The sequence below is a fragment of the Lactuca sativa genome, chromosome 4 (genome assembly GCF_002870075.4).
Source record: "Lactuca sativa cultivar Salinas chromosome 4, Lsat_Salinas_v11, whole genome shotgun sequence".
Taxonomy (NCBI): Eukaryota; Viridiplantae; Streptophyta; class Magnoliopsida; order Asterales; family Asteraceae; genus Lactuca; species Lactuca sativa.
In genome coordinates, this window is record NC_056626.2 from 59,794,052 (window position 1) to 59,866,140 (window position 72,089).

The following is a 72,089-nucleotide window of genomic DNA, read 5'->3' on the forward strand; positions in this document are numbered from 1 at the left end:
AATTGGACCTCTCGCAACCAGAAGTCACATTTGGAGAACTTTGCATAAAGCTTCTCCGACCTCAATACCTCAAGGACCTCCCTCAAATGCTCCTCATGCTGCTCTCTAGATCTCGAATACACCAGAATGTCGTCGATAAATACAATCACTGACCGATCCAACATCGGCCTGCATACCCTGTTCATGAGATCCATGAACACAGCCGGGGCATTGGTGAGCCCGAAAGGCATCACCACAAACTCATAATGCCCATATCGCGTCCTAAACGCTGTCTTCTGGACATCCTCATCCCGCACTCTCACCTGATGGTACCCTGACCTCAGATCGATCTTGGAAAACCAAGATGCTCCCTGCAACTGATCGAATAAATCATCGATCCTCGGCAACGGGTAACGGTTCTTGACCGTCAACTTGTTCAACTCCCGGTAATCAATGCACATCCGGTGTGAACAATCCTTCTTCTTGACAAACAGAATAGGTGCTCCCCATGGCGAGCTGCTCGGCCGAATGAATCCCTTCCCCAGCAACTCCTGGAGCTGCGAGGACAACTCTTGCATCTCTGGAGGTGCAAGACGATAAGGCACCTTAGCAATAGGCGCGGCCCCCGGAACCAGATCGATACCAAACTCTACTTGCCTCACAGGAGGTACTCCCGGCAGCTCCTCGGGGAAAACATCTGGAAACTCACGCACCACCGGGACCTCCTCAACTGACTTCGGTCTCTCGGAAACCTCCCACGTATCCATCACATACGCCACAAAACCTTTACAGCCCTGCTGTAGACACTGCCTCGCCCTAGCGGCCGAACAAAAAGCTGATCCCGAACGGGTACCCTCGCCGTACACCGAAAGAACTCCCCCACTATGGTCTCGTATAGTCACCAGCTGACAGTCACAGTCGATGACAGCGCCGAATCGGCTCAACCAATCCATGCCCACGATGACACAGACGTCACCCATCGCAATAGGAATCAGGTCAATCGGGAACTCAACCCCGAAAATCTCTAGCACGCATCCCCGAAGAACCTCCGTGGCACAAATCACTCTCTCGTCAGCTATAGAAACTCTCAAAGGTCGACTCAACGACTCACGACTAACGTTGATATGCTGACTAAAGGCTAAGGACACAAAGGACCTACTCGCACCCGAGTCAAATAACACTAAGGCAGGCACAGAGTTCACAAGGAAAGTACCTACGCATATAATAACATAAGCATAACATCTCAACTTTAAAATAAATACATGAATTACAGCATACCTGCCACAACATCAGGCGCAGCGCGGACCTCCTCCGCAGTCAGCTGAAAGGCTCTCCCACGAGCCCTCGGGGCCTCGACCTTCACCGGTCGAGTCTCAGTAGTCCTGGCAGTAGGTGCAGATCCCTGACGAAGCTGAGGGCACTCGGCCTTCCGATGGCCGGTCTGGTTGCAATGAAAGCAAACCATAAACCCCTTGGGGCACTCCCTAGCAATGTGCCCCTCCTTGCCGCACTTGTAGCAAGCACCAGCTCGACACGCCCCATCGTGACCCTTGCCGCACTTTCCGCAAGTGCGGCTCTTCAAACCTCCCGTCCTCGAATCGGCGGACTTGGTCCGCTTGGCTGCCGGCTGAGACTGAGTCGGCCGCTGGTCCACCTGCTGAGACTCGGCCTCCTCCCTGGCATGGGTCTCCAACTCGATCTCACGCTTCCTGGCATTCGCCTGAAGCTCAGTAAAAGTATGATAGGTGGAATTCGACACAAACTCCCGGATATCCCTCCTCAACACTCCCAAGTACCGGCTCATCCGAGCCTGATCAGTGGACACCAGCTCGGGGCAGAACATCGCCCTCTCATGAAACTTTTGCGTGATCACCGCAACAGAATCAGTACCCTGCTTGAGGGTTAAGAACTCATGAACCAATCGTTCCCTCTCCACCGGGGGAACGTACTCGTCCCTGAACATAGCAGTAAACCCTTCCCAAGTCATTGCTGTAATCTCTGCCAAAGTGAAGTTCGCCGTCACGAACTTCCACCAGTCCTTCGCTCCCAGACGGAGCTGGTTCAAAGCGAACCGTACCCTCAGGTGCTCCGGGCATGAACAAGTGTAGAAGCACCCCTCTATATCCGCGATCCACCTCATCGCAGCAATCGGATCCTGCGTCCCATCGAACTCTGGTGGCTTCGTGTTCCTGAACTCTCGGAACAGCAACGAGTCACCCCCTGTGGCCTAGCAGCGGCCACAGCTGCGGTAGCTGCAGCGGTTGCAGCCTCAGTCAATGCGGCGTACCGCTCATCAGACGTCTCCATCAGGGTGGTCTTAATAGACCCAAACATCTCCGGGATCTTAGCCCGGATCGCCGCCGCTACCTCCTCGTGAATCATCTGACGAATCTCCTCGTCACTCACACCGCTCGAACTCGCTCCGTGGCGTGGTCTAACCATGATGTCTCTGAAATACAACATAAAACTATCAGAGACTCCATCGAGTGTAATCGCACTCGATAACGCAACCCTACTCAGTCTCCGATATCCGGGGATTCTTACTTGGGTCTCCCACCGACCCGGTGTCTTCGGTAGTACGGGCCCAATACTACCGACCACACCGCATCAGCATTCATCCCAAGTCTTCCTCCCCAAACCCCGGATAGTGAGTACTCTACTTCTGTTATGCACTATCTACCCGCACACTAGCAAAGCATCCCATATCGGCAAACTTCCCTAGACTAAGGCATCACAAATCAGGCCACTCTAGTCCTATCATGAATACCTAGTCTTCTAGCATGCATAACAATTCACATCATATAATATTGTAAGGTATTTTGGGGATCTTTACCGTTCGGGCGCTGACTGATCGTACACACTGCTTCTTTCTTGCTTACCACAAAACCATTTACAAAAGTTTATGCCTTTATTTAAAAAGTTTTCCTCAAATCCTCGGTTTGAGTTCAGTTACTCCCGAAGGTGCACCCGAATCCCTCAAACCAAGGCTCTGATACCAATTGTAACAACGCAAATTTCCAAACAAATTTTTCATTTTAAAAATAAAGTATTTCCATTTAAAACAAGGCTTAAATAATGTAAGTGTCATGTCAAATACAAATTGTCTAAATCCCAAGATCATAAAAACATCCTTCAGTGTGTACCGATCACGCCGGCGCCTTCCCACGGTCCTTGCTAGTACCTGAAACACATACATATCAACTGTAAGCATAAATGCTTAGTGAGTTCCCCAATATACAACTTACGCACATACGCCTTTCCAGGCCCTGACCTTCCGGTCCTCAACACAACGCCTTCCGGCCCATAACATAATCGCCTTCCGGCCCATCACATATTGCCTCCCGGCCCACATAACATACATAGCACATATAACAAATAACTTACCACATATAGCATACATATCACATATCATATCTGACCTTCCGGTCACACAGTTAAACCCTTCCGGGTATAGTATAGTGAGAAGACTCACCTCGTGAATGCTGAAAGCTAGCAAATCATGAAATCACTCGTGCACAATCCGACGAGCCACAACCTCCCTATAACATCACATATCTCTCATTAACACTTATGTCTTCTAAGTGTGACTATCCCTAAGAAGTCAGACTTAGGTCAACTCTGGTCAACGGTCAACGATCAACGGTCAACGGTCAACTCGACCGGACTCGGCGAGTGCCATGGCGACTCGGCGAGTCTAGACGTCCTCCAACTCTCTGAGATTCCCTATCTACTCATCGAGTATCCTCCTTGACCCGACGAGTTACTCCTGGAAGAATCGCGGGGCCACCCCGACTCAACTCGCCGAGTCTGAAGAACAACTCGACGAGTCCCAGTTAATCTTCAAGCTACTCGCCGAGTCTGTTCATCGAACTCGGCGAGTCCATGCCATGCAACCGCTCAAACTGCATCCTAAGGTCAGAACTGCTTCGACCATTCCTAGGTCTGGCCTTCCTAGTCTGATCCATCACGTAAAGTCCTCATTTCAGTGCTCATGATACACCATATGATTCATAATTTACATTTTGACCTAAGGCATAAGGATTCCAATCCAAAACCTTCATCAATTCCCGAAATGCACAGACATGGGACATTCTGGACCTCCAAAGGTCCCAATACAGGGTTACAATCGATTAGGGGACTAGGGTAACATTCAATCTATTCACAAAAAGGGTTCCATAACCCTAATCCCATAATCACATCAACATAGCAGAGTTTACTCGAATTCTTACCTGGATGATGTATTCTCTGTGTCCCCAATCCTCAGAATGTGACTCCCTTGCTGTTCCTTTAGCCAATCCCTTCTCTTCCTTGCACAACAACTCTTCTATAATCAACAATGGCCTATAATCCTTGCTCCAGATGCACACAATCGATCTAGGGTTCTTCTCAGAAGGCTAAAATGAACAATGACGGCCAATGAGTCTTTTTTATACGTCCCAAACCTGAACGGTTAGGGTTTTCGCTAAGCAGCATAGACTCGCCGAGTCCATATCTGGACTCGTCGAGTCCAGTCGCGAACCCGCGACCAAGTCTGCGATCCTACTCGGCGAGTCTAGGCTCCAACTCGCCGAGTCCCCTCTTAAATCACCCCAAAAACATAATTTAACAATACCTGAGATTCCGGGCTGTTACAATTCCTCGACAATACATGTCAGTTACAAAAAAAGTACATCATATAAACACATAGTTCATCACCTACATGTTGCAAACCCGCCTATGTTCCACTAGACATTCTAGAATAGGTTGTGGTCGTCATCTATACTCTGCTAGATGACTACATCGTAAGTAAAATAGTACTATTAAATTCATGGTCTATTTTCATTATTTTTATCTGTCATCACCCATCTCCTTTATCATTTGTCATCTTTCATCATCGATCACCCTCATCATCTGACATGTCTCATCACCCATCACTACCCACTATATTATAAAAATACATATATGATATAAATCATGTAAAAATAATCTTATGTTATTTCATCTAACACATAATATATTAATCACAGATAATGAGCAAATATAGATATTAGTTATCTAAATACTTTATATCTATGTGTAAGATGAACGTAACTGTGCACTCACTTGTTAAAAGTGGATGACTCGGAATTATGGCAGCACTTCGCCTAGCACATTAGCTTTTCCTTTGATATGACCTAGGTAATCACATCACTAAGTCTTAGTTTTATACATGGTGACTAATGATAATCTACTAATCATAATGTCTATATCAAAATCTATCAAGTAAGGAATAACCAAGTAAGATTATATCAGAGGCATGATTCATTTAGTATACAAAGTATACTGTTTGGAAATCTCACTTTAAACACCTCACTTGTCACACCCCAAAACCAAGAACGGCGGAAACGTTCTGGGGCGGAGGACGTCATGTATAATATCAACAACAATGTAAAGTAGTAAACAAGCAACAACATCATCCATTTCATTAATAATATAATTATTATACAATTGAGTTCTGTCAAATTTTGATAAACACTAAAGCATGAATCAAAATGAAAGATAAGTCTTGAACAAGCTCCATCTTCCTTTCTCCTTGCATCGGTACCTGTCTATGATGACCTGAGGATACAAGTAATTTTGAAAGCGAGTATCAGCTTTGAAGCTGGTGAGATCATAAGTATTTAGTGTCTTAATTTGTATGTAATATTTTGTAGGTAAATTATTTGTAAGTATTGAAAATGTATATGAACTATAAGTATGAAAATGTTTGTAAAAAAACTGTAAACGTTTGATAAAACCCTAGAAATCCCTATGATTCCTACTATTATATAAAGTGCGTCTTCTACCAAGACCTAACTATTCTCAATGTTCGTTTCTTGTAAAAGTGTGTAATTTTCCCAAGAATAACTATCATTTATAAGATATAGTTTTCATATTTATAGTTTAAGTGAAAAGATCACTAAATATATGTACAGGGAAAACTAATGTAGTACTAAAACGTAGCGCTATAAGAACTACTGTTGTACTAACTACCTTAAACCGGATTTATATTAAGGCATCATGTGATTAATTGCACCATACTATCGACTGGTAACAACGACATACGAATGGTCATAATAACGGAATGACGTTTCGCACCCGCAGACCTGCAGGTCTGGCTGTAGCTAGCAGCAAGGTGTAGGATAGTCAATCCAGTATAGATCTATACGCAAACTCACGCTCTCCCTCCAAGAGAATCCTGGCTACAACTCGGGCCATGACATTTAAGGCATGCTCCGATACAGTGGATCACAATTGTCAACGTATTAATGTAAGGGTAATGTACGGAACTGTTCTACGTGTGCTAGCTGTAATGTGTGTTCTTTCTCTATCTAGCAAGTATTGTAATGTAATCATTCTACTATAGTTGTATATGTAATGTGCTGTAATATTCTAGAAAGTATTGACTCATGAATGAACTGACTCATTTTATGATATCGTATTCAAGTAATAGTTCTAGTTTCTTCCTAAGCTACCCATATGGTAGCTTACTAGTAATCTAAGTGGTACTTATGGACATGGATGTATACCCTTGCTACCCAAGGGCATGGGATGAACTGGAAGGACCTTTTATGACTATATATGTACACATGATATATAACTAATATTTAAACGACTTTCGGACGAGTACCCGATATCCCACCAGACCACATCCAAATCGAGAAAAAGGAAATAGGGTGGATAGCCTTCCTAAGTCTTTTAAACATTTCTTATATAACTATACATATAGAGGCATGCAATTTATAATATAAAAGCATAATAAGTTTTGTAAGACATTTGAAACAGAAATATTATTTTAAGAAAAGATCGACTTGATGTCAATCTATAAAACAATTTGAAGGCATAAGTTTGATAAAACAGTTTAAGTATAAGGAAACATTTGTTTGAAACACAGTTGTAAATAAGTTTGAAAGGTAATGTACAGAGTAAGATGTACAGTGTAATAAGTAGTTTAAAACATATAAAATGTTTATAAAAATCATTTGAAGGAAACCATTTGGTAAAACAGCTAATGAGTAGCCAAATCCTTTGAATGCTGTATATTATTCACATGTGATTGATATAATAACTAGCGTAATTCTACTTATTAATCGCATGTGATTGATATACGAAGTAGCATGATTCTACTTGTATCCCCCCCCCCCATAAAACATTTAAAATAGTTTAAAACATTAGTTAAGGCGTATGAACTCACCTGCAGTAAGTGACTGGAATTGAACGGACTGTTATCGTACGGAAGGATCGGACAAGTGTTGGGTGTCAAGTGAAGACTTAGACACACACAAATCCTAATTACATATGAAGACATATGTATATAAATAATTAGAGATTAAATCACTAATTATACAAGTATAAACATTTAAACGCGAGGAAAACACTTTTGGTCAAGTGCTAGGAGGCTAATGGGTTGCAACAAAGGAGTGCAATGCCCCTAATGTGAGTTTAAGGTCTAATGACCATAATCATTGGAGTTTACGGCCCAGGGGAGTAATCTCCTGGCCGTAAACTCTCAACCAAGGCTTGAAATGGTGCTTAGAATTATTACAACTCTAGTGGGGAATTGTTTCAAGGCTATACAAGTGTTTAGGGCACCATATTGACTCCTTTGGGGAGTTTACGGCCCAGAGACCACTTTCCCTTGGAGTTTACGGCCGTAAACTCCCTTGGGAGGGTTATTATGGTGCTTTCAAGTCTCAAACATTTCTAGGAACAAATCTAGACTTTAGCACTTGGCTTTAGGAGGGTTTATGGCACCAATTTGTACCATTTTATGGAGTTTACGGCCCTGGAACCTTTTGGGCCATAAACTCCCTCACTAATGGGGTTCTAAGTTTTTTAGCTAGTCCATAATACATTTAGGTACATGCCCAAATTGTCTCTTGGCTTAAGGAAGTGTTTAGGGTGTCCTTTGACCCCTTTATAGGAGTTTACGGCCCAAGAACCACTCTTGGCCGTAAACTCTTCAATACTTGTGCTTTTCTTATGTTTTCTAGGTTATAAACACTTTAGGGTACTTGTCTATAATAAAGCATAATCCTTTGGGGGTGATTAGGGCACATTAAGCCCTTGAAAATGGTGTTTACGGTCCAAGAAACTCTTGGGCCGTAAACTCCTAGAACTATGTGTTCTTGATTGATTTCTAGACTCAAATGTTCATACATAACATCCTAAGCTAGTTACTTAACAAGGAAATGGGACTAGATGGCCTTTAAGCCTGATTTTGGAGTTTACTCCCCAAGAACGTTCTTGGGCGGTAAACTCCCGGATCTCATGTATTTGACATACAATCTATGTTAATAAGCTTATAACAAGTATTATAAAACAACTAGAGAAGTATACTCACGTTTTGAGATAAAAACCCGAAGATCCGTGAGAGAGAATTTGGCTTTTCTCTAATGGGAATTCAACTAATGAACCAATTTGGTTCAAAATTCTATTTATAGTCCTGAGATTTTTGGCAGAAAATATTTCTATTCTCGGAATGGATTCTAATGTCCTAGAGTATTGGATTTACAGCGTTGCACAAAACCCTAGTGCAACCACTCTCCTAATATCTCCTTAGATGTACAATCCTGAAAACTGCCATGCTTACACTCGAACTTTGAGTTTTCACTGTAACTGCGCTACTTCTATTGGCTTGGTGTGGTTTGTTCAGAATGGAAATTTCGGGTTGTCACATCACTAAATCTAGCCTAGACATTATTCCCGTAAGTAGATCAATCAGTATTATGAATTGAAATCACTGATAAATCTTATTTATAGATTCATAATAACTACTATGAATATAAATATAAGTTACACGTGTGTAACATCCGAATTTCCAGGTACATTATTTTTATTAATTTATTTTTGGGGATTTTGGGGGACTCGGCGAGTTGATGTTTAGACTCGCCGAGTAGAGTCGTGAATTTCATCCGGGTTAATGACCGGATTCGGCGAGTCGACTAGTGGACTCGGCGAGTCTGCGCTGTTTAATGAAACCCTAATCCCCGGGGTTTGAGACCTATTTAAAGGGGCTTATAGCCACCATTTTCGGCTACCAGACCCCTGAGTGAAATCCTAGTGATCTAGAGCGTTTGTGAGGAAGAAGTGGCCATTATTGATCCTTGTGTGGGTGTTTTTGCAAGAATAAGGTGACCAAGGCAAGAGGGAACTGAAGAGGGTGCTATTCTGTGGATTTCAGAGCCTAAGGACTTCATTATGAGGTATATATTCGATCCATCTTCAATTTTGGGTGTTAATCCTTGAGAGTTAGGGTTTCTAGCCCATTTAAAGTATGAATGATGGTGCAATTGGTCCCTTCTTGTGTTGAGGCTTCGGATCTAGATCGAAAGAGGTCCAAAGACCTAAGCCCCTTGATCTTTATGGGGTGACATTGGGTAATATGAGCTTAGGGTGACATTTTGAGGCCATTTCTTCAAATAGAGCCATTGGGTCTTTGCATGGGCATCAAGATCCAAACTTTACGTGTTTATATTGCTTAAGGAGGCCAGATCTATGAGTTAGAGGAACGGATCTGACCTTAGGAGTTCATTTGAGTTTGAGCATGGCATGAACTCGCCGAGTACCAATATTAGACTCGACGAGTAGGGTTAGGGTTTCCCCATAGTTCACTCAGTGAGTACTTGCCGAGTTGGGGGAATGACTCGGTGAGTCAGAGGGAATTAGAGGACTGGAGTTCATGTCGGAACTCGCCGAGTTCATAATGGGACTCGGCGAGTTGAGTCGGGCTGGCCCCACGATTCATCCCAAGTGTAACCCGTCGAGCAGGGGAAAGACTCGATGTGTCATGCGAGTCTAGAGGTTCATTGGACACACGTAGACTCGCCGAGTCGCCCAAGTGCACTCGGCGAGTCGGGTCAAAGTTTGACCGTTGACTTTGTTGACTTTGAGGGTTTGGTCAACAATGGGGCCTTTGTGTCAAGTGAGGGGTAAGATGGTCTTTTACCCTTCTGAGGGTGCCAAGAGAGGGTTGAGTCTAGTCTCGAGAGTTATATTTATGAGAGTATTTACTTTATGTGATTAGGCAGAGGCTAGATCATATTTCTACCGAGTTAGAGATTTACCGAGATAGCTGAGGTGAGTCTTCTCTCTATACTTTACCTAGAGTGGTAACAGAGTTATGTGTTAGTGTAATGTTGAGTTATGTGCCAGTGTATCTGTATGCTATTTATGTGAAATTGTGATATGTGATATGCATGATTTAGAGTTTCTAGAGATAGGACCAGTGGTTCCATAGAGTTAGGGCTACAGGGCCCACAGAGAATGGGGACTGGAGGGTCCCACTGAGACACGCTGACCTGAGGGTCAGCAGAGTTATAGCCTTGAGTGGCTAATATGTGATAGAGTGGTATTTTGGGGAAACTCACTAAGCTTCGTGCTTACAATGTTTTGTGTTATGTGTTTCAGGTACTAGTGAGAAGCGCGGGAAGGCGCCGGCATGATTCGTACACACACACCTAGAGTTTTTATGTTTTTCGATCTTGGGAAATGTTTTGTGGAACAGAGATATGATACACTGAGATTTTATTAATAATTTGTGAATGTGAATGTGTTTTGAAAATGGGAATTTTTTTTAAAATTTTACGGTGTTACAAGTTGGTATCAAAGCCTTGGTTTGCGGGATTTGGATGCATATTCGGGCGCATCTGAACTCAAACTGAGGATTTGAGAAAAATTTTGATAACAAAACAGTTTTAAAAGAGTAAAAAGAGTTTTGAGACAAATAGAGCAGAGCCGTGTGTACGATCAGCCAACGCCCGAATGGTGATTTCCCAAAATACCCTTGCAATAAGTGTTATGAGATATATTATGTTATGTTATATGAAAAGCTATACTATGCATGCTAGAGTAGACTAGGTATTCTTATTAGGACTAGAGTGGCCTGATATATGATGCCTTAGTCTAGGAGTTTTGCTGCTACGGATGCTTGAGAGTGTTTAGATAGCAGCGAGGAGCTTATGATAGATCTGCTAGTGAGTAGCATATGATATAAGAGAGTAGAGTGCTTGGAATTTGGGACTCTGGGAGGAGGACTTGGGATGAATGTTGATGCGGTGTGGACAGTAGTATTGGGCTCGTACTACCGAAGGCACCGGGTCAGTGCGCAGCCCAAGTAAAAATCCTTTGAGTACTAAGCAACAAGTATGGTGGAGTCATCGAGTGTGGTTATACTCGAGCAATTCCCTAATATTCTTATGTCGTATTTCAGAGGGAGAACATGGTTGGGACACGCCACACACCAGGGAGCAGCAGTGATAGGGTTGAGGAGATCCGTAGGATCATTCATGAGGAGGTGGCTGCAGCCATTAGGGCAGAGATACCAAAGATGTTTGGGTCTATCAAGACCACCCTGATCGAGACATTTGACGAGAGATACGCTGCTCTTTCTGAGGCAGCGGTTGCTGCGGCCACTGCAGTGATAGCTGCGTCTAGGCCGCAGGGTGGTGATGTGTTGCTGTTCCGGGAGTTCAGCAACACAAAACCACCGGAGTTTGATGGAACCGAGGACCCGATTGCAGCGATGAGGTGGATCTCAAACATCGATGGGTGTTTCTTCACTTGCTCATCTCCAGAGCATTTGAGAGTCCGGTTCGCGTTGAACCAGCTTCGCTTGGGAGCGAAGGACTGGTGGAAGTTTGTGACGACGCATTATTCGTCTTCTGAGCTTGCTGCAGTGACCTGGGAGGTTCACTGCCATGTTCCGAGATGAGTACGTTCCTCAGGTGGAGAGGGAGCGTTTGGCCCAGGAGTTTCTAACCCTCAAGCAGGGTACTGAGTCAGTTACAGTGATTACAAGGATGTTCCATGAGCGAGCGATGTTCTGCCCAGAGCACGTGTCCTCCGAGCAGGCACGTATGAGCCGATATCTTAGCTTTTTGAGGAGGGATATACGAGAGATCGTGGAGAAATCGACGTACCAGACATTTACTGAGCTTCAGGCAAATGCCCGGAAGAGGGAGATAGAGCTAGAGACCCAGGCTAAGGAGGAGGCTGAGTCTCAGGGGAGAGATCGGCAATCGGCGCAGTCTCAGCCAGCAGCCAAGCGGGCCAAGCCCACTGATTCGAGATCTGGAAGTCATAGGGACCGCACTTGTGGCAAGTGCGGCAAGAGCCACGATGGGGTGTGTAGAGTGGGGTCTTGCTACAAATGTGGCAAGGAGGGGCACATGGCTAAGGATTGCCCCAAGGGGTTTGCAGTATGTTTTCACTGCAACCAGACCAGACACTGGAAAGCAGAGTGTCCACAGTTGCAAGGGATAGCTCAGGGAGCATCTCAGGGATCTGCCCCTACTACAGAGACAGCTACAGACAGTCGGCCCGTAAAGGCCGAGGCACCGAAGGCGCGAGGGAGAGCCTTCAAGTTGACTGCAGAGGAGGTCCATGCAGCGCCCGATGTCATGGATGGTATGTATTCTTTCATGTATCTATTTTGATGTTTGAGATATTGTGTATATATTATGTTATGTGTAGGTACTTTTCTTGTGAGTTCTGTACCTGCCTTGGTGTTATTTGACTCGGTGCGAGTTGGTCCTTCGTATCTTTGGCTTTCAGTCAGCACATTAGTATTAGTCGAGAGGCGTTGAGTCGACCTCTGAGAGTTTCCATAGCTGACAAGAGGGCGATTTATGCCACCGAGGTGATCCGAGGGTGTGTACTCGAGATTTTCGGCGTTGGGTTTCCGATTGATTTAGTTCCTATTGTGATGGGAGATGTCTGTGTCATTGTGGGCATGGACTGGTTGAGTAAATTTGGAGCGGTTATCGACTACGAGAGACAGCTGGTGACCATAAGAGACCCTAGTGGGGGGGTTCTTACGGTGTACGGCGAGGGTACACGTTCTGGGTCAGCATTTTGCTCGGCCGCTAGAGCGAGACAGAGTCTACAGCAGGGCTGTAGTTGGTTTGTTGTGTATGTGATGGATACGAGGGTTGATTCAAGGAGGCCGACGTCAGTTGATGAGGTTCCGATAGTGCAAGAGTTTCCGGATGTTTTCCCGGAGGAGTTGTCGGGCGTGCCTCCTGAGAGGCAGGTAGAGTTTCGTATCGATTTGGTTCCGGAGGCAGCACCTATCGCCAAGGCGCCCTATCACCTTGCACCTCCAGAGATGCAGGAGTTATCCTCGTAGCTTCAGGAGATGCTGGGGAAGGGGTTTATTCGGCCGAGCAGTTCGCCGTGGGGAGCGCCTATCCTCTTTGTCAAGAAAAAGGATGGTTCACACCGGATGAGCATTGATTACCGGGAGTTGAATAAGTTGACAGTCAAGAATCATTACCCGTTGCCAAGGATCGACGATTTGTTCAATCAGTTGTAGGGAGCATCTTGGTTCTCCAAGATTGACTGGAGGTCTGGATATCATTAGATGAGGGTGCGAGATGAGGATATCCAGAAGACAGCATTCAGGGCTCGTTACGGGTATTACGAGTTCGTGGTGATGCCTTTTGGGCTCACCAATGCACCGGCAGCGTTCATGGATCTCATGAACAGAGTGTGCAGGCCGATGTTGGACAGCTAGGTGATCGTTTTCATCGACGATATATTGGGGTATTCGAAATCCAGAGAGCAGCAGCAGAAGCATTTGAGGGAGATCCTTGGAGTTTTGAGATCGGAGAGGCTTTACGCCAAATTCTCCAAGTGTGATTTCTGGTTACAAGAGGTCCAATTCCTTGGGCACCTCGTTAACCAGAATGGGATATTGGTCGATCCGGCCAAGATTGAGGCAGTGATGAGTTGGGAGGTGTCGAGATCCCCCACTGAGATCAGAAGTTTCTTAGGATTGGCAGGCTATTATCGGAGATTTATCAGGGATTTCTCCAAGATCGTCGTGCCACTCACCAAGTTGACCTGGAAGGGTGTTGCTTTTTCTTGGGGCCCAGAGCAGCAGGCCTCCTTCGAGACACTTCACCAGAGACTGTGCGAAGCCCCGGTGTTAGCCCTTCCGGAGGGGATGGAGGACTTTGTGGTGTATTGTGACGCGTCGATATCGGGGCTTGGAGCGGTGCTGATGCAGAGAGGGCATGTGATAGCATACGCATCGAGGCAGCTGAAGCCTCATGAGATTAGGTATCCCACCCACGATCTGGAGTTGGGGGCAGTGGTGTTCGCCCTCAAGATCTGGCGCCACTATCTGTATGGGGTTCGGTATACCATATACACGAACCACAAGAGCCTGAAGTATTTTATGGATTAACCCAACCTGAACATGCACCAGAGGAGATGGTTGGATGTGGTGAAGGATTACGATTGTGAGATCCTGTACCACCCGGGCAAGGCTAACGTTGTAGCCAATGCCCTAAGTCATAGGGCGGAGGGCGCCCCGATACGAGATGTTTGTATCAGGCTGATAGTGATTACCCCAGTGTTTGACGCCATTAGAGGGGCCCAGGCTGAGGCTGTGAGACCAGAGAACTGTAAGAGATAGTGGGTTATCGGGTAGGTATTAGAGTTCGTCATCGATAGTCGAGGGCATATGACCTTTCAGGGTCGGATTTGGGTACCGTTTATGGGAGGAACGCGTACCATCTTGATGGAGGTGGCGCATAGATCGAGGTTTTCGATCCATCCCGGGGCCACTAAGATGTATTTGGACCTGAAGAGAGACTATTGGTGGCCTTGTATAAAGAGGGATGTTGCATGGTTCGTTGAGAGGTGTTTGACATGTCGCAGGGTTAAGGCCGAGCACTAGAGACCGCATGGTAAGTTGCAGCCGTTGGAGGTTCCCGAGTGGAAGTGGGAATAGATTACCAGGGATTTTATCACCAAATTTCCGAGGACTGCTAGGGGCGTTGAGGCAATTTGGGTGATTATGGACTGGTTGACGAAGAGCGCTCACTTTCTTACTATCAGTGAGAGCTCTTCCGTTGAGAGGTTGGCAGAGTTGTACGTGAAGGAGGTGGTATCACAGCATGGAGTGCCGATCTCGATCGTCTCATGTCGAGATGTGCGTTTCACTTCCAGGTTCTGGAAGAAATTTCATGAGGAGTTGGGTACGAGGCTGCATTTTAGCACCGCATACCACCCGCAGACCGACGGACAGAGCAAGCGGACGATTCAGACGCTCGAGGACATGCTTCAGGCATGTGTACTGGACTTCGGAGGGAGTTGGGATACATATTTTCCTTTGGCGGAGTTTTCCTATAACAACAGCCATCATTCGAGCATCGGTATGCCACCCTTTGAGCTGTTGCATGGGCGGAGGTGTCGGACTCCCATTTGCTGGGGTGTGGTCAGTCAGCATGTGATGGGTAGCACCGAGATAGTACTTCAGACAACTGAGCAAATTCAGCAGGTCAGGAAGAGGTTACTGACAGCTCAGAGTCGTTAGAAGAGCTACGCAGACAGGCGTCACTCGGAGATCGAGTTCCAAGTTGGGGACTTCATTCTCCTGAAGGTATCTCCTTGGAAAGGAGTGATCCGATTCACGAAGAGAGGCAAGTTGGGGCCTCGGTATATTGGTCCTTTCAGGGTGACCGCCAGGGTGGGCATGGTAGCGTACCGTTTGGAGCTACCTGCGGAGTTAAGTCAGATTCATGATACCTTCCACGTGTCTCGGTTGAGGAAGTGTATCACTGATGAGTCGGTAGTGGTTCCACTAGAGGAAATTCAGGTGGATGCGAGCCTGAACTATGTTGAGAGGCCGATCGCAATTTGGGATAGAAGGATCAAGGCTTTGAGAAACAAGGAGGTGCCATTGGTTCAGGTCCAGTGGCAACATCGGAAGGGTTCCGATATGACCTAGGAGCCAGAGTTAGAGATGCGCGAGCAGTATCCAAAGTTATTTGTGGAAAGAGACTTCGAGGGCAAAGTCTCATTCTAGTGGGGGAGAATTGTAACATCCGGATTTCCAGGTACATTATTTTTATTCATTTATTTTTGGGGATTTTGGGGGACTCGGCGAGTTGATGCTTAGACTCGCCAATTAGAGTCGCGAATTTCATCCAGGTTAATGACCGGACTCGGCGAGTCAACTAGTGGATTCGGTGAGTCCGTGCTGTTTAATGAAACCCTAATCCCCGGGGTTTGAGACCTATTTAAAGGGGCTTATAGCCACCATTTGCGGCTACCAGACCCCTGAGTGAAACCCTAGCGATCTAGAGCGTTTGTGAGGAGGAAGAGGCCATTATTGATCCTTGTTTAGGTGTTTTTGCAAGAAGAAGGTGACCAAGGAAAGAGGGAACTAAAGAGGGTGCTATTCTGTGGATTTCAGAGCCTAAGGACTTCATTCTGAGGTATATATTCGATCTTTCTTCAGTTTTGGGTGTTAATCCTTGAGAGTTAGGGTTTCTAGCCCATTTAGAGTATGAATGATGGTGCAAATGGTCCCTTCTTGTGTTGAGGCTTCGGATCTGGATCCAAAGAGGTCCAGAGACCTAAGTCCCTTGATCTTTATGGGGTGACATTGGGTAATATGAGCTTAGGGTGACATTTTGAGGCCATTTCTTCAAATAGAGCCATTGGGTCTTTGCATGGGCATCAAGATCCAAACTTTATGTGTTTATATTGCTTAAGGAGGCCAGATCTATGAGTTAGAGGAACAGATCTAACCTTAGGGGTTCATTTGAGTTCGAGCATGGCATGAACTCGACGAGTACCAAGATCAGACTCGACGAGTAGGGTTAGGGTTTCCCCATAGTTCACTCAGTGAGTACTTGCCGAGTTGGGGGAATGACTCAGTGAGTCAGAGGGAATTAGAGGAATGGAGTTCATTGCGGAACTCGTCGAGTTCATAATGGGACTCGACGAGTTGAGTCGGGGTGGCCCCGCGATTCATGCCAAGTGTAACCCGTCGAGCAGGGGAAAGACTCGACGTGTCATGTGAGTCTAGGGGGTCATTGGACACGCATAGACTCAACGAGTCGCCCAAGTGCACTCGGCGAGTCGGGTCAAAGTTTGACCGTTGACTTTGTTGACTTTGAGGGTTTGGTCAACAATGGGGCCTTTGTGTCAAGTAAGGGGTAAGATGGTCTTTTACCCTTCTGAGGGTGCCAAGAGAGGTTTGAGTCTAGTCTAGAGAGTTATATTTATGAGAGTATTTACTTTATGTGATTAGGCGAAGGCTAGATCATATTTCTACCGAGTCAGAGATTTACTGAGACAGCTGAGGTGAGTCTTCTCACTATACTTTACCTAGAGTGGTAACAGAGTTATGTGTTAGTGTACTGTTGAGTTATGTGCCAGTGTATCTGTATTCTATTTATGTGAAATTGTGATATGTGATATGCATGATTTAGAGTTTCCAGAGATAGGACCAGTGGGTCCATAGAGTTAGGGCTAAAGGGCCCATAGAGAATGGGCACTGGAGGGTCCCACTAAGACACACTGACCTGAGGGTCAGCAGAGTTATAGCCTTGAGTGGCTAATATGTGATAGAGTGGTATTTTGGGGAAACTCACTAAGCTACGTGCTTACAGTGTTTTGTGTTATGTGTTTCAAGTAGTAGTGAGGAGTGCGAGAAGGCGCCGACATGAGTCGTACACACACACCTAGATCTTTTATGTTTTTCGATCTTGGGAAATGTTTTGTGGAACAGAGATATGATACAATGAGATTGTATTAAGAATTTGTGAATGTAAATGTGTTTTGAAAATGGGAAAAATTGTTTTAAATTCTACGGTGTTACAACGTGAAGAATAGTAAGTGCAGCTTAACTTACATGGATTTTTAGCAAAAACCAGGAAAGTCGCAGGCATAACTTCTAAACCAAAATCTCTACCTATTAGCCACTCTAAAGCATCTCCAAAGTAGGCAAAAACTAGAAAGTATGGGACTAGTAGTGTGAAAGAGTTTCCAGAGGATTTGAGGTTGAATGGGTGAGAAAATGGGTTGAATTCATCTTGTATTTATAGAGGATATAGGGAGGTGTCGTGTGAAAACCAAAAGCGTCTCGTGCACTTCTTCGATGTCTCATGTCTACCTTGCCGCCACATATCACAATTATGGTGATCCACGTCCCACCTTCTAGAAGCTTTGCGCGTTCCATGTGCTTTGAGATTTAATTATTTTCTAAAAATCGTATGTTTCTCATATGAGCTCCATTTTTGGTGCTCTTTATATCCACGTGTAGCTATCAACAAGTACTACAACTTTCATATAGACTCCATCAACTAATTCTCACTTTATTTTTACAGTTATATTATTAACATGCTTAGACTAGTAAAGTTCGTAGAAAAATGATAATTTTCTCATACGACCTCTATTCGCGACTGTCTTTATATTGACGGACTCCTAATCATGAGATCTTCAACTCTCGTTTAGATTGTTTTTCCTAACAATCAACTTATCTAAAATTCGGATTCTGTGTCGCACACTGCTACACTAAAACTTTTTAAAATCATAACTTCCGCTTATGAAGTCAGATATAGGCATTCTTTATATACACACTATTTCTTTAATGACTACAATGAATTTTGTTTAGATTACTTAGGACAATAAGCAATCGATCTCCTATTCGTATTTTATGATGTATTTCGCCATATAGGACTGAATGCAAAACTTCAAATGATCATAAAAAGGCTTATATTATGCAGTTAGCAAAGAGCATGATTAACAATTATCTTGATTGGGGGATTTTAATTATAATATTTATTACTATTATACTTTAATCATCTAGCCCTAACTCATGGACGTTACAATTATCTCCCCTTTAGGATGATTACATCCTGAAATCATCCAAAAAATAGGGTTGGATGATGATCTGCTAGTCATTTTCCATCCTAACTTATAACCGTCACACTTATGTTTTTCCGTATCAAGCTCTTAGACTTCTTGACCACTGCTGGTGCTCAGACTTGCACATGCTCTTGATTGTATTTTGGACCTTTAGTCCCAACCTTCGAATTACAAATTCGATCTTCATTTAAGACTCCTGCTCCTTCTCGAACAGACTTAACCCAAGATAAGGTCTTTACTTAGGGAATCGTAACAGACCGATTGGTCACAATCTAATGACATTGCATCGTATGATGTATTGGCTAGAATCAGGTCTCTATGAGTCAAACTCTAGCACGAAAGAAACCTTCTTTCATGTTATAATGTGATATAATCACATCATAGCAGGTAACATTTCTAGTTACAGGCGGCTTAGCCATAATGATGTTTGCGATACTTTTTTCGATCACTTGGATTTTCCTTAGATCTTTTGACTAAAGTTAGATACTACATCGAACATGGTTCTTTGAACCAAGTAACTTGCTTCTTATATGTATCTTAATTGGAATCAATTTGATATGAACACTAGGGTTGGAATAACATTTATCTTCGTATTCATCACCGAAACGAAGGTAATGATAAACACAAACAAAACAAACTCAACTACTAGTGTCTTAGTAACCTTGTGACTTTTCATGATTCAAGTGTGTATCCTTTGTTTTGGGTAGTATATGTCTCTACTATCTTTCACACCTACTCATACTCGTCCCAAGAATTATCTAGCAGTCCACAGGTCACCATACAAGAAACTCGCATAGCAACCTAACAAATTCAATTAGTATAATGTAATAAGGATTATATGACTTCTTGAAAATGATTAAAATGTTATTCAAGTTCACCATACCTTATGCCTCGTACATTAGGCTACATCACATAATACTATTTATATGAGATGTCTACTTTATATCTTGTACTTCGGATAAGGAGCTCTTATTCCTGATCTCCTGTTGCGACATTTGCTTCATTAAGGATCATATGGAATGCTCTTGCCTTGGGCTTTAGAGACACATTCAGCCTTGCTACTTCGTTTTTCTTTAGGTAATCCTTCGAAATATGCCTCTTATCCCCACATCCGTAACATATCCTGTCATTCAACATATAATCTTTGGAATAGTGACCTACCATTCCACACTAATAGTATGCCACTTCTCCATCGCATCTCCCAAAGTATTTCTTCTTGCACTTCTCACACCATTTTGTTTCATTGTTACCACCAAACATCTTGTCGTTGTGGTCAGACATCGAGAATCTACTTGTAACGACCCAAAATCATTTTCCTTAACGACGTTAGATCTCCATTACACTGATTTTTATTTTTATAAACATATTTGGATTTATGTTATAAATTGAAATAAAATAAAAGGAATTAATAAGTAATTAAAATATTTAATTAACAACAAAAAGGTATATTTTAAGTATAAAGAGAAACACTACAAGAAAAGTTCTTATTAGTGACCAATTTTTAGTGACGACCTAAAATTTAGTCACTAACAACATCATTTAGTCACCAAAAATTTAGTTGTCACTGAATTTTAGTAATCCTACAAATTTAATGACCAATTATATGTGGTGGTCACTAAATCGGTCACTATACCGTGAATAAGATTAAAATACTTTTGTTTCATATCAACATAACTATTAGTGACTAAAAAATGGTCACTGTGTTAGAGGCCTAGTGACCAAAAATAATGATCATTGTATTGAAGGTTGGGTGACCAAAAATAATGGTCACTAACTACTCTTTATTATTCTAAACCTACAAAGCTAAACTATGACCACTAAGTGGTAATTGATTTACAAATTGAAAAAAAATTAATAACTATCAATTGTTATCATTAATTAATATTTTTCTTATTTTTGAAAATGACTAGAGCTTTATTTTCTTTATGAACATAATTTTCCAAAGACTCAGTTTATTTGACAAGTCCTTATCTAAGTCCCTGTAGACTCATCCACAGCTAACCAAAACCTTCTTCTCTAATATATATTTACTATACTACCCTTCTCAATATAGACGACCTTGGACCCTTTTATCTTTTACTGACTAGGGCAAAAAGTTGAGATGTCCTAAAATTATTCTTGGGCATCTCTCGTCAACACATCTCCCCTATTTGCCCTAAATAAACATACCAACCATCGGGCGGTTCTACACCAGCGTCGCCGGTCAATCTTTGCCGATCCATCGTCCCCTGTCCGTCGAATCCGGTCAATCGTCGCCGGTCCACACCTTCCAATGGAAGCACCTCGGTTCTCCACTAGAAGTCAAACATGTACTCTTTTCTCTGCGCTGACCATGGATGTAGCTACCATCTTCTGCTCTCATGTGGCATACATCACTTTCCTGCTAATTAATTATTCAATTGCTAATCGATCAGGTCCTGATTCCCTTCTACCAAATAATAGCTAAAATCATAGCAACTTGAAGCATGACTTTCTCAACAAACAGAAAAGCTTGATTAAATTAGCACATAGTTTACAATCAGCTGCTTTTTTGTTTATTCTGTCATTCTACCAAATTATTGAACTTTTACAATGCTCAAAGGTTATCTCCATACTTCTTCTTCATCAGTCACAACGGAAATCCAAATTCCACCTTGCAAAATTCTTGGGGCTTTTGAATTAGTAGTTGAGGACTAGTGACAATAACTTGGTGTAATATCTTATCTGTAACACCCAATTCATGAAATTGATCAATCATCAACTTGAGTTTTCCAACTGAACAACCTAAAATAAGTGGCCAGCTCTTGATTGCTCGATGAATACTAACTTCTGCCACCTGTCATGAAATCTTGTCACATGAATTGACAATTTACCATATAGCATGATCACTTAATCTGGAATTTCATTTAACAATTCTGATATTGAGCATCGGTTATTATACATACCTTCTCAACATAAAGAAAAGCAAGGATTTCCTCATAATTTTTCTTAATGCTTGTGGAAAGAATCCAAGGGTATTTCAGTAACATCTTACCAAATTCCTTATCCTCTCCATACACCTAAATATGAAGAAAAATAACATTTTAACAACATTTTTTCACTTTACTGATAAAAACGGTATATAACGAATCATAATTGCATTTACATAATTGTCACCATGGTAGCAAAGTTATAAACATTATCATACCTTTGTAAAAAACTGCATTCTTGGTTTTATTTCTTTCTTAATGTCATAGAAAAGTATTGGAGGGTGCAACAGAAGAACATTTCTTATGCATAAAACCCTACATATAATATATATATATATATATATATATATATATATATATATATATATATATATATATATATATATATATATATATATATATATATATATATATATATATTAGAGGACATGAGATGTTTATATGCAATTTATTTAACGATATATCTTTATCTGATTAAAGTTTATTATTCTAAGATAACAATTTTTTCTTTACTTATGAATTTAATTTCTTATTACCTGCGATGCCCTTCCACAACTTTAGCCATGTTTCCATTATAAGTAGGCACAAAAATATCTCAAGTGCCACAAGATAATCTAATGCTGCCACTTGAGTTTTTTAAAAATTTATCACTGTCAATATATATTTATACTCTTTTCATGACTTTTTCTTTTGTCATAGCATATGGACAAAGTCTTGGATGAACAAGACTTGTCATGTGACAAAGACCCTTTGAGTCTAATTCAAGTTTTCTAGTGAGTCAACAATCGACTACAAGTGAAACCACAAGTACATGTATAACACTCTATTCAGTCATTTTGTTGCTAAAGTAGCTGAGGTGTTAAAGATAAGCTTGAGGGAAGAAGTTGATGCTGAACAAGAAGGAAAGAATAAAGATGCAATAGTGTTGATGTAAGTAGCTTTGAGCAAGTTGTACATTTATTTATTTGTTTATTTGCTTTTTTTTTCTACTTTTTTCACTTATCTTGAGTTGATCATAACTCATATCTAACTTAGGGGACAAAATCGTAAACTTGATTCTTGGTTGGTTTTCAGGAAGAGTTCAAATAACATCAAGAGGCACGATAATAAGTCTTTAGCCACATATGGCGCTCCCTTCTCTGATGAATCGTTGGCAGCTATTGAAGGTGCTGGAGAGGTAATATACATGAATCTCATTTGCTATTGAGACAGATACTGTGAATTTTTTTCTTTTATCATAGCATATGGACAAGTCTTGAATGAATATAGACTATAGTTCATAGGTCAAAGGAGTAAGGACCCAAGATATGAGTTGGATGGTCCATCAAATAATTTGATTCTTTGCTTGTTATATTCAGAAAAGCCTTGCCAACTCCATCATTAGTCCCAAAAACAACAAGCTAAACAAGTTTTTTATGAACCTGATTTTAAATTGGACAAAAATTGGTATGTGGTTCAAAGTAGTGCCCCTTGTATATTGTATGATGTTCATGTAATGGTGGAAGAAGTACATCAAGAACAAGAGCCACATTTAAATCTAACTGTTGATTTGAATATTGACCAACTATCCCTAACAAGAGGTAATATACTATCGGAAGTGGTGGATGCCTTAACCATTTCATTGCATGATATAACTCAAAAAGCATGTACAAATATGAGTACATCAAGAACAAGAGTTTGTTCTTAGTACATGTATTTATATTTTTATGATAGAATGGATAATGAATCAATTGTCCAACAAAATGAGGGAATATGATAAGAATTTTTTTGCTCATAGATTTGACAATTAATTAAACAAGTTCAATGGAAGGAATAAATAAAATGGTAGCAAAAGAATAAAAGTTCAGTCTTTTTGCTGTTTTTCAAGTGTAGAACAAAAATTCAGCCTTTGTGCTGATTTCAAGATTAGAATAATAACAATATACTTCCCTTTTTCTTATTAATGCAATTTATCTACAATATAAGTATGTTTTTACTTGACTTTTGTTGGATTTCATTTTTTTTATCTTCTTTCTTCATACCCTGATGATGTATTCACTAAATCATTTATGTATTTGTTCTTTTAGCATCTTCAAAGTTGCATCTTCTAGTAAAAGGTATCCTTTTATTTGTGTGATCAAAAGATAATAATAAGTATGTATTGATTTGATCTTTAGTTTGATTTCATTTTTTTAACCTCAATGATGAATACATATTTCTACCTATAATCTTATACTCAAAGTTAATTAGTAGCTTGTTACATACAAATGTAGTTCTGATTGTGCCTTGAAGATCTTGTTCCTATATAGCTCTTTGGAGGTACATTAAGGCACTGGTATCCTCCATCAATCAAACTGAAATTGGCACTAATATCCGAAAGCAGCTTATTTGGGTAAGCTATCTCTAAATTAACTCTAAAATTTACAATTTTGACCCCCTCTGTTATATCACTTTTTTATATGGGTTAAAAAAAGAGTCCTTGCATTTTTCATTCCTATTTACTGTTTCTTAATGTTTTTTGGCCATGAATTGTCAATGTAAACATCCATTTCATTAATTTTATGAAAATGACCATTTTGACCTCATATCTATATTTTATTAAAAAATTATTCTGCCAACTCCATCCGATTTCTGAATATTCTGGTGTTCACATGTAGTAGGTTGGTGGCTAGTAATTTATTTATTATTAGTTCTGATATCATTAGATTATGGATTCGTAATTAGGTTTGATTTCATAAATAATTCAGTTTTTATGAAGAAGATAAGGGTAAAATGGTCATTTTATTCTGGAGAAATGACCGGTAATTTTTACGAGGCGAAAAATGTTCAGCAAGATTCATCTCTGCTCAAAATTGTGTATCCAAAAAAAAGTGATACAACGTAGGAGACTGCAGGACTTCCTTTTCAGATGCCCTCAAGAGCTTATTCCTGCTTGTGAGGGCAGTTTTGTCCATCACTTTCATGGTAGAGTAGTTTTGTGTCTCGATCAACTCAGAAAGATAAAAACCATTAGTGACTATCAGTTGTGATTAATACATTCTGATGCTCCTATGCAAGTAGGTTGGAACTTTATGGAGCACACTCGAAAAACTTGCTCCTCATTATCTGGAAGAAAATTCAATTAAATTTACATTTAATCTGCATTGATCTTTATATGTATGGATTTTGTTTTTTAAAAATGACATTTAATATTTCATATTATAAATGTGAAGTTTTATTTGGTTATTGTTGTACTGTAAAGATTTATAGCATTTGCGTTTTCTTTTGTCTAATTGTATATTGTTATATTTCATATTAAAATCAGTCATTTAATATTTCAATAATTCCTTAATTATTGACCTTTTTTTTTTTTTTTTTTTTTTTTTTTTTTTTTTTTTAACTGGATAAATTAGTGACCACCTGTTATAGTCACTAATTGGATATGCCAGTGACGACTTTCTATGGTCATTAATCCGACAAGACAGTTACGACTTTTATTGGTCATTGAGTAGATATAATAGTGACGACTTTTATTGATTAGTGACAACTTTTAATGACGAAACTGGTCGTCACAGATTTAGTGACGCATATATTTTAGTCACTATTTAGTGACCATATTTTATTTTGGTCACTAACTCGGTTTTGTGACGGACCTATAGTGACGAAAAGTGACAACCGGAATTTTGGTCACTAAATCATTTAGTGACGACTTGTTCTATTGTTAATGACCATTTCGCTTTGGTCACTAATTGACATTTTTTTTGTAGTGAAAGATGAAGGACTATTAATGTAACTTGTACATTAAATATCCCGACATGTAAATAAACTCACTTTTATTTCTAGCTTAATTACGAGTGTAAATGTTACTTCAATAGATTCCCTTGTTTCTGTTTCTTGCGATCGATCTACCAGTCATCCACATAGAAAACGGATGCTCGTAATTGAGGAGTTGTTACAAACGTACAGGAGAGACCGGTGAATAAAGAGAGATCAGGTTTCGGGAGAGGGTTGTGGGTGGAGGCAAGGGTTCTCGATCAAAGAAAAAAAACCTTTTGTGACTGGAAATTGAAGCAGAAATCAAACTCTTCTTCCTGGTAAGTTGATCCTTTTGTCTCGTTTTCATTCTTGTTCAAGATCATAATTTTATGTGTAAATCTTTCTAGCTATTCAACAATTTTAAAAAGAGCCATGTTGCTTTCTTTTGTCTGCTTCACGATGTACGCCGCTTAGTTTTTCTTTCATGTTCAACATAAACACATACTTAGTCTGGTACCTATTCATGTGCTTCACGAGAACTCTGGAAATATTATGTTCCTCCTTTTTCACATCCGACTTCTTGATTTCTTGCTACTAGTTGCCGTCATCTGTTTCTGGAAAATAATTTAATGTAACCTAAAAATGGTGGTTATATAAATATATATACATGCATGTGCGTAAAATAGTTAGTAAAAACAATTTGCATGTCTATCACAACCTTATGACTTCGAAGGCCATATTCATGAAAATATTAGGAAGATTAAAAAAAAGGATAAAGAGAGAACATATATATAGAATCCTTATGATCAAGCTTCCTAATGACACTATATTCCATTTATTAACATCAATTTAGTCTTGACTTCTAGCATGACTTGAAATATGTAATATACAATTTCGTCGGGATATGGTTCACTACGTACATAATACAGACACATGACTACCCGCATACATTTTATGGTGGAAAGGAAAGTTAAACAACGAATGGGGCAATGACGTTTGTATGATAAAATATTAATTAATTAGTGTTAAAAAAAAAAAAAAAAAAGACAAAAAAAAAAAAAAAACCTCAAAGCTCTTATGTGAGTGAATGTCATCAGTAACATGATATATATTTACAATGGTTGTAGCAATTCAGTATTATAATTAATCACTTATTTATGAGTCGTAAGATTTAAATTAAGCATCATATCTAGGTAATCTTTTAAATAAAAATTTTGATTAATCTTTAATAAGCATATGTTAACCATCACTATTATACGGTTAATGATCAATGTAAATAGTCATAAATAATGCTTAGGTTCTTAAATTAAGATTAAAGCATATATTTATGAAATTTCGATTATGTATAGGTCACTCTTGACGACTTAAAGACATTTCAAAGTAAGGGTAATGTAAATGGTCATAGAGATCCAAGGTGAGTTAGTATTTTACATTTCATACATGGGTCATTGATTCACTTAATGTCTAAATTAGTCATTGTTTTGTGTTTGAGTCTTATGTGTTAACTTTATATGTTTTCTTGCTAGTTGACATGCTTAGGGTCTAAATTGATATTTGATTTCGTTATGATGAGTATGATGTTTATGGTATGCTAGCATAAATTTGATTGAAATAACGATAGTTTGCTATGCTTTGGTGAATTGTTGATGAATTTGGTGAATATTATGATATCGGTTGATTGTATGAAATTGCATGCTTTATATGATGAATTGTTCAGTTTTGTGGGGCGTTGCATAGTGGGTTGGGTAGTTTATGACACTTACCTTAAACCATATTCGGATACCTTTGGTGACCTATTAGGATGAAAGAGGATCTATAAAAAGAGCTTAAGTCATTTTGGTGTTAGTCGTCTGGTCTATCTTGAAGATCCCGCGATACAAGGTACACAAATACTGTCATTACAGTGTTTGTAAACTGTAGTGGTTTGGTCCTACCGAAGAGGACTAGTACAAACATCACGTTGGATAAGGAGGTGTTATGGATGTACGACACCGTTGGTACCATATCCTGAACAACATCGCGGAACACTTGTGTTTTGCATAGTTGGAGTAGTGAAAGGGGTGTCTGTGGTTGGTGTTTAGGGTGGAAGTCATGAGTCACTTAGAGAATTTAACAATGCGGGCACACAACTAATGAACTGGCTAGTTCCCTTGGGATAAGATAGTACGTAGATATTCATGCTTATCATAGGACACTTTTGGTGATAGGCGATGCTTTTGGTGACATACTTTTGGTGATTTGATTTTGGTGATATGCTTTTAGTAACATGTGATGCTTTTGGGGATATGTGATGTTTTGGTGATATGTGATGCTCTTTGTCATATATATTTCTTTTGGTGACATGTGGTGCCTTTGGTGATATACAATATTTTTCGTGGTATGTGATGAATTTTTTTCTTATATGTATTGTATATGTGAGTAAGGTGTATTTTTTTCTTGAAGTTGTTATGTCATAAATTGATTTGTTGACCTGTTTAGGAATTGTACCTTTTCCCTACAACTATATGAAACTTTTATTAACTCACTCAGCAGGGGCTGATATTTGTTTGTTGTACTTTGTGCCTTTGGTTCGGTATAGGTAGCTTAGGAGCGTCGGTTGGTGAGTGTGGGCACAATTATATTTGTGTAGTATGTTTTTATTTATAGATACCAATAATCTTGGACACATTTTTTATTATTTACTTTAAAGTAATTTACTTCCGCTACGTTTTATTTGGTTTGGAATTATGTTTGAACTTTGAAGTAGCATTATTGTTTGAAACATTTTTAGTTTGATTAAAGAAAGTCTTATGTTGTGGTTTTCCTTTAAAAAGTTGTTAAAATAAATGATTTTAAAAAAAAAATTATGGTAAAAATCACGATGTTATACTACTCTTCTTGTCGGACCTTGAAGATCGTTCAGACTTCCTCTTCTCTCCCACCTCAGCTTTCTCCACACCTTCTCCCTTATCTGGGTCTCTACATTCCTGGCCACCCAGATGGTTGCCTTCAGAGTAGTTGCTAGCTTCACCGTTATACCATAATCTGTCGGTAGTCCACTAGCAAACTTGTTTACTTGGGAAAGTTCGTTATGAAGTAGGTTAGTAATCTTTCCTTTCTTCAGATTCTAGAATTCATTGTTGATCTCCATAAATGTTGTTCAAAGTAGTGTTGCATCTTCAACTCCTCAAGGAAGTTCTCCCAAGACATCTTAATGGATTCTCCATTCGGCATACTATCATCCAACAACTTCCACCAACTAAACACTTCAGTCTTTAGTTGTCTGGCTGTGAGGACGGGCTTCTGTCTATTGCTACAGTAGCAGCTCTCAAACATCATCTCCATTTTAGAGATCTAATTTATAACCTCCACTGATTTTAGGCTCCCAAAAAGACATGGTGATTTGGAAGCCATGAAGTCCTTGTACTTGCATCCACTTATTTCAATCCCTCAATCGAGATTATTCATTCAAACCCTTCGCAGTTCAGCTTGGTCAACAGTCCTACTGTAGCTTCCCTCTTCCAACTGACCTTCTTTTAGCACCGGTTCAACAATTAGTGCAGTCGCTTCTCTCTTAATCCCTTGGAGTAGTTTTCTAGTCTCCTCCATTTGCTCAGCTAGCATCAGACGAATCATGGCTTGAACTCTTGCCATCGTGATTGGTTTGGCTTTTGGCATGACTTCTAGTGCACACTCGATCACACATCAAGGTTCATGCTACTGGTTTCCGTTACCATTTCCCAGTAAGTTGTGTGTTCTCACCATGATGTTCTGTACACCCAATAATCATTCAATGTACCCAAATTGGGAGTATATTATGATAGATAATGTTTTAGTTATGTTTCGACGCATAATCCTCCTTATCACTTTGGAAAGTGATATATCAGTTCTAATACATTAATTATATGCTTAGAATCCTAAACACATAAAATTTCCAAAGCATGGTAGGGAATAGACCTTAGATCTACTCAAGTAACAGAAATCTAGGTAGGCAACCTAAGGCATGTTATAATATAAATCATTTAGAACATAACATCAAATTAGGCATCTCATCCTAAAGTAAGCTAATGCTTGTGTCAATTGAGGTATACTAGCTAAAATATAGTAGACACACATCTCAAGATCATCGCTTAGCATTCTAAGTTTAAGTTTAGATATCCTTATAAATCCTAGTTCGCTTAGACAGATGCTCTAAAACCAACTGATACATCCCCATTTTCTTGACCCAAATAAAACTTTTCTTTATGCTTATTCTAAAATAGACTATTCTTTATATTTTTGAATTTATCCGAGAAAAAGTATTTCCGAATAAATGTTTTTCAGTGATTATTAAAAGCTTGGGATTTCATAACTAATATAAAAAACATAACCATAAATTTATTTGTTACATGCCTCACAACATCTTATTATACTAATGGCCTACATCTCCTCTAATCACTCATCAGATCCAAACATCATTATCCATGTACCTTTGTATTGCTTCCTATGATATAAAGGAACTGAGTGGGTCAGATTGCGAAATCTGGGGTATCAAACATGAACATGATGTTGGATTAAGGTATCTAAGCTCATAACTCAATTGGTATAAACTTGAAAATATAAGCAAAGTCCTTTTTAGGTTGTCCTCATAACCAGAAAATAGCTAGAAATGATATTAGGAGATAGAGGGAGAGAGAGAGAGAGAGAGAGAACTAATTTGTCAATATATTATGTGATTAATATATTAGTTGGCAATAGATAACTGATACACTAATTCGTTATGTGATTAATAAATTTACATGAGATCAATAGTTAAATAATTGATTTGTTAATTTATATGGTTAATAAATTAATAAAAAAATCATTTAGAATTAATTAATTATTAATTTAAAATTAATTCGGGATTAATTGGAATTAATTACAGGTCCAATGGTGAATTATAATTGTTAAATAGATGAATAAAAGAAAAAATTATATAACCCTCCATGGCATGGGCGGTTTTGAAGGGGTTCTTAGGATTTCTGGAAGCCTCCTGGATGCAGATAAGGAATGGATTTGAATTGGGATTAAATCTATTATTTAAGTAATTCAAATCTAACTTTTCCTACAAGTTACCTAAACTATAAATAGGACCCCTAGGCTCATTATTTTTTTCATACCTTTACATACAAGATTAGGAACAAAATTTCTATCCCTTTCCTCTCTCCCTTCTTCATTCTAGGGTTTCTAGGTTTTTTTTGGTACAAACTATTAGCGACATTAAACTTTTGGTGCTTGCTTTCCAAGGTTTTCAAGAAGGGTATTGGTGTGATTATTCGCTACAATAATAAAGAGGTATTTAAACCCTAACTCTGTGTAAATTTCGATTATATAGTTCTCGTAGGGTTTTTTATATTCATAGGTTATTACTATCAATTAGAAAAAACATAGATCCAAATGGGTTGCATTTGAACCTAAGAGTTAAGTAATTTTTTACCTCTTGCATAGATTTATAACCATTAAAATCCGTCAGTGGTATCAGAGACTAGATTGTTTTCTATTGATTGTGCAGAATAGTGAATGGATCAAATTTAGGGTTTATAGAAATTAAACCATATGGCCTTGAAATTTCGACTTGGCTAGGGTTTATTGAAACCCTAGCCTCCACCCCCTATTTTCAAAAATGCTAGGGTTCCCTGAGCGTTTTCTAGTTTCCTTAATTATTGTTTTAAAATCCTTAAAATTTGAATAATTAAAATTGGATAACCCCAAACCCTAATTTCGAAAATTAGAAGGGTTTGAAAGGACATAATTTCATTAAAAGTATAATGCTATAAAAGTAAAAGAAACTTCTTTTAAAATACCTATCGAGTTAATTTAGTAAAAATATTAAAAGTATGCTAATCCATGAAAAACACACATCATTCTTTATTAGTCGTTAGTGGAGCGTATATGGCTAACCGGCACACTAAGTTGGAACAATAAAGTTGAATGATGGTACAAATTGTAAATTATCATTGTTCATGAAGAATGTGTGGTTAATGGGCACATCAATTGGAGATGATAAAAGACATCAATGTTGTCAAGCGGTTTTGCATGATTATTGACATCTAGTTTTGTGATCCTCAACATCCTAGTCAGAGAAGTGAGAGCATAATCCGAGATTAAACATGTCATTGATAAGATTCAATGAAGTTTCATAAGACTGAAATTGATAAAAGCCTTACCTAACTAAAATAGATTCAGATTTTATTATGGCATACTTTTTCAAAGTTTAAATCAAAAATATGGATCCGAACCTTAATTTAAATTTTGGTTTAATAATTATAGATTAAAATCAACTAACTTGAATTCTCTCTTTTTCCATTTTTAGATGTCTTATGAAGAGAGAAATTGTCTTCCTCATTCTTATAGAAATGGTTTTCCTCAATATTCTTGAGATGGTCTTCAAATTTCAATTCATAGTGAAGTTGTTTTCCCCTCCCTAAGAAATGGTGGAATTGGACATCATGCTTCTTCAACTCTTCCACCTCCTCCTCCAATAACTCTCCTAACATCACGTTTTCCTCAAGTTGAAATATATGGGACTACTCACTTAATATTGGTATATAAACATCAAGATGGAAACTCTATGTCTGCACATTATCTGAAAATGAAATCGTACATTGACAAATTAGATAGAATGGGTGTTATTTTCCTAGTGGAGCAATCCCTTAATTTGGTTCTTCTCTTGCTTCCAAAGTAATATGATCAATTCATTAAGAACTTTTTATATGAGGAATATCGATGTGACCCTAATTAGTCTAACCCAAATGTTGATGGTTGTTGAAGCATAAATGTTCACATCTGAATAGGATATGCTTATAGGTTCTAATTTCAACATTTCCATGAACATTGACAATGGTAACAATGGTGGTCTAGAAAAGATTTTTTCTTCCCAATAGAAAAGGGTCATCCAAGATCAAACTGTGTGATCGTATGGTAAAAAGAAAGGCTAGTTTTGGGATCATTTCATGCGTTGACCCCAAATAGTCCATTTGTTTCTACTGCCAATTGAAGGGACATTGGTTTCAAAGCTTCCCAAAGTACCTGAAGGATCTCAGAGATGGTAAAGTCAATTCGTATGACTCTACTTCTAGTACATCCATTATCTAACTCCATTAGTTTAACAAGTTCTCATTCATAGATTCGTAATACATGATGTGATGATCACATTTTGATGATATTGCATGATTTAAGAGAAAAAGGAAGCTTAAGCTGAATGAGCAAAATCTGATCGTGAGAGATGGACTTTTGTCACATGTTTTGATTGTCAAAATTTGGTGTTATTGTTAAGGAGTTAGGATAATTTAATAGATTGTCACATTTTGATGATATTGTAGGATCTAGAAACATATTTTTTTCTTTTTATGCAATGTAAGGACAAGTTCCAATTTTCTTTTTCAATAAAATGAAGTTTTGGTTCATCTGGTTGCCTTAGATTATATTTCCTTGCAATAAAATGAAGTTTTTCAGTAAAATGGATATGTTGATCATGTTTCAAATAATGGAAATGTTAGTTGTGGATTTGATTCTTATGGTATCGCTTGTGGTACTATCATAATCCACAAAGTGAAAATAAATATCATCACCAAGTTTCAATTGGACAGAGACTTGGAGTCATACAATTCGAATTTTGTGATGCATGAGAATCTTCTTCATTGGAAAATTATGACAAAATTCATTATTCACATGTTTATGTGACGCAAGTGAAAAATTGATGGATCTAGTACATGTTGATATGGACTATTCAGATCCACCACAAAGGATGATAACTCTATTCGTGATGATTTACTAATGCTTCAGTAAACATGTTTTTATTTATAAGATTAAACAAAATTCTAATACATTGAAAAGATTCAAAGAGTAGCAGAACGAATAGAAAAATATATTAGGAAGAAAGATAAAAACTTTCTCCAATCTAAAAGTAAAGGAGAAGTACTTTGGTATCATCTTTTATGATCATCTTAGTGATTGTTGTGGAATTATATCACAATTGATCCTTGAAGAAAATCTTAGTGAAATTTATGACTAAGAAGAGGAATTGGATATTGTTGGAAATAATTCGATCAAGAGATGACTCATACTTCGTTCCAAATCAAGTTTTAGAGTCATGCTCTAGTAACTGTGAATCATATCTTAAAACTCATTTCAAACTAACAAGGTTGAAATCACCTTGAAATATTTGCAGAAAAAATGTTTTCTTAATCTAGCACATTTAGAATTGGAGTTATGTTGTTTTCATCGATCGAGAAACAAAAGATAAACTGAGACATATTCTATAAACTATTTTCTTTTCGAGAATCCACACAAAAGTTTGAATATTCTTTTAGCTCTTCAAGGAATGTTCCTTGAGAGAAAAATCATATGTAAAGAAGTGAGTGGGAGTCGTACTAATATTAAGAGTTTCAAGAGTTAATCGACAATAAACCTTTTAGTTATCACTAGCACGCGACCTGAAGTTGATAACCTGTCTTGTTTTATTGGCACATTCTAATTTCTGTGCACTTCTAGTTGAGTTGGAAATGCTTATAAGTTCTATGTTTTCATTTAACTGCAAAAGCAAAAGTGTGTTGGTCAGTGAAAATACATTGATCAATATGGGTGAACTGTTAACAACATAAAAGCATTGGTAGGATCTTATACTACTAGAGGACAAGAAATTTAGAATATTTGAGTTCAATCCATGAAGGAAAGAAAAATTTGAGTTTGGTTTTGTCCTAAACCTTTTCTTATGATTATATGTTGGAAATGATAGATTCACATGGATGGGAACTTATGCAACATAAAATCTAGGTGGAAAAGTTTTCGCTCTAATTCATGTAAATGATTGTGAGGAAATACTTTCGATGATAGATTATAAGATCTGATAAAGATCAATATGGATATTTGTTGTGTTAATTGCACTCTCAAATTCACAATATGATTATGATATCCGTCTTCATATTTCAAAATGTGAGGAATGGAAGAAAATTGTTTGAACTTTCGAGAGATATATCTATCAGTCTTGTAGGGTTCAAACACATACATATGATATCGAATTACAGTGTATAAGCTTAAAAAGTCTAGTTACATACTTATCGAAGCATCGCGTAACAGAAATATGTACCTCTGTAAGAAAGTACAAGAGTATTAGAAGTCCAATTGATTTCTGGGTACATTTCAAAGCTAGTGCGAGCATAATAGTTATGCTAATATTGCATGTTGACAATACTATTTGTAGGGAACAAGGTCTCCAATTTGCAAATTGCAATGTTTAGAAATTGTTTCGCTATAGTATACTTAACGGAGAGGGAACTTATACTTCATTTCGAATCTAAAGGTTTAGCTCATATAGTTTTATAGGACTTAGTCAAATACATATATGAATATCATGTTCAAATGTTTCAACATAGGAAATTCGATATACGGAAATATTATTGCAAGAGATTAAACATATATCAAATCATTACGTGAGACATAATGAATCAAGTCCCATATGCCTCACATATAGGATTGATCATATATACTATAATATTCACTTATTCTAATTTTTAAAATTCCCTGAGCATTGTGAAAAAAGTTTTACAATTTTGTCCGACTAAAGTTGTTAAACGATTGTCAAGAACATATGGAGGTTTTACCAAAGACTGGTTTCTTGTGGACAGTTAGAAGTATGATATTATTTAGGACTGGCCATAATGACATGATTCTAGATTGAGATGATCCTTGGTTAGAATTGATGGTCATATGGAAATATGGAAATGTTTCCATAATGGGAGATACTTGTAAAATCTAAATGTGAGTTGGAAACTTTAATGCTAGAAAGGTGTTCAAGGAGTGTACCTTGAAATTAAAACTTCCTTAGCATGGAATTATTTTTGGTAACAAAGTTCCAGTGGAATGTTCTGTAATATCGAAGACTTGATATATGAGACTTTAGAATCTTGATAACACAGAAGATCAATGCATGTAAAGTTGTAATTCCACCACATCTTGGATAGTTATAAGAATTCAGAACTGTAAAATGAGCATCATTGGTGTAATGTCCAGTTGATATACTCGCAAAGGAAGGACTATAGAGATGCATAGTATGCATGTTCATAACATGGCATGACTGATGTTATTTAATTCAAGTGGTTAGTTGATTAATTAAAACATTATACAGTGAATAAATTTGTAATTGTTATGGTGATTAAATAATAAGGATTTATTTATATTCAATAAGTATGATATCATAGTCAATTGGTTTATTATTGTGTTTCACTTTGCATGTTTTACTTCCTGAATGATTTGATTATTCAGATTCCACAGTCGCTCATACTTTTGGAAGTGAGTATTAAATTAAGACTGTCATGAATAGATTGTAGATTGTCCATAGGGACTGGACATTGAAATAGGATTGCTATGATATTCATGATTACTCAAAAAAATGGAGATTTTTAAGATTGGATAAACCCACGCTAAGATATTTACTTCATGGATTCTATCACAAGTTGAGATTATAATATCTTTATTCTTCAAACAAGATATATACGATGTAGTTTACGAGTCAGTTATGCATTAGTATTGCAAAAACACATCAATAACATGATGTCATAAAATGTAGTGTCATGTATGATGTGGTGAGTAAAAGATACAAATATATAAGGCAAAGTTTATTCCTTTCTTTTTCCTTAACATGAAAGTGGTATCTTTAGGCCCCTCGATGATTTGTTGTCGAAATTTGCAGTGTTTGGCCAAGCCTGGATTAAATTAATATGTTCAATTAGTAGTTACAATTTAGTTGGCATAAATAAGGAAAATCGAGAAACAGAATCTTGGACTATGATATTGATTCTAATCCATGTCTCATGTCCATATGATATCTTGTAGAACGAAGGAATATTTGATCACTTATCATTGGGAGAATATCTTATTAGATCAGAGTACGGCATTTGCCTTGGAAACCACTATTTATTGTTTGGTTATACTTAAAATAGACTTATCCAAGTGGGAGACTGTTGGTTTAAGGTATCTAAAGTCATAACTAAATTGGTATAAACTTGCAAATAGAAGCAAAACCCTTTTTGGGTTGCCCTCATAACCAGAAATAGCTAGAAATGATATTAGGAGAGAGAGAGAGAAAGAGAGAGAGAGAGAGAGAGAGATTGTGTGAGAGAGAAATAATTTGTTAATATAATATGTGATTAATAAATTAATTGGGAATAGATCATTGATATGTTAATTTGTTACGTGATCAATAAATTAACATGATATCAATTGTTAAATAACAAATTTGTTAATTTATATGGTTAATAAATTAATAAGAAATCAATTAGAAATAATTAATTATTAATCAGAATTAATCTGAAATTAATTCGAGATTAATTGGAATTAATTAAGTGTGCAAAGGGTGAATTATAATTGTTCAATAGATGAACAAAATATGTAATTCTAGAACCCTCCACGGCATGGACGGTTTTAGAGGGGTTGTTAGGCTATCTGGAAGCCTTCTAGATGCAAAAAATGAAATGTTTTGAATTGGGATTAAATCTATTATTTAATTAATTCAAATCTAGCTTTGCTTGCAAGTTACCTAAACTATAAATATGACCTCTTGGCTCATTCTTTTTGTTCATGACTTTACCTACAAGATTAGGAACAAAATTTCTATTTGTTTCCTCTCTTTTCTCTTCATTCTAGGGTTTTTGGTACAAACCATTAGTGACACTAAACTTTTGGTTCTTGCTTTCCAAGGTTTTCAAGAGGGATATTGGTGTATTATTTGCTACAACAATCAAGAGGTATGTAAACCCTAATTGTATGTAAATTTCGATTATTACAGAGTTCCCTTAAGGTTCTTGATATTCATATGTTATGGTTATGAATTAGATAAAAACATAAATCCAAATAAGTTGCATGTGAACTTAAGAGTTAAGTAATTTTCCACATCATGCATAGAATTATAACCAATAAAACTTATCACATGACACATAATTAATTTGTATGATACATGATACGACGCATTTTTAACTGTTTTATACAAAAACATGAATTTACACACGTATTGTCTTATATCATTTTAAGCTAGAAAAACATGCATTTAAATCATGTATATGCATGTTTGTACATGTATTTACAGTGATGTGTCATGTGTATATATGTGTCGTGTACAACAAAATTTTAATTCTTGTCTTATATGTGTTTAAACATGTAAATGTGTGTTTGTTACGTGTAAGACAGGCAACACGAATTTATAATTCGTGTCGACTCAAACATATATGAAACACGAAGTGCTAAAACCCATACATGGAAAACTCGTTTCTTGTTCTTGTTGGGTTAGTCGTGTCGTGTATCAAATTGTTGGGTCTAATGATATTTGTGTTACTTATTGTCTAGTTCAACTACAAAATGTGGTTAGTTCAAGACTTTAGTTCATTACACACAGTATATATAATTAGTATTCACTATAAAATATTTTAATTTTACAAACACCTTGTTAGATGCATAACATATCTCATATGAAAGTTTAATCAATATGTTGGATATTATTGGAACTTTGTATATAAAAATTAACCTAATTGGACATGTCCTACATTGGAAGCAAGAAGGAAAAAGCTTTTCCTTTTAAGACTAAGTTCTATAACGGATATGAATAAAGGCTTTGGCTAAAGTGGATGGACTTCGTATGTGGTGTTTAGTTAGCCTAATTGGGCATGAATTAATTGGGGCTCTTGGGTTATTTTTGACTAATTAAATTAGTTTTTAATTCTTAATTATGAAATTAGTTTTTAATTATTGAAATAATTTATTCATTTGTAATAACTGAGTCGACATGTTTTTAAGCAATTAATTTTGGTTTTTGACTGTTGATAACTATCATATTGAAAACCTATAAATATATATTTTTAATAGAGTTTGAATGATCGTAGAAAGATAATAATACTATTATTGAAATTTCTATTTCAAGAAGATGAAGGGAACATAGAAAAAATTTTCAAAATTAAGATTCAATCTTGATTGATTTCTGTATATTGGATTTATCTCCGATCAAATACGTATTTCTGATTTATGACTCTATTTTTAATAAAAATTTCGATTTAATATATTTATGTTTGTTAAATTTGTGATTGTTTATCATAAGAAAATAAATAAATAAACTATGAACAAAAGCCTTTGGGCCAAAAGTCTTTGACCTTTCTTCTCTTTATACATTATCACCTTAGACTTCAGCCTTTTATATAAAACTAGAATCTAGACTTAAACGCTTTGACCAATTTATAAGTCATTTAAACCCGCATTTTTCAACAACGAAATGATTCTAGTTTATAAGGATTTGTTTAAAAAAATGACTAAGACCAGTGGTTGGCAACTAGTTATCGTACCTAAAAGTTGTCCACTTTACATATCATATCATTTATAACAACAAATAGAAGAAATTGGCAATAGTTATAACACCTTCAATTTTTCATGTTATCATTTTTTTTTTCTTTTTTCAATTTAATTATTTTTTATTTATTTATTTTTATTTTTTCAATTTGTTCTACATTCACGTTAGATTATTTAAAAAAAAAGCATGCAATTTAATTAAATACTACATTAACCATAACATTTAGAAAAATAAAATAACATTACACACCCAAAAAAAAAAAAACATAGTCCTAAAAACATAAAAAAGATACAATAGTCATCCAAAAATTTTTTGCAATCATCTCCTTCAACTTCCGGAGCATTTGCACTTATCACGGTCCCATATTAAAATCATCCGCACCACTTTGCTTTTGCAATTTTAGTCTCATAAAAATCTCATTACACGTGGTGCACCGGCAATTGGTTAGAGTCCACTTGCTACTAAGCATATTAATATTATGATATGCTTGTTGCTTCATAAGCGCGTGGAATTTGCTGAGCACAACTTCCCAAAACTCAAGTCTTTGCATATCATTTCCTACGGTTGAACTCTTTGAAGTCCTGCACCACGCCACTAGCAATGCGTACTCCTCCTCCGGTGTCCACCATAGCGGAGGTTCTCCTTCACTTGCCTCGAATGCCTTCCATTTCCTTTTCCTTTTCAGGGCGTATCTACTTATGCCAAAGGTAGGTCCTAGGACCTACCTAAATTTTCAATTTCATTTAAAATATATATAGTAAAAAAATTAGGAACCACTTTAAAAAAATTAAAGGAACTATCTTAAGTTTGTTTTTTAAAAAAATATCTTAAAAACCATTTTAAAAAGAAAAAAAATATAAGTTAATGAGGGCAATGTTCTATTTTAAATTATGATATTGATACAAAAGGCTAACAATTTTTAATCGGCACTCTCAAAATATCAATGAATAAATAAATTGATCAAATAAAAAGAAGCCCACATGGGAACCATGTGATTTTTTGTTCTAGATTCGTCACTGTTCCTTTTCCCTCTCCTTTTCTGACTGCCTCCTGCTTTTGTTTCGAGAACAGTTTCTGGTGTTGGTTGTGTGGGTGGTGGTTGTATGGTTGTTTGTTACATGGAAGTGAAAGTACTGAATATGTTTTGTTGAAGATTTGGGTTTTATTGCATGTAAGGAGATGTAGGAAATTGCATTGGGGTGAGTTGGGATTAAAAAAGTTCCCTTGAAGAGGTATTTGTGGTTAGTTTGTATTGAGTATCAATTATCAAATACTTTGAAGTGAGGTGTGCTCAAAAATTGCAAAATGATATTATATGACAATGGGAGTATGAGAAGAAATTAGAATATGAAAGTTAAAAGCATATTTCATCAATTAGGATCCAAAACACGATTAGGTTGATTAAAATTTTGATTCGACAAAATTAACCAACTTCATTGTTTTTAAAGCATAGTAAAAGAAACGATGCAACAAGCAAACGCACAAGATACAAAATTCTGATTCATCGATACATATATCTACTTCATCGTTACATAAATATGAACACCAACAAAACCCACAAGTATAGAAATATCAATTAACAAAATTAAAAGGAAAATTGATGCTAGCCTTCAAAGTTCATTTCTTGATTAGTAGCTTCAACAAGCGCATATGAAAAAAAAAAAGCTTCGGGATATAGGTAAAGATACTTGAAGGCTTCAGAGAACAATCGTATTTGTTGTTGATGATCTGGTGGCTGATTTGCTGCGATAATGATTAAATTGCTAGACAATTTTCATAAAGTGGAGATTATGTCCGTTGACTTTAAGCGATACACAATATCATATCTTCCGATCTTGATGGAGATTGAGGGCGAAGCCGGAAGATATTCTCATAAGAGGATAAATAAATAAATTAAATCAGGGTAACCTCATGAATGAAATCCCCGCGTTGTCTAGAAATGGGATTCCATCTTGAATGGATGATTCTTTTACTTAAAAAAACAAAACACATATGTTTTCATTCCCTCTACACGATTCATTCCATTCCAACATGCATTACGCCAAATCAAATGCCCCCTAAGAGAAACCAACTATGGATAGCTATAGGTTCAGTCGTCCAGAAGTCTAAGTGGTTGTTTGTTTTTGGTCTGCAGTTCTGCATGATCTCTTATATCCGCGCAGACATAAGGGCTTGCGGTGTGTTTGTTTTTCAGAAGACTAAGGGTTGTTTATTTATATTTTTTATAATTGTTAAACATATCTTCTAATTTTACTTCTAACTTAAATATTTTGTTAGAAAAATGAGTAGGGTTATAATGGAGATCCAGCTATCCCTTGGATCGTGTAAAACTTTCTAAACTTATATTTCTACCCTATGTCTAGGTTACAAGAAATTTAGCCTAGGATAATCCTAATGGGACACTTACGGATATAGACACAAAAAATGTAAGCCAAATTGTTAGAAGATTCTGAGTTCTTATGAAGAAAAATGAGAGCTAAAAGGTTGATCCATACTCCTGAAGAGGAGAGTCGTTTTTATATGAAACGAGAAGTAGGGTTTAGGGTTAGCAGTCATGGGTTCTTTTGGAAACAATTCAAGGGAATCTGGAATTAATGTTAAAATCAATGATTTCCAAAACTGATGATCTTAGTCAGCGGGACCCAAACCAGGGGCTCTTCCCCTTGGACCTCGCTAGGGGCATTGCCCCTAGAGCCCTGACCAAGGGGCGCTGCCCCCAGACCCCTGACATATTGTTGAACCGGCTTCTAATTTGATCTTGTACATTCATACACTCCATACAAACCCAAACATATATTAGAGTACAAATTACGAAGCCCCTTAGCTCACATGTAAGTTCCAATTACACAAAATGACCTGGTGACACTAAAATCAACAACAATACTTCCCCATTTCGGTGTAACCCTTGAACAAACATAAAATTATGAAAAAAGACCAAACCAGTACATAATGAAAATGTCGTAACAATTGAATTTCCACTTAGTATCATACTCTTACAAATACTCGAGAATCAGGGTGTTCTAAGAATTGAGCCCATCAACCCATTTGAATACTAGAAAGTAAAATATATACTAGTTTATTGAAATTTCTAGAAAAGTACAACTTAGCACTATTATTAAGTCGCATGTCCTAATCCTCTCATGATCGTATCAAGGCCAAATCCACAACCTCTTGAAATGTAGCTACATTTCACAATCACATAGGTAACTCCTTTCCATGTATATGTATATACATTTAATCAAAGGAATTATTAAGAAGTTAAACTTCAACATGGTCAGCTGTAGAACCGAAAACATTACTTGGGATGTATACTTCAAGTGTTCCAATCTTTAAGTGTGAGCTTTCCACATTGAATTCAGCTCCTAATGTCATATTTGAAGGGAATTGGGTGTCTCACCATTACAATATTTAGATGGACCTTAATCCCATCCCAATCAAAGACATGTTCACTAAGGCTCTTGACAAACCCTTAGTAAAATGATCTACCAAATGATGTTGTGATTTCACAAACTCAATAGAAATTACACCTCTCGTGATTAATTCTCTAACTATACTGTGTCGGACACCTAAGTTTCGACGCTTGTTATTACACAGTTGAGTATAGGCCTTACCCAAAGCGACAACGTTATCACAACGAATAGAAATAGGTGCTATAGGTTTAGACCATAAATGAATATCATAAACTAAGCTCCTTAACCATTCAGCTTCTTTACCAACAAAATGTAACGTAACAAACTCATATTCCATTGTTGAGTTTGTAATGCACATTTGCTTCTTGGAAGCCCAGGAAATGGCACCTCCCTTAAGCAAGAATACCCAACCAGTCATTGAGGAATGATCATCCATGTTGGTTATCCAACATGCATTTGAATGTACTTCCAAAACTGAAGGATATCCTAAGTAAATCAAAGCTATAATCCAAGGTTCCCTTGAGATACCTAAACACTTTATTCACTACTTTCCAATGTTGAGCATTAGGATTTTTAATGTAGCTACTCAATTTTCATACAAAAAAGCAATATTAGTATTGGTACTTTTCATTGCATGCATAAAACTACAAATGGCCTTAGAGTATTCCAATTGTGAAATAGGAGTTCATGTGTTGTCCATCAATTTCACACTTGGATCTATAGGAGTACTCACAGGAGAACAATATATTAAATTAAACCGTTGGAGAATTTTCTCAATATAATGACTTCAAGTCATTACCAAACCTTTGTTCATCCTTTTAATTCTTATTCCAAGAATTATATCAGTCTCTCCCAAATCTTTCATGGGAAAATTTGATGATAAAAATTTCTTTGTTTCATCCACTTGATTTTGGTCAATACCGAAAATCAGCATGTCATCTACATATAAGAAAATGATCACTCCAGCCCTAGTAGCATCATCAAATCTACTATAAACACATTTTTCACATTCGATAATCTTGAAACCATTGGAAAAAATAATCTCATCAAACTTTTGATGCCATTGTTTAGGCGCTTGTTTCAGTCCATACAAAGATTTGACAAGTTTACAAACCCTATGCTCTTTAATGGACATAATGAAACCTTCTAGTTGCTTCTTATAAACTTCCTCGTCAATTTCACCATTCAAAAAGGTTTTTTTCACATCCATTTGATGAATGACCAAATTGTGGATACTTTCTAAGGAAATCAACAATCTAATAGTAGAAATGTGTGCAACCGGAGCATACATATCAAAATAGTCAACACCGAGTTTTTGTCTGAAACCTTGAATGACTAACCGGGCTTTGAACTTGTCAATAGTCCCATTAACATTCATTTTATTTTTGAAAATGCATTTGCAACCAAATTGTTTAGAACCTTCAGGAAAATTAGTCAACACCCAAGTGTTAATTTCAAGAATTAATGACATTTCAACATCAATTGCTTCCTTCCAAAATATTACATCTCGAGACTACATGGCCTCTTGAAATGTCTTTGGATTATCCTCAATATTGTGACAATAAGAGTATTGAAGACTCTCCTCATCCCTTGTGCCTTCCACCAAGTACATTTGGAAGTAGGAACCGATTTTTTTGGAATTTGGCCTCTTTTGCTTTTTCTTAGCTCTTGTGTTTCTGGTTTTGTAACACCATCTGAAATTTTTGGGTTTTTCACTTCATTCGTACCAAAAGTCAGATCCTTAGGTATTTGAATACATGCAAAGCGCATGTAACATCCGAGTCACCAAGTATTCCCTTCGATTTATTTCAGTGTTTTATATATTGTAATTTTGAGAAAGGCCGTACGTTGGGTGTACATAGTGTACGCATGACGTACACGATTGAGGCATGAAGCGGAGGGAAGCCTTGCGTACGCTGGGCGTAACCTGTTCAGTTGCAAACCCTAAATTTTAGGGTTTGCACCATGATATGTACATATTTAGTCATATATTTTGTCTAATATCTTAATATTTTTTGGCTCTTTTGTCTCAAATATTGAACAAAAGGTAATTAATTATGTTAAAATTATATTTTCAGTCTAAAAGACGTGCTCGAGTTAAAAAGGAAGCGGGACTAGTGATCGGAAGTTCGGGAATTAAAGTTAGAAGAAATTAAGCTAAAAAGGTGAAGAACTCGGCAAGTTGGTCTTCAACTCGACGAGTTAATGAGAAGATTCGTGAACCATTAGGGGCCTTACCGTACACGGGATTTAAGTGATGGACTCGACGAGTTGCCCCTGTTTTCAGAAAACTATATGAAGGACATTATTGCCCGAGACCCTGAGCTTTTGGGAATATTATTTGCGACTAATTGGCGACTAGAAGTATTCCTGGAGCTCTGCAATTCGAGATTTCACCCTAGAGACCAATTTGGAAGAGATCGAAAGGCAAAACACGTTCTCTTTTCTTAATCTTTTGCATACATGATGTTTTTATCATTGGATTTCGTTTTTGAGATGTTAATTGCTATAGATATGAGCTAAAAACTCGTCACTTCTGTTTAGGGTAGATTAACTTGTTAATATGGTTGGATTTTATTGTATGGATTAACTGGAATTGGTGAATTGTTTTGTTAAGCTTGTTAAAGACCCTTATGTGTTGACAATAATTGTTTTCTGTTAATTATCAAGTCTATTAAGTTGCATGAACATTTCTTAATTGCTTGTTTCATATGATTTTTGTGAAAAGAATATTATATGCCTAGTATTAGTGAATATGAACCTAGGATTAACTAGAAAATAAGTAAGTTAATGTGTGAGCTTGTGTGATGAATAACCATACAAGATGTTGATTGAATTGATAATTTTCATTAGCTAATATTACAAGTCTTACTTAACCCGAATTAAATGCTAGGAAACTTATTAGTTTAACCAATTGGCCATTGTTTGAATTAATTTGTTTTCTAAGGATTAGTAATAGTGAACATGAATCTAATCACATTAATCGGTAGCCAATGATAAATTAATCCATTGCACTTATCATAAAATCAACCATATGAACAAGTGAGTCGAACCTGGACAGAAGTCTCTTTTATTATTGAATCTAGTTACTTCCTATTTGCTATAGTTATTAATTGTCTTAATTTAAGTGTTAGTTAATTGCTTAAGTTTCTAGGCTTGCTAGACTAGAGAAAACCCTCCTTTTTATTTAGATAATTCTAGTAGTTAGTTTAATTGTTACTGTTCCCAGTGTTCGATACCATGCTTGCTTGAACTATATTGCTAATTGATAGGTACACTTCCTTTTGTGTTTTATTTGTGTTTAAAGTGGTAGGATTAAAACTAGTGCATTTTACACACATCAAGTTTTTTTGCGCCGTTGCCGGGGAACGGTTTTAAGTAGTTATTTTAATTGCTAGTGTTATCGATCATTTGTGTAAGATTTATCTTGCACAAAGTTACTATTTTTGTTAATTAGTTATTCCGTTGAAGTCGAAGTTTTTTTTTAATTTTCATTTTTAGCTTTCTGTTTTAGCCTTGAACTCGTCGAGTCCAGTCGAAGCTACTCGACGAGTCCATCGCATTTTTCAGATTCGTTTTTTACTTTGTTTTGTTCTTTTTACGCGTGTTTTTCTGTTTTCTTTCAGGTATTTTATGACCCGTGGATCAAATACATCTTTGGTCCCACCACTTGAAGATCCGGAATCAGCATTAAGGAAGAACAAGGATAAAATCGTCAAAGAAACTAACCCGCCAAAGAAGTCACATTTCAAGGACCTTAAATCGGTCTTTGGAAAGAAGAAAGGAAAGAACGTCGGTGAGTCTAGTAGTCGAAAGAACAAAGAGAGCAAGATAGAAAGTTTTGAACACAATTCTAATCCAAAAGAGAACTACTACAAAACAGAATCCGAAGAAGAAAGTGACCAAGGAAGCAAAACCGATAACACCATGGCTAACATCGCAGATATCACTATGGGCGAATACAAGAAAAGGATGTGTGACGATATCGGGTCGGGACTCGTGCAACCCGTGATTCCGGCAACCGCTACCTTCGAGCTAAAAGGCAACATACTCACCCAACTCAAGGACGTCCCATTCTACGGGAAAGATCACAAAGACGCATACAAGCATATCGACGAGGTAAACGACATAGCCGACTACCTCAACATCCCTAATGTGCCTCCTGAGACTGTTTTGCATCGTATGCTACCGGTTAAATTTAAGGGTGCCGCGAAAGATTGGCTAAAATCACTCCCTCCATGATCCATCACCACATGGGCTAAAATGCATGAAGAATTTATTGATCAATTTTTTCATCCCTCAAAAATAGCAAATTTGAAGAAAACCATTGCCAATTTTGAGTAACAAGCAGGCAAGTCACTCCATGAGGCATGGGAGAGATACAAAGGCTTGTTGAGGAACTGCCCCCACAATGATTTAAACATTTAGCAAGAAGTCTCCATTTTCTATGATGGAGTGAATGTGACAACTAGGCAGCTCTGTGACTCCCAAGGACCACTCACGAAGAAAGCACACGCGGTCATAAAGGAGCTAATTGAAGAATTCTCTAAGCACTCTAGAGAATATCATAACTCAAGGAATGACTTGACTCGAGGGGTGGTGAGAATTGTAATGGCAAAATTAGATAGTTTGGACTGAAAAATGACAAAGATGGATCAATCCATCCATGTCATCCAGGTGGGATGTGAGAATTCTAGCGGGCCTCGCCTTACTAAAGATTGTGATCTAGATAAGCATGGCAACCAAAAAGTGCAAGTATGTTACTCTAGTAGATATATATATATATATATATATATATATATATATATATATATATATATATATATATATATATATATATATATATATATATATGATAAAGGTTGGCGAAAACCAAAAAAAGAGTGGCTACCATACGACAAGTACAAGAAGGAAAAGGAAGAGAAATATAGGATGAATACAAGAGGGTTCTATCAAAAGGAGGAGTCAGTGCCAGAAAAGAAAATGGACTTTGAAGATATGCTCACAAGATTTGCAGCCGCATCCGAGAAAAGGCACAACGAAACTGATGCTGCAATAAGAGAACAACAAGCCATGATGAAAGAGCAGTAAGCATTGCCGAGAAATTAGCAAGCCTCTATTTTTAACATTGAAAAACAGCTAGGCCAACTTGCACTACAAATCAACCAAAGACCATCGGGTGAACTGCCAAGTAATACCGAGAAAAATCTGAGAGGCGCTCAAATCAACATCGTAAGAACTAGAAGTGGAAAGATAATTACCCCTAAGATCCCTATCATGAATGAAGATCCAAAAGAGGTGCATGAGGAACATAAAGAAGGCCCAAAATCGCAAACAGTCGACACAACTCGTCGAGTTCAAGACTTGAACCCGATGAGTGTACGGCCTGAATAGAAAAATTATCCTCCTTTAAAACCATATCAACCTCCCTTGCCATTTCCAGGTTGATCTAGACAGGAGAAGCAAAATGAAGATTATCAAAAGTTCTTGGAACACATAAAAGCCCTCCAAATCAACATTCCTTTCATAGAAGCGATTGCACAAATGCCTAAGTACGCAAAATTCTTGAAGGAGCTACTCACAAATAGGAAGAAGCTAGAAGAGGTGTCCAAGGTGGTGCTTAATGAAAATTGTCAGCCGCAATATTGAACAAATTGCCAAAGAAAATGGGTGACCCATGGATGTTGACTTTGCCATGCCAATTTGGGAACTTAGCTACTAGTAATGCATTGGCTGATTCAGGGGCGAGTGTTAGTCTCATGCAATACTCTTTCTTTAAGAAGTTGAACCTTCCGGAGCCGAGACCAATTCGAATGACGATTCATTTAGCAAACATGATGGTAACATTTCCCCATGGACTTCATAGTGCTAGACATGGAAGAGGACCACCAAGTGTCAATCATTCTTGGAAGACCCTTCCTAAACACCGCAAGCGCCATAATGGGCATAAGAGAATCCAAACTTACCCTTCGAGTTGGAGACGAGTCAGTCACTTTTGGAATTTATAAGGCCATGAATCATTCTAAGTATAATGATGACACGGCCTTTTCGGTAGACGTCTTAGAAGAGATAATGGAAGAATGGAAAGAATACAAGTCAAGCGAATTCACTTATACCCTTGAAGATGATTTTGATGTTGAAAGAGACCTGAATGAGATTGAAAGAACGCTTGAAGAAAGTGAATGAGAAGAAATCATAAAAAGTTCCGAAAAATCAACTCGACGAGTTGAATGCGTCAACTCGATGAGTCCACTAGAAAATTCACGATCAGACGTTAAAATTGGGAACGACTCGACGAGTATGGTATCTGGACTCAACGTGTTTAGTGTTCATAACTCAAATTTAGAGCTGAAAACTTTGCCAACACATCTACAATATGCATTTTTGGAAGAGGGTAATCAAAAACTTGTAATTATATCTTCTGACCTCACCAAATCTGAAAAAGAGGAGTTAGTCCAAGTTTTGAAGAAAAGGAAAAATGCCATCGCATGGAAAATTATTTATATTAAAGGAATAAGCCTTCTTATTACTCTCACAAGATCAACCTTGAAGAAGGCACAAAGCCGGTAGTGCAACATCAAAGGCGGTTGAACCCGAACATGCAAGAGGTGGTCAAGAAGGAGGTCGTCAAGCTCTTAGATGACGGGATTATATATTGAATTTCTGATAGTTCATGGGTTAGACCCGTTCAAGTAATGCCAAAGAAAGGAGGAATGATTGTTGTAGCGAAAGAGAATAACGAGCTCATACCCACACGAACGGTAACCGGTTGGCGGGTGTGCATCGATTATCGAAAGCTAAATGATGCCACTTGCAGAGACCACTTCCCTCTCCATTTTCTTGATCAAATGCTTGAGAGATTATCGGGCCATAGCTATTAATGTTTTTTAGATGGGTTTTCAGGTTATTTTCAAATACCTATTGACCCAATTGATCACGATAAGACAAGTTTCACTTGCCCAATTAGAACATTTTCCTATCGATGCATGCCTTTTGGGTTATGAAATGCACCGACAACCTTTCAACGATGCATGACGGCGATATTCCATGACATGGTGGAAAAATTCATGGAAGTATTAATGAATGATTTTTCTGTTTTTGGTTCTTCTTTTCATGATTGTCTTGCTAATCTTGATTTGATGCTTTCTAGGTGTGAGAAGACTAAATTAGTTCTTAATTGGGAAAAATTTCATTTCATGGTGAAGGAGGGCATTGTTTTAGGCCATAAAGTATCCAAAGTGGGGATACAGGTGGACCGGGCAAAAATTGACACCATTGTCGCTAACTAATGTGAAGGGCGTTAGGAGTTTCTTAGGTCACGTGGGTTTTTACCACTACTTTATTAAAGATTTTTTTAAAATAACTAGACCTTTAACTCAATTACTTTTGAAAGATGCACCTTTTATTTTTTCTAAAGAATGTCTAGCTGCTTTTGAATTTTTGAAATTGAACTTACCACTTGAGATAATGTGCGATGCAAGCGATTATGCTTTAGGAGTTGTACTTGGACAAATGGTTGACAAGCACTTTCAACCCATTTACTATGCAAGCAAGACCTTAAATCCAACGCAAGAAAACTACACCACAATGAAAAAATAATTATTAGCTGTGGTGTATGCCTTTGACAAATATCGTCCCTGCTTAATTTTTTCCAAAAATACTGTTTTTACTGACCACTCTGCTATTAAGTATTTGTTTGCTAAGCAGGATGCAAAGGCAAGATTGATCCAATGTGTACTTTTACTTCAAGAATTTGACATCGAGATCAAGAACAAGAAAGGGATGGAAAATGTAGTTGTTGACCATCTTTCTAGATTAGAAAATCCAACAAGGGATGACATGGATTACAAGGGCATTGAAGATAGCGTCCTGGAAGAGTACTTGATGGTGATTTTGGGGGAAGAACCATGGTATGCATACATTGCAAATTTCTTGGTTGGTGACTTTCTTCCAAAAGGACTCACTCATCAACAAAAAAAGAAACTCTTTTCAGAAATTAAATATTATTTATGGGATGAGCCATATCTTTTTAGGAGTTGTGCGGATGGGACAATAAGAAGATGCGTTTTTGGCAAGGAAATATGTGACATACTAGAGCATTGCCACAATGGACCGGCAGGAGGACATCATGGGGTACAATTCACTGATAAGAAAGTGTTTGATGCGGGTTCTATTGTCCTACTATTTTCAAGGATGGTGCTACTTATGTGAGGGAGTGTGATGCTTGCCAAAGGACAAGTAATATTTTGGCAAGGAATGAAATGCCTCAAAGGAATATTAAAGTTTGTGAAATATTTGATGTGTGGGGTATGGATTTCATGGGACCATTTCCTTCATCCAAAGGCAATAAATACATACTTGTGGTGGTGGATTATGTGTCAAAATGGGCAAAAGCGCAAGCATTACCAACCCATGATGCAAGGGTTATGGTGAAGTTCCTAAAAAAATTATTTTCTAGATTTGGAGAACCCAAGGCGTTAATAAGTGATAGGGGAACCCACTTTGCTAATGACCAACTAGCAAAGGTGTTGCAAAAATATGGTGTACGCCATATATTTTCAACACCGTACCATCCACAAATAAATGGCCAAACCAAGGTTACAAATAGGGAACTCAAAAGAATATTGGAAAGATGGGTGGGTAGCAATACAAAAGATTGGGCGGACAAATTGGATGATGCACTATGGGCATTTAGGACCGCATTCAAAACACCTATTGGAACCACACCCTATAGATTGGTTTATAGTAAAAAAAATCATTTACTTGTAGAGCTTGAACATAAAGCCTATTGGGCTTTAAAAACATGCAACTTTAAGCCAAGTGAGTTGTGTGCCAATCGACTTTTGCAAATGAATGCTTTGGAAGAATTGAGGAACGAGTCCTACACTAACTCATTGATTTACAAAGACAAGAAAAAAGGATGGCATGATGCAAGGTTGAAGGGTAACAAGGAATTTGAAGCTAACCAAAAAGTTCTTTTATACAATTCAAGACTCAAGCTCTTTCTGGGAAAATTGTGCACACGTTGGTCCGGACCTTTCACAATCAAGCATGTTTATTTGTACGGGGTAATTAAGTTGTAGAGCTAGGATGGGTCAAGATTTAAAGTGAATGGGCATAGGGTCAACAAATATGAAGAGGGCATACTAAATGAAGAACTACTTGACGAAGGAATGGACTTTGAGAAAGTCGCTACAACGTAGAGCGGGAAGGAGTCCAGCTAAAGACTCCTCACAAAGAAGTGCTTACGGGAGGCAACCCACTGTTTGAGTTTGCTTTCTTTTTACCCTTTGGTTTTTAGTTTTGGTTTTTAGTTTCATTTTCCTTATTTTGCGTGTTCTAAGGGATTTTTAGTCTAAATCTTATTTTGAGCTTAAAATGTTTGCTTGAGGACAATAAAAGTTTGAGTGTGGGGTGTGGTGAAATTTATTTTTAAGAGAACAATTTTTTTCAAACAGAGGATACAACTCGTCGAGTCCAGTCGATGACTCGATGAGTCCATCTGGAAATACGTGATATTTCATAATTCACGTCTCTACTCGACGAGTCGGGGACCCCCAACTCGACGAGTAGGTTTTATTAACAAAAAAATATATTTTTTTAAACTCTATAAATTAGGGTTTTTACCCTAAAAAGTAAAACTCATTTTCACAGTTGTCACCCTCCCCCATTCGACCAAGCAATTCTCTAAAGCAAGATTTCCAACTTTCGTGACTTCTGCTTCCATTTTGCTCAAAAGGTAACATTTTTCGTGCATAATCTTGTTAAAGTTTTGATCTTTAGTAGTTTAGAAGTTGGAATTTGTTAAAAAACCGATTTTTGGTTTTGACAAAAAATTTAGGGTTTTGATTTTGGTTAAATTAGAGTGTTTGGACTAGAATTTTTGTGAATTAGTGCTTTGATTTTCACCCCGAACAAACCCCTAGAACGAATTTTGGATTTACATAGCAGATTTGGTTCGAATCAGAAGTATGTCTGCGATCTATTCATGGACTCGACGAGTCCGTTCATGAACTCGATGAGTCCATGTTTCAGTTTCTAGATTTTTGTTCTTTTAACAAGTTCTGTGGTTTGTGTGTTTGTTTTCCTTGGGTTTGATTTGTAGGAAATGTTCAGAAGTAGGGGTCAGAGCTCTAGAAGAAACCAAGGGGACTTCCCTTGGTTCAACTTTCCAGAAATTGGATCCAAGGCTAATTTGACTAGATGGAAAAAGAGGCTTGAAACACTTAAGAAGAAGGAATTCTATGTACCAAATAAATTAAATTGGATGTGGATTGAGCAAGTGGGTTTGGCGGACACTTTGAATCCATACTTAACTAAAGTCTTTAAACAAGATGGAGTTCAAATCACATGTGATGGGTGGAAGAGATTATTCCAGATACAAGAACCGGTGTACATGGAAGTTTGTTTAGAGTTCTTTTCCACTATGACATTCTATGGAGGAGACGACTATTATAACCCGAAAGCCTTCACCTTTTGTCTCAGTGGTGAATACCGAAATGTAGCATGGTGGACTTGGGATGGAGAATGCGTCTATATGACCAATATTTGGTCATGACGGAGGCATTTTGTATATTCTTGGATAATGGCCATAGAGTTTTTCTGGAAGGGATAAATTTGGTAAATTGGTGGAACACGATAGCAAAAAATGTTTACATACCTTCCGCGGCACAAGAAGGGAGCATTTGGTCCCCAATTCACCACTTCATTCACCGCCTCATTGCTAACACAATAATCATGAGGAAGGATGAAGACAAGGTGCCAAACCTTGATGTATTCTTTTTATGGTGCATAATCATGGAAAACACCTTTTGCAATATTCCCTACTGTTTGGCAAGGTATTTGGGAGAAGGGGCAGTGAAGGAGAGAAAAACTTCTAAAATTAATGGCGGTATGTTTGTCACCAAGTTGGCAAGGTCATATGGCATTCTTGATAGGGGATTCGCGAGTGTTCTAACCATGATACCCACACCTCTATTCAATCATATTCTTTTTAAGAGGGCAAAAATAATTGAGGATTATGGTGGTGGTAGCTTTACCATTCCGGAATATGATGAAGTAGTAGTACCCGAAAAACCGCGTAAGAGGGTGAGGCCGAGGCAACATCATGCACATGAAGATCCTCCCGTGATTCTAGTGGATAACGAGCTTCCAATGGATTGGTATAGTGTGGAATCAAGACAGTATCAAGATGACTTGGGGGTAGTATGAACTACAATCACACGACACTCTCCCACTTGATGAGCCATTTGAACATACCACGAATGGATCACTCCGAGTACTCGTACGTTAGGAGTTGGGAAGAGCGGGTGAATGCAAGAAGAAGTGGTGCGGGTGGAAGCGGTCATGGAGGGGTCGATGAAGAAGATGAAGACTGATTATCCTTTTTGATTTTTATTTGTGTGTCTGCTTAAGACAATGTTTTTTTGGTTTGGCTTGTTTTTATTGTTTACTTGGTTTATGTTTGAACAAGTAGTAAATAGGATTTTTATTTTTTTTTCCTCTTATATTACTTGTGTGTTATTTTTGATCTTTTTAGAATTAGGTTGAGGGATTGAGTGTGTAAATATAGCGTAAGTAAATAATGAGAGAAGTCGAGTCTTGATAAGAAGATAGGAGAACTAAGTCCGGTATCGAGTCCAAAAATTAGAGGGGTTAAAGAGTGTACTTTACTGAAGAAAAACAGGGAGGAATATTGCTTTAATGCTCTCCTTAAACACCAGAAACAGACCCGAAGTAGAACGAATTTTTGTCCGTACAACGATGACTTGTCGAGTCCATATCCTGAACTCGATGAGTCCAAGTGAAAAATCGCGATTTTCTGCCAGCATCACGCTTCAACTCGGCGAGTCCCCACATGAACTCGAAGAGTTGACTTTTCGCTTACCTTTAAGTTGATGATTTGATTTCATTTGATGCGGGAAATTCACTGTATTTTTGAAGATTATTTTCCGAGAATTTCCGAGAGCTTTTTCCTAAATATTTGGAGTTGTACCACACTAGATTTGACACCCAAGGCATGGATGAGCTGTTCCCATACCTAAAAGTCAGTTGAAGATGGAACTTTAAATAAGTAATATCAACCTCGACACTATTATCCCAAGGGAGTGTGTTCCAATTCTGTCTTTATTTTTAAGTTTTCTTTATCATGCATAACATGCAATGGGGACATTGCATGAATTAAGTGTGGGGTAGGGGGTTAGTTATTTCAGTTAAATTAGAATCAAAATTTTAGTTAATTTAAAAAAAATTGCATAAAATTGCTAGGGCTTAATTTAGAAAATTTTGGTAAAAGCAATTAGGATTCATGCTAGTATTGTGTTTGATGATTCTTTGAATACCTAAATGTTTAGCTAAGCCTATACACGTTCTAATGCATTTGTGGTCCCCTTTATCCTAGTGAAATCATGGGACAAAAACATAACCTCGCTTAGTTTGAGGAATGCGATATGTTTAGCATCGTGTACCAGAAATGTATCCAGGAAAACTTAAATAGTCATTGCACATAAGACTAATACCTTAACCAATAAAGGACGAAGTTAAGCTCCTTGATTTAGCATGAAAGGTTTGAGTGAAGAAAAATAAAAGAGGTACATGTCAAGACAGACAGAGAGAGAGAGAGAGAGAGAGAGAGAGAGAGATTATTAAAATGTTAAAGTTGGAGCAGTTAAAGTATAAAGTACGAAGATCAAATTTCAAAAGTTGAAGATACCAAAAACCAAACAAAGAAGGTCGTGAATTCAAAGAGATCAAAGATCAAATAAGTGAAGAATTCAAGAGCTCCATTGTGGTATCAAGGATGTAATTTTTCTAGAATTTATGTATGCTTGGTTGTTTAACCAAAAATGACTTGATGTTAAGAAAGTTTCCCACGGATAGATTCAGACGGATGCATAAAATGAGCATTGTTCAAAAGAACTGGGCGAGCGTTTATGAGGATTGTAAATATTTAGGATTAGGGGGGGTCTTTAGGAAAAAATTTAGACACAAATGCATGCATTGCGGTCGTGGCATAACGGCTGGGTTTGATTCGAATTGTCTTATGTGATGCTAGTGTACTTAAATTCAATTTTTCTTGGGGGCAAGCAAAACTCAAGCGTGGGGAATTTTGATATGTGCATATTTAGTCATATATTTTGTCTAATATCTTAATATTTTTTGGCTCTTTAGTCTCAAAATATTGAACAAAAGGTACTTAATTATGTTAAAATTATATTTTCATCCTAAAAGACATGCTCAAGTTAAAAAAGAAGCATGACTAGTGATCGGAAGTTCGGGAATTAAAGTTAGAAGAAATTAAGCTAAAAAGGTGAAGAACTCGGCGAGTTAGTCCTCAACTCGACGAGTTGATGAGAAGATTCGCAAACCATCAGGTGCTTTACCGTACACGGGATTTAAGTGATGGACTCACCGAGTCGGTCTAGGGACTCGACGAGTTACCCCTGTTTTAAGAAAACTATATAAAGGATATTATTGCCTGAGACCTTGAGCTTTTGGGAAGATTATTTGCGACTAATTGGCGACTAGATGTATTCCTGGAGCTCTAGAATTCGAGATTTCACCCTAGAGACCAATTTGGAAGAGATTGAAAGCCAAAACACATTCACTTTTCTTAATCTTTTGCATACATTATGTTTTTATCATTGGATTTCGTTTTTGAGATGTTAATTGCTAGAGATATGAGCTAAAAACTCATCACTTTTGTTTAGGGTAGATTAACTTGTTAATATGGTGTCACACCCCAAAACCAAGAACGGCGGAAACGTTATGGGGCGAAGGACGTCATGTAAGGTAATCACAACACAGTAAATGTAAATAGGCAAACAACATCATCCATTGCATTAAATATATAAATTTAATACATGCGTGTTCTGTACAGTTTTAGACACCAAAAATATAACGTAAATCAAAATAATAAAATGATGAGTCTTGAGTACGCTCCATCATCTCAAAAGCTGGCATCGGTACCTGTCTACTGATGACCTGAGAATACAAGTTATTTTGAAAGAGTTTATCAGCATTAAGCTGGTGAGTTCATAAGTATTTTAGTGTCAATGTTCGTTGTCAAAAACTTTTGAACCTGTCTCAATGTATAAGTTTGTAAAAATATAAGTAAATGTTTGAAAGTGTTTGCAAAAGTTTGAATCTCTCAGAAAATCCTATATTTTCTATAAAAGTAACCTTCTACCAAGGCTTAACTGTTTTGTAAACTCGTCTATTGTAAAAGTGTGTAATTACCCAAGTATAACTATCATTTGATAAAATATAGTTTGTACATTAATGCTTAAGTGAGTTTATCACCAAAATATGTAATGGGTAAATCATTGTAGTACAGTAGCTTTGTATAATAAGAACTACTGTTGTACTAATTACTACTACCTTAAACCGGATTTATATTAAGGTATAATGTGATAATTGCACCATACTATCGACTGATAACAACGACATAAAGAACGGTCGTAATAACGGAATGACGTTTGGCACCCGCAGACCTGCAGGTCCGGCTGTAGCTAGCAGCAAGGTGTAGGATAGTCAATCCAGTATAGATCTATACGCAAACTCAACGCTCTCCCTCCAAGAGAATTATGGCTACAACTCGGGCCATGACATTTAAGGCATGCTCCGATACAGTGGATCACATTTGTTATCGTATTCTTGCATATGTGATGAAATGTTTCTTGTTCTAGTATAGTTGTATATGTTCTCGTAGTACAGTTGTATATATTCTCTTCCTAGTATAGACTCATGAATGAACTGACTCATTGATCTAGCAGTTGTAATAGTATGGTTTTGTGTTACCCCGATGGTAACTTGTTAACGGTGCATCTAGTACATATGGTTATGGAAGTACTTTTATGTCTATATATGTATATTTGATATATAATTAACATGGAAACGACCTTCGGATGATCACCCAAAATCCCACCAGACCACATCCAAATCGAGGAAAAGGAAATAGGGTGGATGGCCTTCCTAAGCCCTTTAAACATTATTTATACGTCTATACATATATGGGCATGCAATTTATAATATAAAAACATAAATAAGTATTTATAAGACATTTGAAACATAAGTATTATTTTTAAAGAAAGATTGACTTGATGTCAATCTATAAAACAATTTGAAGGCGTAGATTTGATTAAAACAGATTAAGTAAAAGGAACATTTGTTTAAATCACAGTTGTAGTGTAAATTCGAAAAGTAAATGGGTTTGGAAAACATTTAGAAGTAAAACAGTTTGATAGATAGTTTGAATAGTGATAAAATCACTGATTTCCCTAGTTATTAATCACATGTGATTAGTGCAATCACATGTGATTGAAACAATAACTATAAGTATTTAACTTGTATTCCCCCCCTTTGAAAGCATATAAAAACATTTAGAATATTTAACAGGTTGATTAAGGGGGTATGAAACTCACTTGATTGATTGAAGAAAGCGAGATGGAAAACCGGGCAGAGTTTCGTCTCGGAAAACGGATTTTTCTCGAGATCCTCGGGAATCTCGGGAGTAAAATCGACCCTCGGGACTTGAGCAAAAATACCAGAGCTTCGGGTTATAACGGGCACGGAAAACGAGGCAAGGTTGTGAGAGAGAGGAGAGAAATGAGCAACATTTTTGGAAAGCCTCGCATCCTATTTATAGGAAGGCTGAACCGCCTCCGAACGCGGGGCGTACGCTCGTACGCAGCGCGTACGCGTACGTCATGCATGACCGAAGCCTCGACTGCCTCGGTTCGGATGGGACGGGTTGCTGGGTACGCGGGTCGGATGGGACGGCGGGTCGGACGGGACAGCGGGTCGGACGGGTCGGAGCTTCGGACGGGTCGGACGGTTTAGAATTCTTCGGATAGTGCGACGTGGACGATCCGAGACCCTCGATCTCAGTACGCGGGGCGTACGAAGGTACGCAGGGCGTACTTCGGTCCAATCCGATGACTCCCCTTCGGATATTACCGGGAATTTATAATTAAATTTATATTTATTATAAATAAACTTCAAAAATTCATATCTCCCTCATACGAACTCCGTTTTTGACGTTCTTTATATCCACGCGAAGGTGAGACCATGATCTACAACTTTCGTTTAGATTCCGTTGGCAAATTCCGAAATTATTTTTATTATTTATTTATTAAAATGACGTGATTAAGGAATTTCTTCAAAAATTCATAACTTCCTCATCCGAAGTCAGATTTGGACGTTCTTTTTATGTACGCAAACCTTGATATGATTCCTACTACTTTATTTAATCCGAATAAGATTTTAGGAAGGTTACATTTTGACCTAAATTTGATCGGTTTTACATTACATTGACTCGAAATATCGGGTTGTCACATCATCCCCCCGTTAGAAGGAATTTCGTTCCGAAATTAGAATTTTAAGCAAGTTAGAAATTACAAATAACTAAGCAAAAAGGTGAGGGTATTTCAGTTTCATCTGATCCTCACGTTCCCAAGTGAATTCCGGTCCTCGCTTGGCATTCCAGCGAACCTTCACGATAGGGATACGGCTTTGCTTTGTCTGCTTGACCTCACGGTCCATGATCTCTACAGGTTCTTCCACGAAGTTGAGGCTCTCGTTGATTTCGATCTCGTCGAGTGGGATTACAAGAGTCTCGTCGGATAGACACTTTTTCAAGTTAGATACATGGAATGTAGAATGTACGTTACGAAGTGCGTCTGGTAGTTCGAGTTTGTAAGCTACGGAGCCGACTCTTGCAAGAATCTCGAAAGGCCCTATGTACCTCGGATTAAGCTTTCCACGCTTGCCGAAGCGTATCAAGCCCTTCCAGGGTGAGACTTTGAGGATGACTCGGTCTCCCACCTGAAATTCCAAAGGTTTCCTTCGTTTATCAGCGTAGCTCTTCTATCGGTCTCTAGAGGCTTTCAATCGTTCACGGATCTGAACGATTTTCTCTGTTGTTTCCCGAATGATCTCCGAACCGGTGAGAGTACTGTCGGAAGTTTGCCCCCTGGCTAATTGGGTATCACCCACCTCAGCCCAGCACAGAGGGGATCTGCACTTACGGCCGTAGAGAGCTTCAAATGGAGCAGCCTTGATGCTCATGTGATAACTGTTATTATAGGAAAACTCGACAAGGGGTAAATGAGTATCCCATGCCTTCTCAAAGTCAATCACGCAGGCTCGCAACATATCTTCCAGAGTTTGGATGGTCCTCTCACTCTGTCCGTCGGTCTAAGGATGGTAGGCTGTGCTCATGTCCAGCCTTGTTCCTAGGGAATGTTGTAGTGATTGCCAAAATCTTGAGGTGAACCTACTATCTCTATCGGAGATAATGGACATAGGTACACCATGTAGCCGTACGATTTCCCTAATGTATGTTCTTGTAAGTTTCTCCATCTTGTCGGTTTCTTTGATAGGCAGGAAGTGTGCAGACTTGGTCAATCTATCAACGATGACCCATATGGTGTCAAGTCCACCCGTTGTCTTGGGCAACTTGGTTATGAAATCCATAGTGATCCGCTCCCACTTCCATTCCGGGATCTCTGGTTGCTGCAATAAACCAGAGGGCTTCTGGTACTCGACCTTAACCTTTGCGCAAGTAACGCATTTACTTACGAAGGTAGCAATCTCTGCTTTCATATTAGGCCACCAGTATAGCTTCTTAAGATCCAGATACATCTTATCTGAACCTGGGTGGACGGAATACCGAGTGTTGTGCGCCTCGGTCATGACCAAGTCTTGGAAACCACCATGTTTCGGTGTCCAAATCCAGTTCATGAAATATAAAGCTCCGTCACCCTTGGCTTCTAAATTCTTGTCCATTCCTCTAAGGGATTCACTTGACACATTTTCAGGTTTCATGGCCTCAAGTTGAGCCGCCTGAATTTGCTTAGTCAGGTGTGAATGGATGGTTATCGATAATGACTTGACTTTGCGACCAGAATATTCCTTCCGACTTAGGGCGTCTGCTACTACGTTGGCTTTACCCGGATGATAACGAATATCGCATTCGTAATCACTGAGTAGCTCGACCCACCGTCGTTGTCTCATGTTGAGCTCCTTCTGATCGAAAATGTGTTGTAAACTCTTGTGATCGGTAAAGATAGTGCTCTTCGTTCCATACAAGTAATGTCTCCAGATCTTCAGAGCAAACACTACTGCTCCTAGTTCGAGATCATGGGTCGTGTAGTTAACCTCGTGTGTCTTCAACTGCCTCGAGGCGTAGGCGATGACCTTACCTCGCTGCATCAGAACACATCCGAGCCCTTGATTCGATGCATCGCAATAAACTATGAAGTCTTCTATTCCTTCTGGAAGGGATAGTATTGGTGCGGTGCACAAGGCTCGTTTGAGCGTTTGGAACACTCTTTCTTGTTTCTCTTCCCAGTCAAAGGCCACGCCTTTCTGGGTTAGGGTTGTAAGAGGCTTCGCTATTCGTGAGAAGTTCTGAATGAACCTGCGGTAGTAGCCAGCGAGACCTAGAAATTGATGAATTTCTGTAGGCGTCTTCGGTGCTGACCGGTTCTCAATGGCCTTAATTTTGGATGGGTCCACGTGGATTCCCTCTTCGCTTACCACGTGTCCTAAGAATTCGACTCTTTGGATCCAAAATTCACATTTCGAGAACTTCGCATAAAGTTTCTCCTTTCGTAATGTCCCTAGAACTTGTCGTAGGTGATCGCCATGTTCTTTCTTACTTCGGGAGTAGATTAGGATGTCGTCAATGAAAACGATGACGAACTGATCCAAGTAGGGTCGGCATACTCTATTCATCAGATCCATGAAGACTACGGGCGCATTGTTCAATCCGAATGGCATCACCACGAACTCGTAATGTCCGTAACGAGTTCGGAAGGCGGTCTTCGGCACATCCTCCTCTAGCACTCGTAACTGGTGATATCTGGATCTCAGATCAATCTTAGAAAAATAGTTCGCCCCTTGCAGTTGGACGAATAGATCATCTATGCGTGGTAGAGGATAACGATTCTTGACCGTCAGTTTGTTGAGTTCTCTGTAGTCAATGCACATACGGAAGGATCCGTCCTTCTTCTTAACGAACAAGACCGGTGCTCCCCAAGGTGAGAAACTCGGTCTTATAAAGCCCTTGTTGAGCAGTTCGTTAAGTTGACCAGAGAGTTCCTGCATCTCAGCTGGTGCTAAACGGTAGGGCGACTTGGCTACTGGGGTAGCTCCTGGGACTAAGTCGATTCTGAACTCGACTTGTCGTTGCGGAGGCAACCCGGGTAGTTCTTCTGGGAAAATGTCGGGGAAGTCGCTCACTACTGGGAGGTTCTTTAGTTCTTTCGTTTCTAGGTTCGTGTCGACGACGTGAGCAAGGAATGCGTGGTATTCCTTACGCAGGTATTTCTGTGCTTGAATACTTGATATGATGCGAAGACTTGCACCGGGTTTGTCGCCATAGACTATAAGAGTTTCGTTAGACGGACTGCTTTCTCGAAGCACATGATGTCGGCACGATGAAGGCTTAACCAGTCCATGCCAATGATGACGTCGAAACTTTTTATTGAGACTGGCATGAGGTCGATTGGAAATGAATGGTTATCTAGAGTTAGGGTACAACCTAAGTATATGCTACTCGTATTTTCAGTTTTTCCATTAGCCATTTCTACTGTGAATAGTTCTTTGAGTGCGTGCGGTGGTTGATTAAGCACGCGAGCAAATTTATGGTTTACGAAGCTTCGCTCCGCTCCACTATCGAACAGAATGCATGCATAGGAGTTATCGAGGAGGAACGTACCAGTTACTACTTTCGGGTCAGCAACTACTTCCCCGTGGCCTATAGCCAGTACCCTCCCTGCTCCTCCAGCATTCCTCGCTTTGGGGCAGTCCCTCTTAAAGTGGCCTGCTTCGCCACATCCATAGAAGGTTGGGCTCGCGCCAGAGCCAGGGACTTGGTTGATAGGTTGTGCCGGGAACTTACAGAATCGGACGGTGTGTCCTTTCTTGTTGCAGTTAGAGCACTGCAATTCACGGCAGGGGCCGTTGTGGTGGTAGCTGCATTTGTTGCACTTAGGCGAACTTCCAGCATACCGACTCACCGGAGCAGTAGTAGCAGCAGTAGGGGTTACTGCGGCATGAATTGCCACCAATTGCTGCTTTTTGGCAGCCTGATGCTTCTTCCTTTCATCCCAGAATTTCCGCTTAGTATCGGCGGGTTTGGAGGGTTCCGGGATGGCTAGGGTGGTTATGGTTGCAGGGGTTTTCACTCCATGGTCAATGAGTCGTTGTGCCAATCGTTTGGCACTGTCGAAGGTAGCGGGGTTTGACGCTAGCACATTCCCCTGATACGGAGGCACTAGCCCCCATATGTACCTCTCGATCTTCTTCCCCTCGGTGGGAACCATATTGGGGCAGAGGGCCACCAGCTCGCTGAAGCGGGCAGTATAAGCGACCACATTGGTGCCCTTCATTGACATGTTCCAGAGTTCCTGCTCCAGTTTCTGGATCTTGCCCCTCGGGCAGTATTCCTCAGTCATGAGGTCTTTTATTGTTTCCCAGCCCATGTCGTTAGCTACGACGAGAGTTAGGGCTTTGACGTGGCCGTTCCACCACGTTAGGGCTTTACCCTCAAAGGTGTATGCGGCATGTTTCACTTTGCACGCAGCAGGGCATGAACAGATTTCGAAGACTGATTCAGTCTTCTCGAACCATTGTGAGAGAGCAATGACTCCGCCGGTGCCATAGAAAGGCTTCGGCTTGCAGTTTGTAAAATCCTTGTAAGAGCACTCCCTTGAGCGCACAGGGATTTCGGTCGGAATAGATTCCACAGGGGTTCCACCTCTGCTGGCATCAGAAGAGTGATACTGAGCCATGGCAGTTGCCACTGCTGCAGCTACGACAGCATTCAGGGCTACAGTATCGATGACCGGAGGCGGAGGAGGTGGTGGAGGTGCAGGATTATTCCTATTCCTAGGAGACTTGCGAGGAGGCATCCTTCAGCTATAAGTTTATAAAGATAAGAAAGATGGTAAGAATCAATTTGTAAGCAACGTGAGAGTGACACATGGACTAACTAACCATAGTCCAACAGTTGAAAGAGTGTTTGAAACCATAATAAGAAATATTAGTAGGAAAGCACAAGTGTATAGATTTTTCCCAGATAGATAGATCTCAAAAATACTGGTATTACTGATGTAATAAGTTCAGGGAAAATCGACTTAACAGTAGGTCATACATCATACCATATAGAAAAGTTTGATAGTTCTTAGATTTCAAATTTTGAGTAAGGAAAGTTAGAAACATTTTACACACGAGTGCTACTTGGAGCACAGATGTTAAAGGCTATCCTTTAATTAAAAGACGGAGATGTACTAGACATCAACCAACGGCGATGGGAAATCCCGGCGAGTACTACGGTCGGACACTTGACGAGACACCTCTTGAATGGGTCGATCCTGAGTCCTCTGACGAGCTCGAAGTTCCAATATTTCAGCTCGTGAGGCAGCCAACTGCTACTGCAGGGTTTTATTTGTCCTCCGGGTCCGTTCCATGTCCTCTCCAAGACGGCGGATGCGGACTGTGTTGACACCTGAGTCGGCATCAATCTCTATGACCCGGTCGACGGCTGCTCCACCTTGCTCGACAATACGAGCTATTCTGTGGATAATGACAGGCAGAGCCCGGTCAGTAGAGCCACCATCGCTGACGTTGTAAAAGGTTTGGTCCCCAATGTATGGTAAGGGTTGTCCCTGATTATCACTCCAGCGGTTCAGGTTGTTTGCCCACATGGGTGTAGGACCTGGAAATGCCGGTCGAGGGTTGTTGTTCGGGGCTTGACCTACAATCGGTAGGTTTGTTGACTTTAGGCTCGGAGTCGGATCCATCTGAAAAGCCTTCTGCGAGGTGATCATCCAAAGGGATTGGATGATCAACTTCGGGCTCTTCATCGGTCCACCCGGCATTGCCTTCATTGGGAAAGTACGGGTCGCCATGATGGATATCTAGCCATCAAGATCTACGCGAGAATAGAGGTATAAGAATATAGTGTACGTGTAACTAGTAGCGCAAAATACTCCTATAGTATTTTAAATTTAAGTTCTATTGATCTTCTTGTGGTATTGTTGGTAAGTTTTTAGACTTGTTAACCTATCACAACCATTCTAAGGCATGTGCTAATCACTCCTAGGATCAGCATAGTTGATCAGGCTATGCCATTCCCAGGACTGACCATACATCCCCGAGCTCACTTGTGATATTTAACAATCGTAATACTTTTGTTTTTGTCATTGTGACACTTATTTTAGTATGAATGCAGACTAGTATACTTAGTTAAATATTTTATTATTTAAAGTATAGACTCTTGGTCAGAGTTTAATCCCTAATGGGTTTATAGTTTAGTATATCTTTTATGGGTTGATATACTCAATTCACTATAAACAATGCTCTGATACCAATCTGTCACACCCCAAAACCAAGAATGGCGGAAACGTTCTGGGGCGGAGGACATCATGTAAGGTAATCACAACACAGTAAATGTAAATAGGCAAACAACATCATCCATTGCATTAAATATATAAATTTAATACATGCGTGTTATGTACAGTTTTAGACACCAAAAATATAACGTAAATCAAAATAATAAAATGATGAGTCTTGAGTACGCTCCATCATCTCAAAAGCTGGCATCGGTACCTGTCTACTGATGACCTGAGAATACAAGTTATTTTGAAAGAGTTTATCAGCATTAAGCTGGTGAGTTCATAAGTATTTTAGTGTCAATGTTCGTTGTCAAAAACTTTTGAACCTGTCTCAATGTATAAGTTTGTAAAAATATAAGTAAATGTTTAAAAGTGTTTGCAAAAGTTTGAAGCTCTCAGAAAATCCTATATTTTCTATAAAAGTAACCTTCTACCAAGGCTTAACTGTTTTGTAAACTCGTCTGTTGTAAAAGTGTGTAATTACCCAAGTATAACTATCATTTGATAAAATATAGTTTGTACATTAATGCTTAAGTGAGTTTATCACCAAAATATGTAATGGGTAATCATTGTAGTACAGTAGCTTTGTATAATAAGAACTACTGTTGTACTAATTACTACTACCTTAAACCGGATTTATATTAAGGTATAATGTGATAATTGCACCATACTATCGACTGATAACAACGACATAAAGAACGGTCGTAATAACGGAATGACGTTTGGCACCCGCAGACCTGCAGGTCCGGCTGTAGCTAGCAGCAAGGTGTAGGATAGTCAATCCAATATAGATCTATACGCAAACTCAACGCTCTCCCTCCAAGAGAATTCTGGCTACAACTCGGGCCATGACATTTAAGGCATGCTCCGATACAGTGGATCACATTTGTTATCGTATTCTTGCATATGTGATGAAATGTTTCTTGTTCTAGTATAGTTGTATATGTTCTCGTAGTACAGTTGTATATATTCTCTTCCTAGTATAGACTCATGAATGAACTGACTCATTGATCTAGCAGTTGTAATAGTATGGTTCTATGTTACCCCGATGGTAACTTGTTAACGGTGCGTCTAGTACGTATGGTTATGGAAGTACTTTTATGTCTATATATGTATATTTGATATATAATTAACATGGAAACGACCTTCGGATGATCACCCAAAATCCCACCAGACCACATCCAAATCGAGGAAAAGGAAATAGGGTGGATGGCCTTCCTAAGCCCTTTAAACATTATTTATATGTCTATACATATATGGGCATGCAATTTATAATATAAAAACATAAATAAGTATTTATAAGACATTTGAAACATAAGTATTAGTTTTAAAGAAAGATTGACTTGATGTCAATCTATAAAACAATTTGAAGGCGTTGATTTGATTAAAACAGATTAAGTAAAAGGAACATTTGTTTAAATCACAGTTGCAGTGTAAATTCGAAAAGTAAATGGGTTTGGAAAACATTTAGAAGTAAAACAGTTTGATAGATAGTTTGAATAGTGATAAAATCACTTATTTCCCTAGTTATTAATCACATGTGATTAGTGCAATCACATGTGATTGAAACAATAACTATAAGTATTTAACTTGTATTCCCCCCCCCCCCCTTTGAAAGCATATAAAAGCATTTAGAATATTTAACAGGTTGATTAAGGGGGTATGAAACTCACTTGATTGATTGAAGAAAGCGAGATGGAAAACCGGGCAGAGTTTCGTCTCGGAAAACGGATTTTTCTCGGGATCCTCGGGAATCTCGGGAGTAAAATCGACCCTCGGGACTTGAGCAAAAAGACCAGAGCTTTGGGTTATAACGGGCACGGAAAACGAGGCAAGGTTGTGAGAGAGAGGAGAGAAATGAGCAACATTTTTGGAAAGCCTCGCATCCTATTTATAGGAAGGCTGAACCGCCTCCGAACGCGGGGCGTACGCTCGTACGCAGCGCGTACGCGTACGTCATGCATGACCGAAGCCTCGACTGCCTCGGTTCGGATGGGACGGGTTGCTGGGTACGTGGGTCGGATGGGACGGCGGGTCGGACGGGACAGCGGGTCGGACGGGTCGGAGCTTCGGACGGGTCGGACGGTTTAGAATTCTTCGGATAGTGCGATGTGGACGATCCGAGACCCTCGATCTCAGTACGCGGGGCGTACGAAGGTACGCAGGGCGTACTTCGGTCCAATCCGATGACTCCCCTTCGGATATTACCGGGAATTTATAATTAAATTTATATTTATTATAAATAAACTTCAAAAATTCATATCTCCCTCATACGAACTCCGTTTTTGACGTTCTTTATATCCACGCGAAGGTGAGACCATGATCTACAACTTTCGTTTAGATTCCGTTGGCAAATTCCGAAATTATTTTTATTATTTATTTATTAAAATGACGTGATTAAGGAATTTCTTCAAAAATTCATAACTTCCTCATCCGAAGTCAGATTTGGACGTTCTTTTTATGTACGCAAACCTTGATATGATTCCTACTACTTTATTTAACCCGAATAAGATTTTAGGAAGGTTACATTTTGACCTAAATTTGATCGGTTTTACATTACATTGACTCGAAATATCGGGTTGTCACATATGGTTTGATTTTATGGTATAGATTAATTAGAATTGGTGAATTGTTTTGTTAAGCTTGTTAAAGACCCTTATGTGTTGACAATAATTACTTTCTGTTAATTATCAAGTCTATTAAGTTGCATGAACATTTCTTAATTGCTTGTTTCATATGATTTTTGTGAAAAGAATATTATATGCCTAGTATTAGTGAATATGAACCTATGATTAACTAGAAAATAAGTAAGTTAGTGTGTGAGCTTGTGTGATGAACAACCATACAAGATGTTGATTGAATTGATAAATTTGATTAGCTAATATTACAAGTCTTACTTAACCCGAATTAAATGCTAGGAAACTTATTACTTTAACCAATTGACCACTGTTTGAATTAATTTGCTTTCTAAGGATTTGTAATAGTGAACATGAATCTAATCACATTAATCGGTAGCCAAGGATAAATTAATCCATTGCACTTAGCATAAAATCAACCATATGAAAAAGTGAGTTGAACCTGAACAGAAGTCTCTTTTATTATTGAATCTAGTTACTTCCTATTTGCTTTAGTTGTTAATTGTCTTAATTTAAGTGTTAGTTAATTGCTTAAGTTTATAGGCTTGAAAAACTAGAGAAAACCCTCCTTTTGTTACTTGTTTTTATTTAGATAATTCTAGTAATTAGTTTAATTGTTACCGCTCCCTGTGTTCGATACCCTGCTTGCTTGAACTATATTTCTAATCGATAGGTACACTGCCTTTCATGTGTTTATTTGTGTTTGAAGTAGTAGGATTAAAACTAGTGCATTTTACACACATCACACCATATATAAAGACATTAAATTTGTCCCAAACCTCATTCCCTCTGCCTCCATTGACCCTAAAGAGTAGAAATCGAACCCTAAACCTCTTGCATGCCTTGTGAGCTAATTTGGTGCACTTTTGGGTGATTTTTTGGTGGTTTTGAAGAAGAATAAGTTAGAAGAAGGAGCAAGAACATGAAAGGGGCTTTTAGATCCAGGAGTTTGGCATCTTTTCTGACTCATTTGAGGTATCAAGCTTCAAACTTCACAATTACATGCTTACTTGTAGTTTTGGGGTGCTTTATGGGGCATTTTGACTCCATGGTTGAGACTTCGTGTTCTAGTAGTTTCGGTCCATAAGAGCTATCCTTTTGAGCTCTTGGAAGCATTTAGAACCATAAAAATTGGGTCTTGATGGTTAATCCACAACCATGCAAGTGTTAGATGGTCACAAAGTGTGCTTAAGGACTTAAATCATGTCTTAACCCCCATCCATGCATGCAAAGACATAAAGTTTGTAACTTTATGGTTTAGGACATCTTAAAGGACTTGGATCTATGTTTTGGAAATTAGGACTTAATGGATTAAGTCACAAAGGAGTTCTAAGGAAACTGGCCAGTACGCTAGGTGTACCCCTGGTACTCAACGCATACTAGGTCAATCTCCCCGAAGTGGTCAAGGCCAGCGTATGTTGGGTGTACGTGCCAGGTACATTGCACGTACGCATGTAGAATGGTTAATTGGTTATTTGGGACTTAGGAGGTTAGGCCTAAAAATAGTTGGGCCTCATGACCCACTATGTAGTAAGGCTTCTGGGCATAGACCTAGGATATATGGTATTGGGCCTTATTGGGCCTTAAAACTTAAATGAATGTAATTTGGCCTTAATATAACTAGAAGTTGGGCCTTGGGAGAAAGAGGCCCAATAGGGCAAGGATTAGGAAACCTTGCCTTGGGACATGAATTACAAGTTTAGGCCATAGAGGAGTCCTATTTGGACCCAATAACCGTTTAGGGAATTTATTATGCTTTAGGGAGAGCAGTTCTGAGCCATCTAAGGAGTACGATTTCAACATACACAGTGAGGTGAGTCTCCCTTCGTAGAACCTGTGGGTCGTAGGCACCAATGTCGGCCCACTAGTATTGATATGGCTTAGTAATTGTCTTTGTGATCGTTATTAAGGTGGTATGTATTATTTGATGTTTATGTGTGATATACATGATTTATGTGGTAGTGGTAGAGGGTGAAATAGACCCCGTAATCGGTTGGAATAAAACTGATGGGTAGGTCAGGCACCCAGGTATGCATGACAGGGGTAGGTCGTACAGCCCGATATGCCTGACATGGGTAGGTTGAGCACCCAGGTATGCTCAGCAGGGTAGGTTGTGTTGGATTACTGTCTAAGCCCGTAACTATATTTGGTATGTACTTGACCCGGTTGTGCATGGTCCTTTTGGGTTTCCTTCACCAAAGCAACTTGACAAGGTAATTTATGGGGAGAGAGGATATTATGATTTATTAATATATTATAAGATTAATATATTAAAAGAAAAAAATCATATTATTTAATTAATATTAGTCAGAAATTAATTATGAATTAATTTGATGGCTAAAAGAGATTAATTAAATAAAGGGGTTTAAACTGTCAAATGTGGGATAGTTGGATTTTGGGCTGGCAAGCCTAATGGATCAAGGGGGAACGAAATTATGATGAGAGTCCATCAAAATTTCATCCACAAGCCCTATTCCAGAAGGTTTCATGGGCTGCTTGGTGATTAAGCTGTCTATTAGGGTTTTGAATGAAACCCTAGCAGCCAACAGTATAAATTAGGCCCCTAGCCTTCAAATTTTGGTACTTGCTTCCAAGAGAACCCTAGGGCCGAAATTTAGAGCCTCCTCCCTCTAACATAATATCCTTATTGCTTCTTGGTGTTTGTAAGCCATTAGAGGAGTTACACTTGTGACTCTAAGCTCAACAAGGAAGAAAGATCAAGCATTCTTAAAGAGGTAATCATCTAGATCTGATATTTTATGTCAATTTTGATTTATGTATGCTAGATCTAGGGTTTCAAATCTTGGATGAATGCATGTACAATAGAGAAACCTAGATCCAAGTATTAGGGTTTGCATGAGCACATAGGAAAGTTCTTGTGTATAAAACCCATCAGGTTGGGCACCTAGATATGCATGATAATATGTTTATTATTCATATGTGGTATGGTGGGGGAAACTCACTAAGCTTCATGCTTAAGGTTTTTAGTTTTGCTTTCAGGTACTTCCAACTCGAAGGGGAAAGGGTCGGCTTGATCGCATCTCATCACACCATGATTTTCCGCATTAGTGATTTTGGGATCACACCATGATATGCATGCTAGTCTTGTAATGATGGTCTTGATATGTTAGTCTGGTAGATCATTAGGACTACCTATGATGTTGCATGTTTATCTGTACATGACAGTATATGTTATATGTCAACATATTGTGTGGGTTGGGTTGAGGTTGTATTGCTTTTTTTGTAGCCAACAAACCTTCGAGTATGCCAGATATGAGCTGAGGGTCAGGGAGGGCATCCCAGACTCATACTGCAGACTCATTATCATTCTAGATATGAGTTGAGGGTCGAGTAGGGCAAACCAGACTCATACTGAGGGCTCAGTAGCATTCTGAAGTTCATATGGGACAAATTTTCTCTTTTTATTTGGAACCTTATTCAATAGATAGCAGGCTGTTAACATGGCCTTTCCCCAGAATCCATTACTCAATCCTAGGTATGACAACATCGAGTCTACCATTTCCTTTAAAACTCGATTTTTGCGTTCAACATTTCCATTTTGTTGGGCGAGTAAGGTGTCGTGTACTCATGAATGATAAGCATTGATTGGAAGTATATGAGATCCATATATTCGCCTCCCTATCAGTCCTAAGACACTTAACCATATTGCCCAATTGTAATTTTCACCTAGGTTTTGTATATTTTGAATTTATCTACGGTTTCATCCTTAGAATGTAACAAATACACATAGAAAATCTGAGTCTAGTCATCAATGAAGGTGACTATATACTTTTTATTTCCCAAGGAAGGAGTGGAGTGAAAATCACACAGGTCACTATGTACAAGTTCCAGAATAGCCAAATTTCTAGTGATACAAGGATGGGGTTGTTTTGTCACTTTGTAAGCATGCATGTTTTACATTTATCAGAAGTCGTGTCAAAGGCTAGAATTAATCCATCTTTTGACATTTCATGCATCCTTCTAAAGTTGAGATGACCTAATCTTACATGTCAAAGAATAGATTTATCAACATTATAAGTAGAATTTTGAACAGGTAATAATTTGTCAACATTAATGAACCGAAACATTCTATATTTAAATATCCAAAACCAATAAACATTCAACCTTGAGATAAGATCATGAACTCATTCAACTCAATAACTTGTTTAAAATCTTCCGAATTCAAACATCTAGAACTAACAAGATTCTTTCAAATCTTAGGAACAAACAAAACATCAAAAAGCCTAATAGTCTTTCTAGAAGTAAATTCAAGATTCAAAACACCGAAACCACAAATAGGTATAAAAGAATCGTCTCTCATTCTCATCATTGATCCATATTCAAGCAGTGTTAATGTTTCAAACAACCGATTTATCCTTGCATACATGGTTCGTTGCTCTGGAGTCGATCCACCAAACGACATCATAATCTTGTACATAGAATGATTCAGGAATTAATGAAACCTAATAAACATAACTTTGATTATAACTATCAAAGTTAGTTAAAAACTGGCCTCTTTTAACTTGGCCCAAAGACTCGTTCACACTTCCATTGGCTCCACTGTTTCCAGCACCATTATTGTTATTAATGTTGCCTAAGTTCATGCAACAATCACCCTTGCAATGCCCCACCCTATTGCACCTCCACCAAACCAATTCCTTTTCTTTCTTGTTGGGGTTATTTGGGACATGTTCCTGCTTAAGTTTGCCATGTGTTTTATGGTTCGGGTTCCTAGCTTTATTTTCAACCATATGAACAGACGGTTGTCCACAATCAACTTTGCCATTGGTTTTATCAGATTTGTTAACTTCCTTCGTATGAAGAGATTCTTTAATACGAATATGACTAGCAAGATGAACCAATGACAGTTCCTCCTTTTGATGTTTTAGGTTATGTTTGCACTACAAGAAAAACGCGATTTTGCTATGGAGGGAATCCGTTGCGAAAAGCTGAAATTCTGTTGCAAAAGACGAATAGCGAAGGAATTTGCAACGACGTATTTTCGT

The 72,089-nt window shown here is 38.3% G+C and overlaps 1 protein-coding gene across 9 annotated transcripts; it reads left to right on the top strand.

Moving 5' to 3' along the window:
* Positions 1-20,699: 20,699 nt before the first annotated feature.
* LOC111878488 (uncharacterized) lies at positions 20,700-28,119 on the top strand. 9 transcript variants are annotated; one of them, XM_052770269.1, is made up of 6 exons: positions 20,700-20,954; positions 22,293-22,523; positions 22,668-22,770; positions 25,518-25,645; positions 26,657-26,721; positions 27,886-28,119. In XM_052770269.1, the coding sequence occupies exons 2-5, from the start codon at positions 22,405-22,407 to the stop codon at positions 26,673-26,675; spliced, it is 369 nt and encodes a 122-aa protein (XP_052626229.1). In that variant the 5' UTR covers positions 20,700-20,954; positions 22,293-22,404; the 3' UTR covers positions 26,676-26,721; positions 27,886-28,119. The 9 variants fall into 9 exon arrangements, 3 of the variants coding, with proteins under 3 accessions (XP_052626229.1, XP_023730762.1, XP_042756933.1); XM_023874994.3 differs by having other exon boundaries at positions 20,703-21,059; XR_006190338.2 differs by lacking the exon at positions 20,700-20,954 and adding an exon at positions 23,846-23,964 and having other exon boundaries at positions 21,984-22,523; positions 22,668-23,689.
* The last annotated feature ends 43,970 nt before the right edge of the window (positions 28,120-72,089 follow it).

Bases quoted from the DNA above. Each gene is read 5' to 3' on its own strand.
- LOC111878488 (XM_052770269.1), top strand. From the start codon at position 22,405: ATGTATAACACTCTATTCAGTCATTTTGTTGCTAAAGTAGCTGAGGTG. The intron at 22,524-22,667 runs GTAAGTAGCTTT...GTTGGTTTTCAG, and splicing joins AAAGATGCAATAGTGTTGAT to GAAGAGTTCAAATAACATCA. The intron at 22,771-25,517 runs GTAATATACATG...ACAAACGTACAG, and splicing joins CTATTGAAGGTGCTGGAGAG to GAGAGACCGGTGAATAAAGA.